The following is a 71,731-nucleotide window of genomic DNA, read 5'->3' on the forward strand; positions in this document are numbered from 1 at the left end:
AAGTGCTGTCAGGGGTAAAACTTTTTGTTCTGTGTAATCTCATCTGATGTAGTGCTGCGGTGTTTCCTCTCTCTCTGCGCGCTCATGTCCTCAGCAGGCAGGCTCATAAATTGGACAGCTAAGCCTTTCATAAAGTTTAATAAAGCGCTGTATCGTGGCTCAGGGGAGCTGGTATTAGTGACGAGAGCCGCTGCTGCCATTCCAGCAAATCACATCATCATAATGAGGCTGTACTGTGGGAGTAAGACACCTCCCTTACCACCCACACCTCCCCTCCACCCCCTTTGTTTTCTTTATCATTCCTCTGACACAAAACGATGTCTTCACTTCACGGCATTTTTCCAGTGGGAATTTGGGGATAGCGTTGTTTAAACGTTGTGGGCAGCTTGGACAGGCTAGGGTTATTTCTCATTTAGTAAAGATCACAGACGCTCTAAATGCTCCGGCGGCATGCCGTGAATGCCAACACCGGCGTGATTGGCAGCTTGACGGCAGCAGCAGCATTTGCATGGCATTTAGCTGGGCGGGCGATGTCCACCCCTAACACCAAGGTGGGTAAATAAGATGACTTCTCTGTTCACACAATGTACACATGCACAAACACACACACACACACACACACACACACACACACACATGCACACACGCTTATGCACTCACGCATGCAATTTCACAATCTCAACAACCCCCAACCATCTTGGCCTGCCAAACCTGGAGCCACTCATAATTGTGTGGCATTTAGGCAGAGGAAAGGGACATGTAGTCGTGTGGGCGAGTGGACCACTGAAAAGCCTCCCATGTCCACATTTTAGGCTGTTATTTGAGAATGCTTATTGGCACAGTTGCCATTTCCAAGCTTAAACAGGTGGACTGATGCAAGCTTGGATAGACCTTATACATTTTGAGATTAATACTATACCTGTTTGGAATGGTTGGGAAATCAAAATTAGGTGGCTGGTGGGTCATAACGTTGGGAGGAATTTAATTTGAACATTGAAAAGTGGGCTTGTCATAACAAACGTGGAGAATTGCAGTGATTTCAGGGTTGGATGCTAGTAGTAGAGGACTACTTGCCTACCTTAATAAACGCGGTTAGCCTGCAGGAGGTGGAGGGTTAACAGATACCACTTTTCTGAAAGTGAATAAATTCTTGCCAGTGGGCCCCGAATCACAGTATTTTGGGGAAACGGAAGCGGAACATGGTTTGAGGTGGTGAACACCTGAAGACACACTGATGTACCATGCTATTGCTAGTTAGCTAACTAATGAATCTTAGCTCTGTGCCTGTAAGAATTGATGATTGAGTGATGGGCAGATGTCATCATACATGAGCGCATGTCATACTTTGTTTTACCGGAAGAAAATATGCTTTGATTTTGATATACGAATACAAAGAAATGTTTGTTTGGGATATATTGTTAAAAAGATGCATATTATGACCGAGGATGTGATCTAAAAGGGTTAAAAAGGCATTTTTCATTTCAAGATGCATCAATGCACAATTCAACTGAAGGTGCAGTCACCTTCATCATAGCAGATTTTTCCAGCACCAAACAGCAGTAGACACAATTAGCGGCTAGATGGTGAACATTGTTGTGTTCAGCAGCTAAAGGGCAAAAAATTCGGTGTTGCTGGAGACCAAAACAGAGAGGACTTAAATTCACCAGGTGACCAGAAACATGACTCCAAGTGAATGCTTGTCAGCATCTGCTGGGAAGATGTTCACCAACTTTAAGAGGTGCTAATATGACATTTGTGTTGACTCTAATTACTTACAATAAAAGATGTGCCATAGAATTTGCTCAGCACCTCTAATTTACCAACATCAACACATTTTTATCACATTTGATGGGTTAAGTGTAACGAGTGACAACTTATGAAGTGCCATAATAATTCAATCGAGCTCACATTTTTGTTCAGTCACTCTTGATTGTTGTGTTTTGTGTACTCAGCTTTAAAAGAAGATTATGGTTTCAGCCTATGAGATTGCACAGATAGCACACTGTTAGCCAAGCTGGGCTCCATATAGTAAAGTCTGACAAACATGTTGGAGGGCACTGCGGTCACTGGAGAGATTACTTCTTTTAACAGTCAAACACTGCAGAAGAAGCAGCCTTACCTCTGGTGGAATCAGTCAAATCTATTTATTTCCATTTCTTTGTATTACCAGGCTCTGATATCAACCTCTATGATCCAGTGGTACAAGTGCTGTTTAGACAGTTGCTTTCCCTGGACAGGATGAGCAAAGCAGACAAACAGCTGGTTGCATAAGCACAAATCTGGCTGGGGGCAGAGTGCACGGAGCCTCTATTCAGTGGAGGCAAAAGTATGGAGGGAAAAGAGCTTCTCGGTCAAGAGACAGGTACCGAATTAAGTGTATGCTATTGTGCAAAGTGCCCTCAAACCCCGCAGTGCAGACTGAGTAATGAACTAACACCCTTTTACACCCAAATTAGTGTGTGTATGCAGCTTTTCTAAATGTGCATAGACCTGCTAAAAATAGCTGAGTTTGCTTTTCTGTTTTTTTTTTTCTTTTTTTTTCTGGTGTGCCACGTTTGACGTCACAAATGCGCCAGAAAACCTGGAACATTAGACAGCAGCATGGAGGCCAGTGACAATGTGCTTACTTTACACTTACTGCTTTCTTTTTATAATATCTTTTACTTCAGCCTCTCTTTCAAACTCAAGCTCAGTTCAAACTGAACAAATCAGGAGATACTCTCCCATCTGGTCGTCTTACCACTGTGGCGTCTTGCATGTACACAGAACAAAATCTCAGAATGTGTTGTTCCCTTTCCCATGTTCCCATTCCAAAGCATGTAAACTAAAGGCAGATCTTTATACATGTACAGGATTTTAGATATTAAGCAAGACATTTCTTTCTTTTGTTGGAATTCAGCCTTTCAGTTGCTTATTAAAGGTCTGCCTGTATAATCAAATTTACAATACAGAACCATACGGTTCAAGAGACCTGCTGTTTTTCACTTTAATGCTTGAGAAATTTGATGTGGGTATGTGGAGTTCAGAGGCTTTTGGGTTCAGCCTCATTGCTACATGAGAAATGACTTTGGCATTTAAAGTTAAAACAATTAAAAGTCAAACAAGCGTACTGTTGCTCTCAAACTCAAGACATGATCATTTCTGTTTGTGTAAACCCTTAAAGCTGCATGAAGTGATTTGTTGACCACTTGGGGGCAGCGGCAACAAACATGACACGGACATGTCGGCTTCCACCAACTTCAGATGGAAAATATGTTCACCAACGACTTGTTAATTTTTGTCGATGTCTGTTTGGTGCTGTGCAGGCAGTGTATAGTGGCTTTGTAGAGCTTTTTTGCTGAAAACTTCTGCTTTCTGCGGCTAAAAGTGATCAAGACAAGAGCGATGAGAGTGAACCGTACAACCAGAACAATTAGCTGAAGGACACTGAAACACTCTGTCGAGCTGAGGGAAATGGCAGAGTTGAGTGGTGTTATTCTCTGTGGGTTCATCATTATGAGCGACAAAGAAAAATATTGATTATAGCAGCTTTAAGAGAATATTTCCATAGTGAGATGAGTGTCACTTAATTATCAGCATCACAATTAGTTGTCATTTTATTGACTTAAATGGTTAATATATTTTGTCACATATTTTACAGGTTGGTTTGAGGCTTTTATAAGACAAACTTTGCCAGATTGTGAGTTGACATTTAAGTGAATAATGTCTTTGGTTTGTGTATGTCTGTATGTCTCCTGCCAGAGTAGCTTACTTTGGCTTGATAGCCTCTGAGGTTTTTAATTAATGAGGAGGGACACCTGCACAGACTGTTTGACCGCATACTGAAGAGCATCTGGGCCAACAACACTTTACTGTAGGCAACTTTTAAAAATGTAGGCTGCTAAATCAGCTAGGTTTTTCACTTTTAGCTCTAGCTCCTGTGTGACAGATCTGACAATTTATTTCTTCATACAAGTAGTTTTATGCTATGATTTGTTGTCCTGGGTGCCTGTGTACAGTGTGTATTGGTGTAGTTTTACTGCTGGCAATAATGGAGGTAAGATTAAGTAATTAAGGCTTGTTCAGTTTCATTTTCACACCTTTGCCTCAGTTCTGAATCCATATAAATTAAAATCTTTGCAAATGTTCACATACCTTTTGCTATTCCCAGAGCAGGAGATCTGTTTATGTGTCAGAAGTCATATTAACCTCTCCAAGTCATCTTATTTTTTCATATTTTATCCAGCTGCAGAGCAATCACACGCTCACATTTATACACCGTCCCTCAACTTTTATTCACCTGAAATGATTCTGAAATGACATTACCGGTGACAGCCAGGCAATAACAAAAGTACAAAAACTTCTTTGAAAAACAATAAATCAATAAGCCTCGCCAACATATCCTGTTACATCCCCGACTCCTTGACACCTGAAGCTCATTAAACACAGCCTAACGTCAACTTAGAAGAAGAAGAGTACACAGAGGCTCGCCTTTTCTCAGCCTATCACAATAAGAGCTACTGAGCAGCCTTGATATATTGTATATACTAGAAATAAATATGATTGTCCTTTAATCTGATTTTATTATACTGGGGACTCCCGCTGGCAAATCTACTGAGGGCTGATAGCCTGTAATCTTATTGCAGGGAGCGCGGTGTGTTTCATATCCCCTTCTTGATGGTGTTTTATCATGTCAGGACTATTATTGTTCCTATTGGTATATGTGTTTCTGCATTTATATGCGCTGGCGTATATAACCTAATAAATCGAGTTATTGCACATTCTTGTGTCTGTTTGCATATGTATGTGTGCATGTTTGCGTGCACACTGAAGTCCCTCCAGCTCGGATGTGGGTGCTAATTTTGCCCCTCAGTGTGCCGGGCTGCTTGGAGGGTTCTACTCTGTTTATGAACCAGGCATATTGACCCAATTTGTGGCCTTGCCGCTTTCTCTCTCTCTCTCCTCTTTCTCCCTCCGTCTCTCTCTTTGTCCACCTGCCGGGGCATATTGTGAGCCTGCATGGCTGGAGAGACAGGCGCGCTCAGACTGAACTAAACGCCATACGCATCATTGAGCAGCATTACCAACCTCTCCCCACTCATCACTCCCGCTGGATGCTGCAGGTGTGTGTGTGTGTGTGCTCATGTGCCTGTACATGTGTGTGTGTACAGTATGTGCCTGTGTAGGGCTCAGTTAACTAGAAGGTCTAATAAATCAACCTGTCTGTCCTTTGCTCTTACCTTTTCTGCCATTACTCTACCCTCCTCCCATCCCATCTTATTTCTCTCCCTTCTTCTCTCCTTCCTCCGCTCTGTCCATCTCTCTCCTTCATGTCCTGTAATTTTTCTTTTAAAGCTCGGGGGGTGGTGTTGGAGGCATTACGTGCCTCCTGATAAATCACTGTCTGAGAGCAGGTCACAGTAACATGGCTATCTGCACATCAACGTAATATACGTGTGTGTGCGTGTAGATTTTCTGGCCTTGCATAGTATTGTCCGAGTGATTGCACACCTTTGTAACAGTGTGTATTTGTGTGCATGCATGCGTACATGGGTCTCAGGTATTTGTGACTGTATATTATGTGCAGTGTATGTGTGCATGCATGCTCTCCAAAAGTGACTGCAGTTTCTGGAAAGTACTGATCTCCCTGTCCTGCTGAATGGTGGCTGATTGAGACACATGGACTGCCTTTGTGCCCTGATCTAGTTGCTATTGATTACCTATCAGGGTTTTTGATTGCATCCTGGAAGTAATTCTTTTAAATAGGCCCTAATGGCCTCCAATCTGGGCTGATGACGACCTCAGAGAGTCCAATCGCAGATCCATTTAGGCCCTTTCAGACCCCTCCGTGTACACTCTGAAACTCTCGCTCATTGCTCACATCCCCCCTCCACCGCCGCCACCACTACCACCTCTTTGCCTTGTGTCGTGTCAGCGCCACATCTCTACGCTCTGTTACTCATGTGCAAAAGCATGGAGACAATGAAAATGCCTTAAACTTAGATATAGACATCCGTTATAGCAAGGACCAGGTCTTAAAAAGGATTAGAGAAGCCGATAATGGCAGGAGGTGGGCAAATGAATTGAGAATGAGAGGTAGAGAGAAACACAAATAGAGCGTGATCGTGCTTTTAACTGAAAAAGACAGAGCAAGAGGGAGAAAGTCCAGGTTTCAGATGGACGAAAAGAGGAGGAAAATGAAGCCATGGAGAAAGAGGAGGTATGACAGATCTGTTAGGGATAAGGGAGAGAGGGGAGGAGGGGGAGGAGGAGGGGGAGCTAGTCGTCAGTATGTCAGGCTGTGTTATTATAGTCTGAGGGTTGGATGGAGGCACGAGAAAGAAAGAGGAGGAGGAGGAGGAGGAGGAGGGGGGAGTTGCAGCAGACAGGAAGAGGGCTCGCCGTCTAATCCTCCAATTTTCTTACATTACTGCTCCCCCTCCTTCTCTCCACCTCCGTCCTTCTCTCCTCCACCAGCCCCCTCCCCAACTCCTCTCCTCTCCTCCATCCTCTCCTCCCTCCCTGCTGCCAGTCCTGTCGACAAATGAAACTGGAGATAGCGGCAGCTTCACAGAGATTGACTTGAAGGAGTAAAACACACACAGAAAAGAAAGAGCAAGACACAGACCTCCTGCACCTCTAACAACATAAATGTACCCAGAAAACCCCACTGGCTCAATCATCTATTGTTCTGCACTGGAAAAAACTAGCAGGTTGCTACATGTGCTATATGTCTTTCGCAAACTTTGCTTCAGTCAAAGAAGAAATCACTGCTATGTGAGCAGGGAAATGTTCTTGCACCTGCTGATTTGAATGGTGCAGAAAATACATAGCTGCCTTATTGTGAAGGCAGCACTGAGCATGATCAATAACTTCCTGCTGATGAGGTGAAAAACCTGATGACAGAATATTAAATTAAAGAGATTGTTTTACGCCGGGAATGTATTAATGGCTCACTTAGCAGAATTACAAAGCAATGATGACAAACAAGGTTCCTTTGCCAGGCAGTGCTGCTTGTTAATATGCTGAACCTTGTTTATTCTTTGTTCTCCAGGATTGGGTCATTTTATTTAGTTCGGAGACATGCTGTACCTGGCTGACCTGGTGCTGATTTGATGAATGGCTGCTGTTGATTAAATCTGGGCTTTGCTATTTTTGATTGAAGCTGAGCTGTTAAAGGAATTAAACTCACAAATTCACAGTCATTTTCCTACAATTTACAGTCGATTTCCTTGGACTACAACAATCGCAATGAACTGTGGAAGGCATTGCCCTTGAATGTTTTTCCTCTCAGGTGAAGACAGCTGCCACTGGCCAAAAACACATCATCCAATTCCTGCTAATAACAAACCAAAACTGGCTCAATCTTGACCTTTTCTGTTTTTGTGTCTAATCTCCAGCAAACAAAACAGCTTAATTTTTCATCTCCTCCAAAATAAAAGTTGGCACAATACTCTCATCCTCCCTTCTTCACCACAATTTGGTGATGTCCATTTCCCCGCCCTCCTGATTGATTTACATTCCAGTCACTTCTCATTGGGCGAGGCAGAACCCTGACTGAGCGCGACTAATTTGCCATGCTAATGAGATGGCTCCGACAAACAGAGCCAGCTGGAGACCAGAGTAAATGATCCTGTCATCAGTCAAAAACACAAACATGGCTAACAGCTAATTAGCTCGCGGCAGTTTGTAGAGGTGACATCTGATCTGTGCCGCGGTGGAAAAGAAGAAGAAAAAAAAGGATGGGGGGAACAATAAAGGAGAGAGGGAAGGGGAGGAGAGGAGGGAGGTTTGGATTGCTGATGAATTTGGCTTTTTGTTTTCCCAAACACATGCGACGGAAAACGCACATATGCACACTTGCAGACACACACACAGACATCTATAACTTCCCCTCCGTCTCCTTTGCATTATGCCGTGCAATGAGGATAAGAGCGAATATGTGCCATCAGAATGGGGAGAAAATATGCTAAGCAGACAATCAGAGGTGTACCCCCTGATGCTAAACAGCCAATCATGGCTGTCCCAGTGTGTGTCACCAGCCAGCAGGAGGCAGAATTAGTCCTGGTTAGCAGCCAGAGCCCCGCAGAGTGGCTGATTAGTCTTTTAGACTGAAGAGGAGACAGAATGTTTAAAGTCCAACTGCCTATCTGTGACTCTTCTGCGCAGCAGACAAAGGCCTTTTTTATATTAAAGAAAGAGTTAGCAGCCTCAGTGCAGCCTTGTGAACGTGATACACTAAACTGAGCAATAATTTCACCAGTGTTACACACACAGTTTAGCTTAGGCAAGTGATTTGCTACAATAGAGCAAACACAGATGAGTTGAGGCGGATGAACAGCTTTTCACTGTTTTTATTTGTATTTTCAAGGACATTTATCCACTACTGGCCCCCAATACTTAACATTCATAAGCACACTTTTACTGTTATAAATGGTTTATAACATTCTATAATGTAGTTGTAAGCACATACAATGTGTTTATCCATGTATTCACTGACAGCTATCACTCCTGTGGGCATCCAGAAGTGGAGGCTGGTACATTTAAACACATGAATGACAATAAAGTAAAGCACAGTTGTCATAATATAAAATTTGCCCTTGTAAGAAGAAGTTGACAAATAATGAATCTTAATAAAATGCCCTTATGCTGTTGTGTTGTAAAGCATTTATTACATGTCTATATATTGCTTATTAATATTAAATAGGGGGTCTTCTACAATGCCTGTCTGAACTGGAGTCATGTATGTTTTGGGACGCTGTAGCTGATTAGCTCGCTGCATTACTTGGACCCTCAGGATTTCTTTCTTTCAGCTCTTGTCACCACTTCCCTGGTAATTAATTGGTCTTCATTCTAGCTTTGTCTCCCCTTTTTTCTGCTTTCAGCGACTCGGTCTGTTTGTCATCTGGTTTGCTCCATGCTATTTCAGTTTTTATCAGCACATACACTTTGCATCCATCCATTTGTAATCTAATAAAGAAATGGCAGCAGTCAGTATGTTCCTTTTGGGGGACTGGATGACTTTGAGCACCAGATGCTGATGTTCCCCCAGAGTCGTTACAGTGATGGAGCCGATCCTTAACTGTCTCCAATAAAGACACACACTTCCTCACACACGCACACGCACCGCCTCCCCTCGCTCACTCAGTGTGGAGGCAGGATTAACCTGCTGGTAGCGGAGTAAATCCAGCACTGCCTCCGCCTCTCTGTCTCTGTGTCTGAGGAGGCCTGGTTATCCCTTCACACAAGATCCCTGTTCAAAGGGGTGGATGCCGGGGATTAATGACGTGTTAAAGGGGTGAGCATGGGGGATTTAGGCGCAGCTTGCTGTAAGGACAGGAGATTTAAGAACACGGACCAGTGGTTAGTGCTCACTGAAGTATGATTAGTTAGACACCGTACCCCCAACACACACATACACAGACAATGACAGACAGGTGCTGTATTATTATTACTCGGAGGATGGTGTGGTGGTGAAAGGACGATACAGTTGTGCTTGTCTTTTAGTAAATATACCTCTGTCACTCTGCTGGCCTGTGGGACAACAGCAGATATCTGCAGGGTCATTGTCAAAGAGCAATACTGTCCACATCTTTGAAGTCAGTTGTACATGTGTTTAATTTCTTTTTAAAGGTTTCCTGTATTATCATTATTTATTTTATGTAAAGCACCTTGAATTGCCTTTATAAATGAACTTACCTCACCTTACACTGATGTGTGTCTGTGAATTGGATCTTTCAAGCTTTTTAAAGTGTAATTGGCTTGTTAGGGTGTATTATGCTGCATACACTCTACCCAGTTAAAAGTCTGGAAAACTAAGAATCCTTTGTAACAATGCCAATATAAGCTAACAAAATAAGGTAATGTAACTGTATCAAAAAGTCTACCTGTGCTATATCAGCGCTGTGTCCCTCAGAATTGCATCTATATTAGAAGATTCTGAATCTCACAATTTACATCCAACACCAATATTCAGTGGCAAAGTGGAGAGTAGTGTTTCCTTTATGTGGCAAGGTGGAAAGTAAGTGTGTACCAGAGTCCTGTAATTGGCAATTGACGTTTTATCAGCTGTAACCATGACCTTTCCCTAACCTTAACCAGAACATAACAGCCATGAGCAGATATTGCAGAAAGCAAGAATTTTAAAAACTTTCTAAAGGAATGTAAAGTGTGCATTGGCAGAATCACCCAATCTTTACCTCCTTGACCAGTGATATTGTTACCTCTGTCCATTTATGAGAGGAATCCTGTTTCAAATTTGGAGCTAATCGGCACGCTGCTGTTGGTTCAACAAGGCCTTGTCAGCCTGCATTTTCCAATGAGAATTTCCACAGACCTCCGAGTGTCTTGTGGAACAATAAGTCACTTAAAGCAGCTAGAATGCTGTAACTAAGTCTGTGGACGCACAGCATGTGTTTAGCCCACCGCTTTAGGTGGTGTTGCTGTGATGTGTAACAGGAGCTCACAGCAACCAGTGTGACTTTAGTGATGCTGTTGTTATATCTCCTCGTTGTAAACTCTCTCCTAAGCTAAAATGCACCCTCTGCATTTGACTTTAGCGTGACACACTTCATAAAACATACATTCAGCTTGTCTGGACTTGTGTTGATGGGTGAACTGCATTCAAAGGGGAAGTCCACAGATTTTGCAAAGCCTGTTTACAGGTCTTGGATTCAATTTTTTATCCTTTGAAAAAATAACTTGTCCTTAGAGGGGAAATACTATGACCAGTGGGCTGTGTGTGTAAGAGTGCATGGATGTCACAGTCGGTAATGATGAGGGAGTATAATATTAGAGATAACTAGATACTGTAGGAAGTGATGTGTGTGTATTTGTGTGTGTTTGAGAGTGAAAGGGGGGTGGACTGGAAAGAGATTAAGAGACACATGTACAGGTGCAGATAACTAGTCAGGATCAGTGCTCTGAGCAAGATGTTAAGGCCAGGGTTTCTCGCCACCCACTCCCCACCTCCGCCCAAGTCAAACCTCCCCCTCCCCTTAATCCCCTCCCCTTCCCTAAACCACTCGTCCCCCCCATACACACATATCCATCTACGCTCAAAATCTGCTCCTGTGCAATCTCCCGCGCATCAGCTGCCAAATGAAGTTCCTCTTTAGAAAAAAAAAAAAAACTTGGCCGTTGAATCATCTGAGGCATCGTGGCTGGCGGCAAAGGCGGCCCTTGTGTTGAAGCCAATAATCCGGCGTCAGGGCTTCAGGTGCGCGGAGGGATGTGATTGACAGGGCTCGATATGAGGCCCTCGCCTCACTTGACATTTGGGTTTCATAAGGTCTGGAACAAAAGGCAGGGGCAAAATAATCAGAGAGGGGCGCAGGCAAATAAATCTGTTTATTCCTCCTCACCTGCCCCCCTCCCTTGCCTCTGCACCCCACATGCTCGCCCACATCACGGCTCAACTCTTGGAGGGGAAAGAGGGAGGGCATGATATTACCTTTTCTGAGCCTTAGTGGATTCACGCACCACGACAGCAGGTCACTTTAGGCCCTGTGCTTACCTGAGATATTAGTTTGTATGTGTGGTAGATAGAGATGTGTATTTGAATGGCTGAGGCGGTGTGTATGTGTGCACAATCCTGTGTATGTATGAAGGAGAGGGAGAGACAACAGGAAAGACAGAGAGACAGAGGCAGACAGACTTGAGGAGAGAGGATTGATGTGGTGTGATGTTATGGATAGCTGCTGGTACGCCTGCGTATGTGTGTCTTTGAGCAAGGAAAATTAAAATATGTAACGATGACAGATCTCCTCTTTCATCATGTTAAAGGAGCACAGCAGCTTTAAGAAAGGCCCACAAATTAGAACAGATCTGATCCTGTATGTAGCTGTGAGAGGTGATAACAGAGGAATTCAGAGAAAGAGCGAAGAAATATGAAGTGCTGTGAAGCAGAAGATGATTACGATTTTCGACACAGTCAGTTAGTGAAGCTAAATGACTGAACGCGGTGGTTATAAGTGAGCTGCTGACCCAGCAACAGTGTGTTTCATCACCGCACACTAAACATCTCCTCGCAGGCATACTGTATACAGAGAGACAGAGAGGTAGAGAGTCCTGTAAAAGACTGTGTTTCAATTTTAATCACCAATAGTTGCCTTAATTGGGTTGCAGCACTTATGCGGGGTAGACAAATAATACTGATTATTAATAATTATTTCTCCTTTGAGTCTTTTGACGTGCCTTGAAGGTGCTATAATCTATAACTTTATCGTACAAAATGACTCAAATTACAATGCTAAAGGTATAATATGTGATATTTACAGAATAAAATGTCTAAAAACGGCCAGATCTTTATGTCTCTGAGTTGTGTGCTAACATTAAGGAAAATATGATGATGAGCATACAGAGAATTATCACTGAAATCTACAGCTTCCATCAGTGTTATGGAGCCTTATGGTGAGATTCAGCTCATGTTTAGCTGTCAGGCCACAACTCTGCTGTTCTGGTCCGGTCCCACTGTACTTAGGTATGATTTTGATGTACTTGTACTTCACTTGAGGATCTCCTTTTTAAAGTAGTGCACAAATTTGTGGGAGATCCCAAAAGTGATTCCAGTTCATCCTGAGGGCGACATGAGTGTCTGCACCAAGTTTCATGACGATGTTTCGAATAGTTTTACTTTATTTACTCCACAGCGATTCAAACATTGTACTTTTTACACTGCTGCATTTCTTTGATAACTTTAGTCACTGGTTAATTTGCAGAAAATATACTCAACAAATAGGTTAAGACAAAGCTTTATTGATCCCGGGGGGATGTTGACAAGCTGCCCAGCAGTACATAAAGTAATTAGAATTAGTCCCAGGCTAAGTACCTGCAACATTAAAGAGATGTGCACATAAACTCTGAATTCATCAATAATTATAATCCAATAATAATACATTATTCTGAAATGGGTCATTCTACATAATGAATACTTTTGGTTGAGGCTGTGTTAATACCCCCATGGGCCCCTCCATGGCACTGCAGCTCTTTTTTCCCCCTCCATTCACGCACGGCCCTTTCATGCTCAGGGGCCGCTGGGCATGTGCCCAGACCTCCGATATGGTGGATCCGGGTATGCTTCTAGTTCTTAAACTATATTTCATGTGATAATATGTGTTTTCAATTCAGTAAAATCTTGAATGCAGTGATGTTGCTGCTTTTACTTAAATCTGAGATCTGAGTACTGCCAAACTGCAGATACATCAGTAAAAGAAGAGACAAGTCTTTATATCAAGTGGAACAATTTAAAAATCCTTGCAAGTATACCCCGACATATGTCCTCAGCACAGGCTAAACAGGGTTGAGGATGTGCTAATGAGCCTGCAGCCTAATATAACCCACCTTTCTAACAGAAATAATCATTCAAATTGAAGTTCATTAAGTGTTTACAATATCGTGTCTACCCCTATATGATTTACATCCTGTGTAAGCAGGCAGATGTATCTGCAAGGGAGCTGAATGGGAATTTAATTGCAGGGTTGCGAGTGCAATCTGTGGACACAACAGCAGACTGTTTTAATGGGCGATTCAATTAAAAAACAGGAAAAACACAAGAGACCTGGGGGACATATGTTCGCTTCTGCCTGGAAGTCTCGATAAAAAAAACCGAACATAAATCAACAGATAGTTTCCAGATTAATCCCTGTGACATCTTATAGTAGCAGACCGAGCCCCCACGTGGGGCGTCTGCATAAATCTCATCGTGTTTGCGGTGATTGGACAACCTATCGATGATTGGCAGGAGAATGGAGCGCAGTGTGCATGCTCATCTGTCACCATTGGTTGTCTTTAATGGTCGCTCCTCCTTCAGACAACACATCATTGGCTTTGGGGGCTTCGCGGAGCAGCCGGGAAGTTGTAGTTCTTTACAGCAGACGCACATCTGTAGTGCTTATTATTGACTAATATGAATTAAACTACACGTCCCGACGTCACGGTACGGGCTCTTATAATTGTTGTGAATATGTAATTGCGCTCGTGCGACTGGTTGCTTCTAAATTTGGCATAGCAGGGGCAGGCTGCTACAGTCGGTGAGGTGGTCGCTCCGCCGGTACCGGGTGAGGATGTGAACATTAACGAGGCTGCAGGAAATTAACCGATAAATGCGTGACGACGGGACGGCGTGGAGACGCTCAGCCGCGGACAAGCAGGGTCATGGTGTGCCAGAAGTCGATGCTTTGTAGGGAAAATCAGAGAAAATAGAGGATTCGCTGTTAGTTCAGAGGGAGAATATTAAGCTCTGTGCGCACAGAAAAACGCATTGGAGATTTTGGAGAAGAGAGGCAACTCCTGCTTTTACTATCGCACTGAATGGACTTTTGAAATACTGTTTTAAAAATAAATGACGGCCAACCACAGATCCGAGGATGTTTCCACTCTTCACGGAACCTGCACATAACCCGCAAACCGGCCACTGACTGAGCTTTTACGCACGGGGAAACGATCCGTGCTCACACATTTTGTTTTCGTGTTCATGTGGATGAACTTTGCAATACATTTTTAATGATTCGAGATCTGAGCAAGATGTACCCCCCGGCACGGCATCCGGTAAGTAGAGAAAAACAGCAGCCGAGGCAGTGTTATGTCAAAACAGCGCAGATTAACAGCCGCGCGCCTGATGCGTAATCAGTTTAGATCAAGTTTCCGTGCCACTGCGCGCTCGCACGGACAATTGCGCTCATTGTCAAACTGCTGCAGCTGCATGTGCGACTCTGTGAGTGTGCGTGGGTTAACGTGTAAGGAGTCCGAGTGAAGCCAAAAGGCCATCTCTATCACAGAGGCCTATTGTCATCTATACAGTCCTGTCTGTGTGCGTGTCAGTGAGTGTGTGTGTCGTGACATTGAACTTTGGTGGCTCAGTTCTTCCTCTCTTCCCCCACACGCTGTTTGGTTTGGGTTGAGGTCCCCCACCAGCCGGGACAGCCGTTAAAGTTCACTGTCACCGAGTCCTGCGACCGGATCAAGGAGGAGTTCCACTTCCTGCAAGCCCAGTATCACAGGTGAGAGTGTGGATGGAGCGTGTCGTTACTGCTGCCGGGAAACATCTGCTCATCAGCAAAATACCGACAAAAAAAATACTAATGCAACTTTCTGCGTTTGGTTGCAGAGTGTCTGTAAATTTTGCGTTACTCTGGCTCAGATTAGACCCGCAGTGATTAATTGATGAATTATTGTAATGGGCATTTCTCACAATTTGCTAACATTATTCAGAGAAATAGAGAAAATAATCAATAGATTAATGCTAATGAAAATAAACGTTAGTTGTAGCCTAAGTATAAAGTGAAACTCCCACATTATGTGAGGAAAAGGGTCATTTCTGGGATGTTGACCTGCCTTGCAGTGGTCATGCATGAATCGGTCAGTATGACCAACACTTTCCGGGAAATGCATGACGCAATGACACGAAACACAAGACCCAAGCTGCTTTTTGTTTGGGATTTGTTTGAGACTTAAAACATTCTTACTTTGAAGTAAATATCCATCTGGAGATGCCATGAAAAGATTCTCCTCAGACCCCCCATAGAACTGCTGGTGCATTAGTCTCAGGTCCATCTATCACTGGTGACTAACCACAGGTAAACCCCATCAACCTTGGTATGCACGTCTCCCTCTGCAAACTCAAGTGGTGTGAAATACTTTTTTACCCGACATGATGAAGTGTGAAATACATTGCTTGGGGGCCAGAACCATAAGCATGATACCAATGCATAATAATCGCCCACCTCTGGCCACCTTGTAATTATTGCCCAATCACTGGGTGAGATGAACCAGCGGTCCAGTTTGCTGGCCAAACGCAGAGCTGAATGAGCCGAACCGAGGACGGCGTCTGCTGCATGTGTAATACTGTGATGAAACTGCTGGAGACATTGATTTGGTAAAAAAGGAAAGTGTTGGTCAGACACACACGCTGAATATACCTCATCGTTGTATTTAGTGGAAAGTAAAGTGAAACTTTCTTTGAGCGTCAAACATTTTAATTATCCAATCTCTTATCACCTTTAGTGTAATTTGAAATAGCTGAAAAAGCTTAGCCTTTTGGCGCTTGTATTGTGTAAAAACCTGCATTTCCAGCTGTCTCTCATTATTTGAAGGACTGCATTGTTTCCCTGTTGACTGAGTATATTCTCCAGCCTTCAACAGCATGTCAGAAATGCATCGTCATCATGCTCGAATTAAGTTAAGGCTGATGTATTAAAGCTTTAATCTTCAGCTGTCTAATTTGCATCTCAGTAACATGCAGAATGTCTCTATATGTCCATATTTACCTCGTCAGTGTCCTAACTCTGTCAATTTTCTCATAAAACACATGCAGACGCTTGCTGTAGTAATAAGTGGAGGCTTTCCAGTAACAGACGACTTTTAAGAGTTAAGCTTTTGTGTGACCGCAGTTTAAAATGGATCCTCAGTATATGGTTGCTTTTTGTTGATGGTGCAGTTTGGTCATCCACTCACACCGTAAGAATATATGATGAGGTTTGTGTGGTCGTCTATTGATCCATTAATTACTGCACAGTACCTGCTGAGTAAGTGTCTGCAGGGCAAATTGGTGTGATACAAGCAACTCTTTCTTTGTTTCTTTGTTACACTCAAATTTAGACATGCAAATGTAAAGTAACGGGATGTAGTCACCGACAGGTTTAGTGCTCTGCAACATGACAATTTCATCTTTTCAAAGTCGCCTTTCATGAATTTATTTCACGCGACAAAACATGTTACCTTGTAGGATATCTTAATTTAAAGTCATAAATAATCATAAATCAGTTTTTGTTTCAATTTTTAATGTGTGTGTGTGTGCGTGCGTGTGCGCGCACATGTGTGGGTTGCTGTGTGTTTGTACATTACATACATTAAATAACATTTTCCTTCTGCCTCACAGTCTGAAATTGGAGTGTGAGAAACTGGCCAGTGAGAAAACTGAGATGCAGAGACACTATGTCATGGTGAGTCTTATTGATTACGTGTCTGTGTGTGTGCGTGTGTGTGCATGAATGCATTAGTGCATTTAGGTGTGTGCGAAAAGAGGAACAGAAAAGACCTTTTTTTGACCTTGCTTTGATCTTTGTTTTTTCAGTACTACGAAATGTCATATGGGCTGAACATCGAGATGCACAAGCAGGTAAGAGACATGCTTTTCACTCCAGTGTTCAAAGGAAGAACGACGCTGAAACTAGTGTCAGACGATTGCAGATGGCCAATAAAAAACATGAGTTTTTGCTTTTGAATCGCTGTTGAATTCTACAATATTTTTGCTGGCCAAAGTCCTGTTAATTTGATTTATTTATCACGAGCAGTGCTGCAAGGCTTTCACCAGGAAGACCAAGCTGCACTCAGATGAGGCCGGATTTGAATTTCAAAACTGAAATATCTCAGGTTTCAAAAGTGTCCCACCATGTTTTTCCAGGCCTCTCGTTTCTCACAAAGTGGCCTTGATGCAAAAGTCTGCACGCATACATAAGTTTTAATTGTTTTTACCTCCCTGTAATGGCCTTTTCTTTGGTCAGCAAGTTCCCTGCCAGTGACATTGTAGTGTTTGTGCCTGTCATATATTACCATTATATTTGAGCTACAGAGCTAAGCATCTGATTTAATATCTATCTGGTGGTCTTTTAAAAATCCTAAAGGTCGTTAAACAATACTTGCTGCTTTTTTCCCCCCAGACTCCTCAGAGACTCTTCTAAATGTCTGGATGAAAAAATATTCTCTTCATGCTTAATACGATTTGTCATGCAGCGAACTGCTCTGTTTCCTAATGCAAACAAAGATGGCAGCTCTAAGTGACACATCTCCTCGCTCAATTTATATAACATGAACCAAAATTATAAAATGTTTTATCAGTATTGTTGTATTGATGTTTATTTTTTATATTTTCATACTCTAATATGTGAATATTTTGACAAAAAGAGCCATTTCTGGCTGCTTATATCAGGAAATACAGAGGAGCAGGTTAGAAGCGCAACATACAGAATATTTTTTTCATCTGGATGATTAGAGCAGTCTTTGAAGACTCTGGAAATACAGCACAGCACAGCGGTAAGTTTTATTAAACAGCCCTATGCGTTTTTCAAAAGATCGCCTGGCAGTTATTTTTAGGAAAATTGGTATGCATAGCTGTGGCTTGAATGTAATGATAAAGCGTCACAGGCACAAACTAGCGTGGTTTAATCATCCCAGAATACATAGATGTTAGATTGCACACGAGAAATGTGATGTATTCACGGGGCAAAAACGCAGCAGTTGTGTTGCCTTGCGAGGTTGAGTAGTAATTCCGCGTGTGAATAATGATTTCATCAGTTTAATTGAACGAGAAAATGGGCTGAAAAATGAGTCGAGTGAATGAGGATTTGCCCTTTAACGAGCCTTTACATTACCGCTGCCCTTTTTTTAAAACACGCAGGATCATTAGCATAAATGTCTGTGTTAACCACACATCAGCTGCCAGGCTAAATGGGCCACAGCTAACCAGCTACACGTTCATTTCCACAAAAATGGTGCGTGCACTGTGTGTGTGTGTGTGTGTGTGTGTGTGTGTGTGTGTGTGTGTTTGTGAGTGTGAGTGGAAGTGATAAATGCTTGGCCTTTGTCTTGCTGTGTGTATGATTTTATGTGTGTGTGTGTATCTATACTGTGTGATTACTTTGCTATATGTGTACGTGTGTGTGCACATATGCGTGTGTGGTGTCTGTATAACAGCCTGTATGTATACTGCACATGTTTACTTAGTGTGTGTGTGTGTGTGTGTGTGTGTGTGTGTGTGTGTGTGTGTGTGTGTGTGTGTGTGTGTGAGTATTTGTCTGTATGCACACTGTGGTTGTTTATTTAGTTTTGTGTGTACTATTTGTGCACATTGTGTATATGTGTATGTGTTTGCGTGTGTGCTCGTATATTGTAGATGTTTACTCGGGGTGTGTGTTGGTCTTTTTGTATGTGTCTGTGTGTGAATGTTGCACACAGATGCAGCTTTTTACTGGCACACTAATCAGACTTGTCTGATGAAATATGGGGTGTCTACTATAAATCCTGCTGTCTGCTAGTGTGTGTGTGTGCATGTGTGTGTGTGTGTGTGTGTGTGAGAGAGAGAGAGAGAGAGAGAGAGAGAGAGAGAGAGAGAGAGAGAGAGAGAGAGAGAGAGAGAGAGAGTGTGTGTTGGGGAAAGGGAGAAAAAATAAGAGGTAAAGAGTGCCCTGTGACTCTGTGTGGCGCCCAATGATTTCTGACAGGAAACAGTTTGAGTGAATCCCTAATTTCCTCCAGTCATCTGTGTGTGTGTGTGTGTGTGTGTGTGTGTGTGTGTGTGTGTGTGTGTGTGTGTGTGTGTGTGTGTGTGTGTGTGTGTGTGTGTGTGTGTGAGAAGAAAGGTTTGGAAGGAAAGGATTTTGATGTGCCGGCTGTGTTTTGTAGTACTTGTACACCAGCGTGCATGGGCGTTAATGTGTGTCTTCCATCTATGGCATTCAACATGACGATACGACGTGTGTGGTTCGTTGAGTGGATGCCAAGATTGAAGAGAGGAGGGTGGTGGTGGTGGTGATGTTTTCGGAGGGGTGGTGGGGGGTCGAGCCTCAGTCCCATTAAGGCAGTCGGCCTCCTCTACAGAGCGAATTGCTAATATTGCTTGTTTAGCATTTTCTGAGGGTAATAAGGCCATTGATTTTTGGCTCCGCTCTGTTTTATTTACACAGAAGGGCTCTGGTGCCCTCGTTAAAGAGAAATTGACTCGTAGATGGAGGAGAGGACGGCCGGGGAGGCGGAGAGGGGCGAGGAGGGAGGAGGGTACGAGGGGTGTAGAGCACGCGACTGAGCTGCGAGAGGACAGCTAATCAATTGCAAATTAGTGAGGCTGAGAGAGAAATAAAGCAAGTGAAGGATGGGGAGAAAAAGGGAAGGAGGAGGGAGGAGAACGCTGTGAAAGGAGGAAGTAATAAGACATTTTGATACCGAAGACTGGCAGCGTTTTCAGCGAGCTTTGACAACTCATTTCACTGCAGCCGATAGGAATTCGGTCACGTAGCGTTTTGATATATGGACTTACATCTAGAAAATGCATTTAGAAGAAGTTTAAAAGCACATTGGGACCTTTAAATGACCGTAAATAAGATTTCAAATGACAGACATGTAAATGACAAATGCTCAACTTAAAGCGTTTTAATAATCTTCAGTCTCAAGTTTTACTTTAAATGTCACTTCTGTATGTAACAGGAGTGTAAAAATGGAGGCAGGCTGGGTGAAGCTGTGACAGCGACAGAACGTTTTGGTGGTTCTCATCCTGGGGGTCGGAACCCCACGAGGGGTCACAAAATTAATCTGAGTGGTCCGGATGGAATATGCATGGAATACCTCAACATTTTGGGAAATATGATTACTCTTTTTGCTGCTGTGAAGTCAATCGATCAGCACATCTAAAGCTCAGAAATTCACAGTTTTTCTGTCTTTGATCTCCTCATAAACTAAGGTGTTAAAATGACAAGTTGCACTTCCTCTAGCGTTAGGTGCTGGACCATTTCGCGGCCAGGTGCAGCGACTTCCTGGAGTCACTGCTGGTTGCCTTTTCCAGCTGTTAATCAAATCTTTGTTTATCGCAAAATATTGAACTATTTGAAAGTAATTTCTCTTTAATTGATCTGGTTCCAGAGGCCAGTTTCACAAAGGCAATTTAGAAGTAATGCTTACGCACAGATCACAACAGGTAGCAATGTCAGCTCGGACATATGACTGGTATGAGAAATCGCAGACAATCTCTTGCTTGCGCGTGGGTCATAAATATGGTGTTTGTTTTGATGGTAACAGGAGTGAAATTTATGCTGTGTTGGTGAATAGTTTGGTTATAACTTAGAGACATAATAGTTCTAACTTTTGGCCATGCATTCACTTTCTTTAGCAGCTAAAAAGAAACCACCGGCATAATTATTTGTGATTTGCTGTATCTGAATATGTCAAGACTGAATGTACTTTTATAGTCAATCAACTCTGTCTGGAGTTTCTTTTAAACTTCAATGAGGTGCAAAAAATACTGGAGAGCTGCATTATATTGAAATAAGTCTTTACATTAAGCACATTTTTTACTTAAAGCTGTTTGTAGCCTGTCCGTATAGCACCCTTTGTTTCTCCTCTCTGTCCCTCCCTATCCATCTAGCTGTCTTTCACACACTCACTCACACACACACACATACAGTCACAAGGGAATACAGCCTTTATATGGTGGGGTCCATTAGGTGTATTAGCTGGTGGTGAAAAGTGGTGCTGATGTGGTGCTTACAAAGCTCCACAGGGGAGATGGACATTTGATCTTCTATCTGACCCAGTCTGACTCCGGGGCTCCTGTCTGATCTAATTTCTTTGTTGTTAGGATGTAGAGTGGGAGTATTTCAGCAGGTTGTTTTTTTCCGTTCTTTTAGGCAACATCAGTGGTGATAAGTGGTCATTGCCGGGATGTTTTTGTGCTACGCAAGCTCGCCATAGAGTCATAACAATGAGAGCCGTGTAATCCAAGTAGGTGCTCTCAGGTAAATGATGACAGCATATTCAAAATCTGTCAGAGCTCTTTTTCAGACACAACATGTCAAAGTGGCAGAAGCTGGTCAAAGTCAGTGGCTCAGGGAGATCACACCGTGTACTGCACATGATCGCAAAGAGCAGAAAGTTTGATGCCGTACCGCTGCTGCTCACCAATTTTTCTCTTTTTTAACTGGAGGAACATTTCTCCAGCGACTCACACCGAGGGTCACAGATAAATTCAGCACACATGATCTCACCTCTGAGGTTACTGGGCTTTATGTGACCACAGAGTCCTCTAATCTCGCAATAAGCTCCATGGATCGACCTGGTTTGGGTCCTAACCTTAGAGGCCTCTCTGGCCAGTTGTTTCTTGTTGTTTACTCACTGTCAAGACGGTGACAGGTCCAGGTCGAAGTCGAGGCCTGCCCGCTGCAGAAACAAATTCTCCAGGTTTGCACAAACCACAGGAGACTTTTCAAGGAAAAAAAGGAGCCCTGCTTTCATGCTTTGGTCTCTGCGGTGGGAACAGACACATCGGCCAAACAGGCTGACATCCCTGCACTCTGGCCGACAGTCACGATTGTCTGCCATTGATGTAAAATGTCACCTGAAATTGGTTATGTTGCCTCGTGGAAAAGCATCTCCATTTCCTTTTCTGCTCCAATGCTTTTGTTTCCATTTCTGTGCCAACATCTCAGGGTCACCTCTTCAAAAAACGAATCGATCGGAGGTTCAGGTTGTAGAGCTGTTCGAGGAGATCTGCATCTTTACAGCTCATCTAGTAGCTTTAGAATGCTTTTTCATTTGCGCTACTGTGTTTGTATGACAGTTTTTCAAAATAAAACCATTGCACTTTGGAAGTACAGTATTAGTGGTTTTGCATGCAGGATTTTGCAATTGCTAAACCGTCATTATTGTCATTAATCCATTGAATATGTTGGTGCATATGGCGTCTGGAAATAGTAAACATCCAAAGATAATTGGTTTAATATGACTAAGAAAACCAGCAAATATTCAACTTTTTTTGCCTTCCTCCTCAATTATCATAGTTGCTGATCCTGCTGAACAACTAATATATTAATTGACTGATTGTTTCAGCTCTATATTACATGTATTTAACATTAAAAGCATTAGGATTAAGTTTGCATTCATATTTGTCAGGTATACTTCATTGTTGGGTGTTTCAGTTTAAGTGCAAATTGATTTGAAAAATCAACCAATGGCTGGAACGCTACAGGAAATGCAGCCAAAAGTTTAGACTGTACAGAACGCATTTAAAAATGGTCTGCAAAAATGAAAAGCTGGATCTGTGGCGCCATGATGGCCTAATGGCTTAAGGTGCTGACGCTGTAATTGCAGCTTCCACAGTTCGGACATCCCTCTCTCTGCTCATTTCCTGTCAGCTCGTCTTCTCTCTCATCGATGTATAAAATGCTCCCAAAATGCTTAAAAATCACTAATTACACTTATGGAGCTCAAACTCGGAAGAAACACCATCACTGACATGGTGTGTGGTATGTTTTTGACCAACTTAGGGAGCTTTAAAGGTGATGTTCTAATTTTGCAGGTGCTTGGCACCTCACACAGCCTGATCCTCACCACAGACGTTATAAGATCACCAACTCATTTCCCAGCTGTAGAACACGGTCTGCTCTGCCCTCAACACCTAACACTGAGGCACCCTTGAGCAACTTAAGCTCAACTTACGCGGTAGAGTTTTTCAGAGGCTACTATGTGCCGGTCAGCTCCCCGGTGTGTATGAATGCGAAGCAGAGCCGAGCTGAAAAAGGGCATGTGTGCACAGCAAGTCTTCCCTGGATAAACGTTAAATATAAAATGAAAATGTCAGTGTTTTAGGTTGTCTGTGGAAGTGTGAGCAGCTGCAGCACTGTGTTAATCACAGGTAAGTTGAGCTGCAACCCAGTTCCCCATCTGCTTGACTCTAAATGGCTCCCCAACTTGGCTGAGAGTTGGCACGCAGACATGCTGAAAGAAAATATTAAATCTAAGCTCTGCATTCATGGCCTCTGAAGTCTTGTCTTAAAAGCTCGGCACAACACTCAGGACTATTCAATAAAAACACATCATGAGAAAGAATGAGACCCCGTGGATGCCAGAGATGTTTAATGGAATTTTCTGACATTGTGAGATAGATAAGTGAATAATAGCATGAGCACTGAATGAGGCAGTGTACTCTGTGGAACCTCTTGAGAACTGTGGGAATGACTGCAAATGTCTGAAGAGTAAATAAGTCTGGCGTTGAAGTCATGCTTCTGCCCTTTTGCTTTGTTTTCCGTTCTTCCGTTGTCTGGCTGAGCACATTTCTGGACAACATGGCCGCCTTTTCTAGCTTCACGTGTATTCTGTAGCATCTACTCTTAACTGGCAAAACCTTCACCTGAGCTGGTGCTGCCTCTCTGTTTTGTGTTTAGTATCAGCTCAAGATTTAAGTTATTAAATGCTGCCTGATGTCAGATCCTCTCAACTTCTGGTACTAAGGACATAGCTTCTTTCACGCTAACAATTGTAGCTGCCGTGCTGTCAGCATCCTGGTGTTTTCACTTGGCTTATGGTATTTTAGTCAGGGACTCTCCGTTCCATAGTTGCACGTATTTAGTAAAGAAGGTGATGCGGATCCCCGTGTGCCATTTAGTGTGTGTTTCTGTGGTCGCGTCTGTGTCTTTTGTCTGCTTTCGGATTTGAGTTGCACTACGAGCGCTCCCTTTGGGACGGCGGATCAGGCAATTTCCTGTTCAAAAAGAACTCCTACCTCATGTGGAGAGAGAGAGAGAGAGAGAGAGAGAGAGAGAGAGAGAGAGAGAGAGAGAGAGAGAGAGAGAGAGAGAGAGAGAGAGAGAGAGAGAGAGAGAGAGAGAGAGAGAGAGAGAGAGAGATATGTATAATCTTTAAAAGCCAACCCTTGGTTCAGTAAAAACATCTGATGAATACAGAGAAGGCTGTGCAGGTGTGTGTCTGCTTGTGTCTGTTTATGTGTTTATGCTGCTGCATTGTTGCTTGTGCTCCTGTCTGGAGGGTTTGTGTCAGTCCAGGTTTGCTCCCATGGCCTCTGGGGGCTTCTGCTACCACTGATACCAGAGCAAAGTTCACCTCTATCCATACGAACAAACAAGTCCTTGTTCAAGGTGATCAGAGGAGCTTCTTCTGCATTTGTGCTGGACTTGGAGGAATCATCTCAGTCCATGATGGCTTTTCCAGTGGCTGTCTCTTCGTTTAGTTGATTAAGTCGACAAAAATCTGACTTTTCCTTCTGTTGTCTGTCCCAGTGGACTCCTCTCTGTGCTCCTCCAAATTCTCAAGAGGGCCAGATCCTGGGTTTATATTCACAAATCATCCGTTAGGCTGATGTTGATTGATGTTGAGAGAGTGCAGCGGTGGAATGACCTTCCACAGATGCTGAAGAATAAGTTGTGTAGCCTGAAAGATACTGGATTTTTCAGGCTCTTACTGACTTCCATGTTTATGAGTTTTAAAAAATCAGATGACGAGACATTGGGCCAAGGCAATAATAAACGTGCAGCTGTTCTTCTGGTTGGATTTTCAAAATAAAGCTTGCTGAGTACATGATAAACATGTGGTTAATGGTGTGAAAGGGTTGCACCTTGGTTAATTTAGGAAAAGATCAGGATTTGTTGCATACAAGTTATGTTTGTTTCATTCCGTCACTTAAAAAGAAATCAACCTTCACTTTTGGTGTCACACAGGGCACGAATCCCACTTTCCTGGGTGAAAATCCACCTGATGTAGACTCTCTTTGTTCTCTGTCACTGATGCAGTAGGAGTGAGAATGGACTGTCTGCGGGAGTCTATGTGACTACCCTGCACTTTGAAAATGATGCTAAAGGATACCCAGCACATTAAAAACTAACCAAGTGCCCATTCGTGAAAACCTGGGAGTGAGAATGGGTTTGCTGCAAGCAGAATACAACAGAATCTGTTGATGGTCAGCCTGCGATGTGGATAATGTAGACGCCAGGTTTTGACAAGGAAGACGACAGCGTGGTAGAAAAAAGACGATATCTCTCGATGCTCTTTAAGCAACCTCATTGTTCTCTATTTCTGGCTTTTTGCTGGACAGACTGATGATTGCTTTTCTTCCATTCTTCTCTCATGAATGGTTTAGACAGCAGGGTGCACAGTTAGTCTACGGCATCTGGGAAGAAACGACACTGAAGATGAGATGATATTTATGGCCTGCAGCAGTGCTTTTCAGCAAGTTAGCCCGTCACTTTCACTTGTAATATGTAAAAACTGATTATCTGAAAAAGTACAGGCTTAATGTATGTGAAAGGAGATAGTCAAGTTTTAAAAACCTGTGAATTTTTTGCTTGGAGTCAGTTCATTTGGCCTCTGTGTGTTTATGCTACTTGGTGTGTGTCTGTATGAGCACTGAGCAACAGAAAAGAAGAACACAGCATTATTTCAAAGGCCAAAGATGCAACGCTCAGCATCAAGAAAGATGATTATGAGTGTCTTTCTTATGAATGCATTCATGTGTAATTGCAAGTTAGATTTGTATTATTGTCATTGGAAATGTGTGTGTAAACAGGTGTGTGTGATTATGTGTGTGGGCGGTATATTGACAGAAGCATTCCTCCTTGGGGACTTAATCACGATCAATATCACCTTTAACCACATATGTAACCACATGCTTTTTTGTTCAAGTGTAATCGGTTCATGAGAATTAAGGGCATGATTACAACAACACATCTTCGTCTGCCTCCTCAGTCAGACGTCTTGGCCAATGCAATCTGCTTTACAATGATCACTTAATGATAACGTTCCAAAGAGCACTCTCTGTGTGAGGTTTGTTTTTTTTCTGTTTTGGTGACATCGGTGCTAAGCGCTCATTTTACTGCACTTTGCAGACTCCATCTTTAAATCACACAGTGTGGGTGGTACTTTGATGTCTATTTCTTTCTCTTTTTTTTTTTGGTATTTTGCTGTAGATGAAGTTTCTGGTGTGTTTTGCTCTTTTCATGGTCATTGCTGCTCATTCTGTCCTCCACGTTCTCCTTCTTCTTTTGATTAAAATGCTTAATTTAAAGGGGCCTTGAGGAGTTTTCCCATAAACAAGCGAAAGCTACGTTTACATTCAGTGTGAGTCACCAGAACAGAACTCGTTGCATGTGTTCTTGAGGTCTAACAAATGTTTTGAACGCCTCAGAATGACGATTTTTAAAGTCTTTCAAATCCAGCATTGTTTACATCCCGGCTAGCAGTCTTGCAGCATACTGTATCTTTGTGTGTTACCACCACTGGTAGATCAGTGGAATAGAGGTCTAAAACTCCACAGGAATCCTTTAAGTATCGTATATTGTATGTCACCTGAAGAAAAAACAGACCTGGTGTTTCTTACACAAAATGTACACAAAAACATCAGACTGCTGTTGTTTCATGTGAACGGGCCGTTACGTGAAAATAATGTGGGCTATTACTTGAATATAATGCACATTAAACTGATTTGATGTAAGCATTTGTAGGTTGTGTGAAGAGGACGGCGCCTTCTTGTCCGTTGGTGAATTTGAAGCTGATTGTGTGTCCTGCGCCCACCTCTCTGTCTTGCAGGCGGAGATCGTCAAACGGCTGAACGCAATCTGCGCCCAAGTCATCCCCTTCCTCTCTCAAGAGGTAAGACTCAAAAATGCCTGTCAGTATGAGTTAAGACGGAGGTGGGAGAGAGAGGGAGAGAGGGAGAGAGAGAGGGAGAGAGAGAGGGAGAGAGGATGGATGTGTTTGTGTGTGGTGGATTGTGAGGCAAAACAGACATTTATGTACACACACATGCATCCATACTGACATGTACACACACACACACACACACACACACACACACACACACACAGATTATCCTGGGCTAATCCCCCCCGCTCAGGATAGGAAGATATGCTCTGAACTTATTAAATGTCTCCCACCAACATATGGAGGAGCCAGCGGCTGTGTGTGTGCGTGTGTGTGTGTGTGTGTGTGTGTGTGTGTGTGTGTGTGTGTGTGTGTGTGTGTGAGAAAATTCTTTTGTTTGAGTTTCTTTTGCGTGTGTGTGTTTATGTATTTGTCCACCTGCATACACATGAAATACACTGTAAATGTGTGCACATTCAGTAGTGGGTGTGAGAAGTATGTTTTGTACAGTATGTTTATTATGGATTTTCAGAGGTGTACGCGTGTGTGTCTAGTTGGTAAATCCTTCCTCTGGAGGAGTTGAAAGTGTGTGTGCGCGCGCGTGTGTGTGTGTGTGTGTGTGTGTGTGTGTGTGTGTGTGTGTGTGTTGAGGGGTGGGAACAGCAGCAAGGAGTGAGTGTGGACTCCAAAGCTCTCCTCCAGATTAGCCATGGATTAGGAGGGTTTAGAGTGGATTAGGAATAATGGCATTAGACTGTGGTGCTGCTACACAGCCCTGAGGCCTGCAGAGAGGGGAGGCAGGGAGAGGAAACAGCTTTTACTGCTTTGTTTTGATGCACAGCCACGTTTGCTGGCTGTACATGTGAAATGTAACACAATCATATTATCATTGTTCTGCAAATCACATGGACTGTATGTGCGTGTGTTTGTGTGAGAGCTCTTTAGTTTTTATTTTTGTCCGATATTGTTCCTTCTCACAGTTTGGAAATGTCTTTGACAGCAGCATTGTTGTCACTAATAGGATGATGTATCAGTCAACCTACTGATTTGAGCAATAATTGTCAGAGATATTTCACCCATATGAGGGCCAATATCTGAATTATGCCATTAATACATGTACATTAATAGATAGGGTTGGGTTTCACACCAAAAATATAGAATTGTGGTCTCCTCCTAGAGTATAAAAAACTATCAAGTAACTGAAGTTGTCATGAATCCTGGGTAAATTTCTACAGCATTGTCTTGATATTAACTTCTTTTCTTATATGTTGTCGATTTGTATTGATATTTGTTCTTTTTCTGGTCACTTTTGTTTTTTTGCTCGTCTCCCTCAGCTACTGGATAAAATTAGAAACAGTGCTTTGATAAATCTGCGCAGCTAACAACCAAGGCAGTGTTTTAAATGTCGTGTCATGTGTCATGGCACAGTGTAACAGGTTAACTCTAATGGCAATGAGATGAAATGAAAAGCGTCTGATTTGGCTCAGATGACAAAGTAAAGTGTCCATCCCGGCACTGTAATTATCAGAATTATTGATAATAATGGTATTAAAGCTGTTTGCCAATGATCATTGGACCGCTGCATCTTTTCATGTGTGTGAGTCACGTCGGGCAGGTTAGACTCAGTCTGCAGAGGTGTCGCTGAACTCGATGGCCAGGTTCATTTCCACACCAGATAAACTCTTTCATCTCTGGCCTACTTTGATGTTTTGCGCTCCTGGATGAATCTTGCTGCTCTCTCTCACCGTCTGGATCTGTCTTTCTCGCTCTGTACCCTTTGGATGACTTTGCCCTCTTAGCTGTCTGTCTCTCTAGGTATCTGTCTCTTTCTCTCCACAACGACATATTATGTCTCGTTCTCTGTGTTTTTTGCAGCTGCACCATTTTGAGATGTGTGGGCTGACAACAGAGTTACAGAGAATTTATGGTTATAGCTGTTGTGCCGGATCTCTTACACACTGGGTGTCTCCATAAGATGTTGTAGGTGTTTATATCAGGATGTTTGGCCACTTCTACTACAGTATATCTCAAACTCATCAACAAGCATCGATCCTGATCCCCCCTCACCCCCTTGGACCTCCGCCTACTTGTTTTTCAAATGTCGCCCCCTAAATAAGAAATTAACTGACCTGTGCAGCTCACACTTGACCAGCTATAACGCCCGATTTAGCTGCTCATTTTTTCTCTCCAGTGAGTTTTAATGAACGCATTGATGAGTGTCAAACTGTGAGGAGGGTTTAAATAACACGGAGAATGCTTCTTTATTCAGAAATGGATGAGGGAAAAACAGGTTCATGGTGCGATAAGAGGCTGCTGCTCACTCTCTTAGTGCACATTTGTGCCTGGTTTAATGAGACAGGTTTTATGATCTGGAAAACTTTAAGACGCGTGTATTTGCTGATTGATATTGACGAGTGTGTCAGTCAGTGGAAAGTGTGCGGCAGCTGCGATTTAGCTGCTGTTCACGTTTGACAGAAAAAAAGTAGACTGATGGCTTTGCTCTGATTTGAGAAAAAAAATCCTGACCAGATGTGAGGTAGCAGCTGATTCACAGGTGTGCAGAGTCACTTGATGTACCGAATTACCATCTTTGTTTATACCAGGGCACTGTGCAGGAGGAATAAATCTGTAATACTGTTGTAGTTCCATCTGTTTGTCCATAGAGGTCATAATCTTCATAATCCCTCTTTAAAATCCAGGTGTCTGAATTTATCTGATCTTCTGTCTGTCTGTCTGTCTGTCTGTCTGTCTGTCTGTCTGTCTGTCTGTCTGTCTGTCTGTCTGTCTGTCTGTGTCCCAGCATCAGCAGCAGGTGGTGCAGGCGGTGGAGAGGGCCAAGCAGGTCACCATGGCTGAACTCAACGCCATCATAGGAGTGGGTGTATCGCACACATACACACACACAGAGCACACATAACAGAAGGTGCTGCAGAGCAGATCGACAGTAACAGAGAGACGTGTTGAAGACGTGTCTTGTGTTTTTGATATTTCCAAAAAGCACCTGTTGATTGTGCTCTGCAGTGAGTGACGCCATGGATTTATACAATTGACCACTTCTATCTTATCACAGATTATGAGTATCAGCGCACATGTTGGGTGATAATTAACTAGAAAATAACAGCTAGAAATGCAAAGATACTGCATGTTTGACCTAATTTAGTCACAGGTCCTGTCAGTCCATCTACTCTCCTAACCCCAGTCTGATATTGCTGTCTTGTGGTGGTTAGTTTATAGCTAACCAACACTGCTAGTTAATGTTACAGCTCAGCCTCTCATCCATGAGTAGATGCACGCTTCCTTCTGTGCAGCGATACGGTTGGGGGGTGTAGTCTGATAGAAATATAATAGTTCCTACATGAAACTGCTGACAACAAGGTCTGCGGATTACCTTGAGAAACCAAAAAAGAGACAGACTGTTGAGTTTTTCAAGTGAATTTTCTTTGGTACTTTGAGCAACACAAGCCAGTGAGTGCCATCGAGTTCCATTACATTTGAATGTAATGTATCCAGAACTTTGCAACTCAAACACACACAAAAAAAGGATATTGGCAGACAATATCATTTTTAGATTTTTTGAGACATTAAAGAAAAAAGAACCTTCCCACACACTGTCCTCCTTACTGCTCTTATATTTATCTATTTAAGACGTATTGGTCTGTAAATACACCAGCAGTAAGCCGGAGTTCTTTTCATTTTTATTTGAGTTGTGCCTTCCTCTGACACACCTGTCACATAATCAGGTGTCCAGAGACTTCACACATTTCTGAGGACGCTTAAAATACCAATAAAGTATTGGTATTGCCTCTAATACTAGTACTAGTTAGGTTCAGATTACTTCATTTGTAGCTCATAGGTAGATTTGGTTTGCTGTAGCAGGGGCATCCACCATGATTTTACAAACAAGAAGCTGAAACTCACTGCACCAGGGTGGGAGTGGTGGTTTAAACTGGTTACCTGCTGTGACTGTTTGCTGTACAGGGACGCTGAGTCCAGCTGAGTAATCAGACTAATAGACCAATAAACAATTTGACTGACAGGCTCTAGATGCTTCACTCATGCTCCTAAAGTTAGTTTTTTCCATTCCTGGCTCTTGTTTTGTCTCTCCTCGGTCCTCCCTCCTGTCTGTCTCTCGTCTGTCTTCCACCATGCAGACGACCTCCATTCAAAATGTAACATTATGCTAATTATTATTTTGGTGTGTGGTTCAGCAGCAGCAGCTCCAGGCTCAGCACCTCTCCCACGGCCACGCCATCCCCATCCCGCTTACGCCACACCCAGCGGGCCTCCAGCCCCCCCTGCCCCCCGGCGCCGGTACTGCCAGCCTGCTGGCTCTGTCCTCGGCCCTGAGCCACCAGCTGCCACTCAAAGATGAGAGGAAACACCACGACAACAACAGCGAACACCAGAGAGGTGAGGCCCGTTCTGCATTGTGTGTGCAGTCAATGTTGATGTGTTTATGTCTGCGTGTGTGTGTGTGTGTGTGTGTGTGTAGGTGCTGGCGTCTTCATGTCTGCAGTACGTCTTAGTGTGCATTACTGGTTGTTTGTGTGTTAAACAGTCACAATTTGACATTTTGTTTCTGTTTTTAAATCTGCTTTACACTCACATCTAGGAATGATGCAAACACATGAGAGGGAATATGTAAATCTTCACCAAACTGTTGCATCACGCTTCGTTTTATCTTATCTGCTTCATTGTCGAAATTTCTATTATGTCACATTCTTGCATCATATTCAATAATTATTAGATTGCTGTAAATCTTTATGTATTCAGTCTACTTTCCTGCCTCATAAAGGTTATTTCCCAGGCAAAAATAGCATTTGGATTATTTGAGATGTGAATGAAAATTATGCAAACTCACTTCATTCAGAAGCAGATGGTTAATTAGACATAAATGTTTAATCGACAGAAATACTGAGGCTTTTAGCTCTTGTTGAGCTGATGAAACAAATTTGACATGTCTGGAACATTCAATCAAAGTTCAGAATCGTACCACCACTTTTATTGATGCTGATGCTTCACTGTTCGTACTCTGAGTGAACAGCAGTTAAAGCAATTAAAAACTGATTTGTCATCATGCCGTTTTAATTGGCCTAATAAGGAGCGATGCACGACCGCCATGATGCCTCTTTTCTCTTGTTCACGCAGAATGCCTCTATTTCTTCTCCAAGCTGACTTTGAGCTCAAGCATTTAATTACAGTACATAGAGACAGTGTGTGTGTGTGTATGTGTGTGTGTGATAGAAACACTGTGTGCCAGCTCTTAATTACTCTGTTGCAGCATGGCTGTGAGGGTTTTTACAGCGCAGCAGAGCAGTTAACCTTACCCCTGCAGTAAAGCTAACTCAGGTAATGCTTACCCCCATTAGGAGCAAAATCAATAACAATCCAGTTCCATCTCTAGCTGAGTTCCTGTGAATGGGTGTGTATGTAAGGAATAACAGGTCTTTTTAAATGGATTTCTTCGTTCTAATGCAGGCTGATCTTATCAATTTGGTGAGCCATTCTGACCCCCTGGACTTCTTAATTGACAAATCCAGCAACTTTTTGACCAATATCTCCAGAGAACTGTAGCAAATGTTACCTAATGTCATCTTGTAGCCTTGTGCAGGTTTTGTGCAGCCTTTAGCTAAAACCCTCAGAACAGGTTTGGTTGATGTTTAATCTTTGCAAATGCTTGTTTCTTTGCTAGCTGCTCTGCAGCACTTCACGGGTCTTTCTTCACTATTGTGGCCAGTATATAGTTTTGTATTTCTGCTTTGTTTTCGCTTAACATGCTGAAGACCAGCTGGTAAAACCAACAGGACAACACTGAGTTAATTTACTTTCAGTCTTAGCTGAGATTAATGTGAGATCAGATAATATCCTCGTCTCTCTCTCTGTACTTGTGTTTCCCATTATCTGTCTGCTGTCTTGCTTTGTGTTCTTGTGCTTGTTGTCATGAAATGGCTTAATCAGTCTTTTTTTTCTGTCTCTTGCCCTCCGCCTCCTCAGACAGAGACTCAGTCAAGGTAAGGCCTTCTTTTATGTTCTCTCCGTCACAGACTGATGCGTTTGCTGTATAGCTTATTTCTTCTGTCTGACAAAGATTAAAAAAAAAAACGTTTAAATAATTTTATCAGATGACACAACCTGCTATGCAGATAAGAGGAAAAAAAAAATTAAAAAAGGAACAAATTTTATCAACAGAATGTGAAGAAGTAACGCTTCTGACTTCATGTATTGTGTTGCAGAAATATGGACTGAATTTAGCATGCTAACAGCTAGCTCTGGTGCGTCCTGACTCCTAATACCACTTTGTACCTCAGCAGGTGATAGACTGATGGTAAAGCTTCCCGTTGTTTTAGCTGGGACATGTATGCGAGCAGCGAGTTTGCTACATTTCACCAGCTCTCTTAGCTTTTTTAGTCAAACTGGCCTCTGTTGGTCTCGGAGGCTGTGTTTGATCCTGATCTGGCTGTGCTCGCTGGGAGGCCGCTGAGCCTGGTTCTGGCCCGCGGTGTAAACGCCAACAATCCCCAGGTGCTCGTTAGAAGTTACTTTGGAGATATGCTGCCCTATATTTGTTTGGAGTGACCTTCTTACACATTGTACCTTTAAATAGCTGATTTTGCACTCGTTCATTTTTATTTGTATCTCACCTGCTCGTGGCTGAAAACTAATATTTGGTATCATATGCGAAGAACATTAAGTGAATGAAGTGAAACTGATGTATGATACCTGCTTTCCTCGTTCAAAACTGTGTCAATTATGAAGGATAATCAGAGTCCAAACATGTTGTGATAAATATGGTATGGTAGTAATTTCTCAGCATATACGCTGCACATTTATTTAGTTTATTAACAGTGTTTTTATGTAATTCTACAACAAGTTCAGGTAAAACATGCTAAAGCAGTGTTGAGTGGAAAACAGTTAGCATCTTTAAATGAGTTTTGGATGTTAAGTATTATTTTAGAAACTCAGATATAAAACGTATTTGATGTTCTCCAATTTAAACACAAATTTTCAGATAGGAAATGTAAATGTAGCTTGTCGCTTTGATATTTGATAATATCTCGTGATCCACTTATAATGTATGCATTCGACTTGCCCTGTGAAATATTCAGGGTTTTGGTAAAAGGGACAACGAGGAAAAAAGAAGTGGGTGAAAAAGAAACCCCCAAAGTGAGCCAAGAAAAAAGCACATGTCTGACGAGTGAAGGGGGGGGGGCGAAAGGAGGCAACAGAGCAACATTAAATCCAGCACTTGTAGTAATTAGTCCCTTAAGCGGAGCTTTTTTCCCCAAGGCAAACATTTGGTTTGTTGAATACTCAATGAGCAGATTAGCATTTCTTTATTCCAGCAGCCCGAGCTCGCTCTCTCTCTCTCTCTCTCTCTCTCTCTCTCTCTCTCTCTCTCTCTCTCTCACACACACACACACACACACACACACACACACACACACACGCACACACATGCATGCATGAGTTTAGCGTGTTGTGTGTTCTCTGGTGTTTTGGAGGAGGTGGAGACAGGAGGAATGTTTAATATGTTATCTCCTGCCCCCCATGTAGTTTATCCTCCTCCACACACACACACACACACACACACACACACACACACACACACACACACACACACACGCTCACTCAAGGCTGCGGGCACCATGATGGGAGCGATTAGCAGTGTGCACGTGCGCGTATGTGTTGCGTGTGCGTTCGTGTATGTGTGTGCATCTGTCTGTCTGAGGTCGTCAGAAATCAGTGGTAAAGATAGAGACCAGAATGATGAATGCCTTTTATTAGCTCCCCGTAAGATCACACACACACATGTACGCACGCACACACACGAATACACACACACACACACACACACACACACACGAATACACACACACACACACACACACACACAGCCAACAGTCACTTCATGAAACCAATAAGCCCCTTGTCAGTGGTCTACAGTTGCCTTGGCAACAGTTCACAGGGTACAGTGTGTGTGTGTGTGTGTGTGTGTGTGTGTGTGTGTGTGTGTGTGTGTGTGTGCGTGTGTGCGTGCGTGCGTGTGTGTGTGTGTGTGTGTGTGTGTGAATTGCTTGAACATCTGTGCCTTAATGTCCTTGGTGTTAGCACCTCACACACTCATAAAGGTATGTGGGTGTAGACGCACAGTGTATGTGTGTCCGCATATTTACTGTTGGCAGCACAGGCAGTCAGTTATGCAGTCGTGGTGTGTTCAAGGACTGCACCTTCTCAAGCCTGTCAGTGTACTTACCAAATGATTGTTGGTTCAGTTTTCAGTGTCACTGATTTGCGCTTTTGTGTTTGTAACGTTCCCTTTTCACTCCACTCTGTGATGAAAGGAGATCCTCGGTTTGGAGTCGCTGCAATTAAAGATAGATGAGATATTATTATGAGAATGAAATGATCTTAGATAGTAACACTCAAGCAAAGAAAAAAATCACACTCAATCACAAAGCCCGCATCCTTGCTTATGTGCTGTATGTTTAGAAAAAATGAATTCCTAATGAGGCCGCTTCCACGTTTAGACTGACCTTTAAAAATGAATCACCTGTGGAAAGTAAGCATACTGCACGCTGCTCTTTTCGTCTTGTTTTTCTTTCACCGTAAACTAGTTCTATAGCTGCTGTCGGTCTCTTTGTTAATGCTGGGATGCTCTTTTTAAAAAGTCTTTATACAGTGGACAGCCTGGACTTCCATGCTGTGTTGGCTGCAGAAAAAGAAGCAAATTGAGTCGAACGGAAGGATCAGAGGTGTAAGATTAGACTGACTGACTTGAACCGAGAGAGAAAAAGGGCTTGTCGGTATGAACAGAGCCATCATTTTTGTGGGTTAGTTAGGGAAAAAAGTGAAGTGGATCAAATACAGGATTTCCAGATAGTAGATACATCTGGATCTCACTAACAGCTGTGAAAAGCAGACAAAGTAAAGATTTAATATGCAGTCATCACATTGTTTATGCTGTGTCACTTTAGCATATTGTACAAATGGCTGAATTTGTTGTGACTGTATACAAATGGTCGTGTTTTTAAGAAAAGACAGCACCATCATGTACATTCAGGGGCTGATGTGAAGCTGTTCCTTCACATTTTTGTCCTGCGTGTTGACATAAAAATGTGAATTTTCATTTTTCCGTTTTTGCTGAGCACTTAAAGCGGAAATTCCAAGTTAATTCTGTCACATCGCATGATGTTATATCACATACTGCATTACATTTCACATTGTTTTAGCATATGTTACATGGGTGACTGAGAAATTGAACTAATTCGACTTTTTTTAAGACATTTTGAGGGTAGTGGCCAAAAAGGTAGAAATGTGAGCTTGTGACTGGAGAGTTTCTGGTGCAGTCCTCAGACCGCCAAGATAAAGTCCCGCTCCTGCAGAGCTGCTCAAAGCCCACTGGATTAGGCAGCTTCCAGATGTGAACTGTGTGAGCTGAAAAAGGAGAGCATTACTATCAGCGATCAGGCCCCGAGGCGAGCAGGAAATATTGTAGCTGACCCCTCCCACCCCAGACGCAAACTCTTTGAAACACTCCCCTCAGCAGGAGGCTGCGCTCCATCAAGACCAAAACCTCACACCGTCAGAACAGTTGTCTGCAGCTGGACTCATCAGCAAGACCCTCACTGGCACTGACTCCTATTCCTCCTACAGACACTACACATTACATTAATGCAAAACCTCCACATCTGAGTCAGTGCGTCACATTAAAGCACGTTCTTTGGACATTATCTCTGCACAATGCACACAAGCTTTACGCTGGGAACATTTGCACATTCGTTCGTCAGTATTCCAAAACGTTTTTCCATTACTTTTTTCTATTTGATATTTGCGATTGTTGACTGCTCTTTTCTCTTACCGTGATTATTTTGCGCTACAAAATACCAAGACAAATTCTGTGCATGTGAAAGCCCACATGGCGATAAACCTGATTCTGATACCTCCCTGGATCGATGAAATACTTTGAAATAACACAAAACTACACAGTTAAAGTGCATATCAGCTAAAGGTTTAGAAACAGCCAATTTCATTTGCATTTTAATGAGCTTGTGCCTCTGTAATTTGTTTTTAATCTGTAATACAACCACACATCCACCTTGAGGATTGCAGGCCTTTACTTTATTGAACAGCATTAATATATACAAGAGATGGTCATCCAGGGCCTCTCATTACTGGAGACACACCAAAGAGTTGTGCTGGTTGCAAAGCAAATTGAGCAGCGGGGGCTACAGGTATCTTTATCAGGACTTGCAGAATCAATTTGAAACTGTGAGACAAATGTAATTATGATGTGCTGGTAAATTAATACTTTTCACCCAGCAACACCGCGCGCTACCTCACACTCACAATGCCTGCACTGCCTGGCAGAGCCTTCATTTGTCTCTGCAGCAAAATTAATTTGCCTTGATGTTTTTGAAAGAGCTAATTTGCAGGCTAATTAACCTAATCAGTCTGGAAGGAGAGGGGGTGGGGTGCTCAACCTGCTCTGCCTCGCTCAAGAAGAGGCACACACATGTAAAACACACTGACAACCCAACATTGTTTGCACATATGGAGTGCTAAAATGTAAACAGGTACAAGTGCTGCACGATCACACACACACACACACACACACACACACACACACACACACACACACACACACACACACACACACACACACACACACACACACATACACACACACCGAAGCTCACTCCTCCCCCACAGAATCTGTGTCATCAACACTTGCAGCACGGCAAAGGGCAGTGGAAAGGTTACAAGCGTGAGTTAGTGGAAAGGTCGAGTTAAAGGTCCTGCTTTATTTTTCTTCTCTCTGTCCGTCGTCTGCCGGGTAAGGAGCGCCTCCCAATGAGAGAGAGAGGGGGAGAGAGATCAGCAGGGACAGGCGGAGCAAGAGGGGAAATGTTTAGTTGACCTTATTTTGATCTTTGCGTCTCAAAGAGGATTAATCCTTCAGTAATGGTATTTAAAGGGTGCCATATTTGATTAAGGAAAGAGAGACATCAACGGACCAACTCACCCTTCCCTCCCAAATCTCAAAATAATGCCGCCGAGTTCAAGCCATGATGGTGTAGTCAAACTGTCAAGGATGCAGCGCGGCTTTGCTATTGTATGATACAGCGAAAATGAAATGGTTTTGACAGGCAGAGCAGTTTTCAAAGTGATGTGTAAATCCAGCGGTGAAGTGGAGCACAGTCATTTCGTGTTTGCATTGCAGGCTGGCTGCTTGCTTATTGCCAGATTTATCCTAATTTAGCTCAAAGCGGAAGTCTTGACAGATTCAGGAGATTTGTAGCGTTTAAGTTGGAGCTTACTTGTGCTTTTCACCCTGTCCCTGACATGAGACGTCAGCAGTTTTCCTCAGCCTATCAGGCTCTATAGGAAGGAATGTTCCATCTCAGCCTCTGCTGTCTCATGTCCTCAACTGTGTCTTCCCTTAGAGTTCCTCACTGGATATTTTTAAACCGTAAGGCCAATTTAATCCAGCCTCAACTGAAACAGTGATTTTGCTGAAGGGCACCTGTAGCAAATTTCCTTTGATTAACAGTACTGAACTCCCTTACATTTTTAGCATTAAAGGATGTTTCATCTAAATTACCAAAACAAAAAACCCCATCGTTTCTGTCTTAGCTCTTCTGGTAGGCAGTCAAGCAGATGGTTTTTGCTCTATGTGCCCAGGTTTTAGGAGATACAGTATCTGCCTTCACCTAGCACAAAGGGGGGTCAATGGATTTTTGTTTATGGATTTGCTGTTCAAAATGTCAGTGTCCCTGTTACTCTGATGAATTCATAAAACACATGTTCAGCTGTTTTCAGCGGGACTCTTTCTTTGGTAGAAAGTAGTTCCAGTTTCAAGAACCACCTCACAGCTGTGTCTGAGACATAAAGATACACTATGGTCATTTGTGCAGTTAAAGAGGCTCCTCAGTCCAGGGACATTTTTAGACACATTGCTCTTTTAAACATATGGTCTGCTTTCTCCCAGAGTTCATCTGTGTCTCCGTCGGCCAGTTTTCGGACTGGAGAGAAGCACAGGAGTTCAAGCGATTACTCCTCCGACAGCAAGAAACAGAAGACAGATGAGAAGGAGTCGACACGCTATGTGTGTGAACATGCATTTTATCTTTTCTGTCTTGATAAGTATATTTTAATTTAAACTTGTTGTTTTGAAAAGAAAACAATAGGCAGAATTTCTTATGATCATATGGCTTTTGCATTTTCATAGTTAGCCACACTTTGGGTCAAATAATCACCATTTAGAGAAAAAAGAGAGGACTCCCAACTGTCTAAGATGCAGAACAGACAGCATATGAAGTTCTTGCACATTGACCACATTCACACCCACAGTTTCTTTTTTGGACAGTTGGCCATAGAAACACAGTGAGAGACAGACCTGACGTGACAAAGGCCATAGATCAGATTTGAACTCTGTATGTTGCAGTTTATGTCTTTTTACCTCAGCTAAGTGAGCCATCTGTATGCTACACAATGGAAACGTGACCTGTGTGATCATTAAAACATGCAAAAATACAAAAGCAAAAATGCCAAAGGAATGATAAGATAATCTTTATGGTCTTCTCTCAGTGCATTAATTAAATCCTTGGTTTTATGATTACACCTTTTATAATGGTATGTGCAATTTCTGCTTCATTTGCGTGGGATAATACATTTGAAAAAAGGACTGATTATCTGTATTTTAGTGATAGAGAATTTAAGTTGCTTTCAGCCCCTGGAGTCCATCCGTTTTATCCAAAGTATAACAAAATGGTGAGCGCATGAAATGCGCATGTAATTGTTACACACATACAGATCAAGCGTGTGTCTTCTATGTGTCCATCCCAGGAAAGTGATGGAGAAAAGAGCGATGACAACCTGGTAGTGGACGTCTCCAATGAGGTACAACAGTTTAGCATCATGCCGTCTTTTGTGTTACCTGACTCTCTGTCACAATCTGACTCTCTCATCTTTGCCTGTGCTCACCCATCGCAGGATCCAGTGTCTCCCAGAGGAAGTCCTGCCCACTCTCCTCGGGAGAACGGGTTGGACAAGCGTCGCCTGTTGAAGAAGGATGCTCCACTGAGTCCTTCCTCCATCGCCTCCTCCAGCAGCACACCTTCATCCAAATCCAAAGAGATTAATTTGGTGAGTCATTTGGGTAATTATAGCCTTCTGATCTTCTTTTTCATCATTTCTCTGGGTGCATTTCTAATTTTAGGCATTCATAAAAATGTAATCATTGTAAGGAAGGTATAGAGGAGGAAGGTTTGGCGTTAAAGAAGGCAAACTGTTGTTGGTCAGAAGATGATGAAACATAAGGTGAAATGTAAATAAAGTGTGGGAAAACCAGATCAGATGCAGAAAGCATGCAGTAACACTCAATACATTTTGAATGCTTCCTGCATTATTTAAATGTTTAAATTCAGAAATGGTTTTGAGTCTTTTAGCTCCTGCAGAGAGATATGTGCTCCATATGAAGCCAGTGCTGAGACGAGTGTTTAAACATTGTCTGGGTAAGATTACTTTGCTTCTTTGTGTTGTAGAATGAAAAGTCCACCACGCCTGTGTCCAAGTCCAGCACCCCTACATCCCGCTCCGATGCCCCGACACCCAGCAGCACCTCCACCCCGGGCCTGAGGACTGCACCCAGCAAACCGTCAGGAGTCGAGACGCTGGGTGAGAGTTGTAAACAGACCATAAAACGTCTCTGCATGCATCAGCGACATCAGTGCAAAAAAGTGCAAAAAAACTCATCATAATCCAGTGTAGGCAGAAACAGACCCCTGCCTTGTTGTTTTCATAATGTTTGACATTTGATTGCTATCCAGCCAAATACCAGATACAGTAGCTATATAAGCTCAAGCTCTACACTACCTGCGATATGTGAAGATAAAACGGACCCTCTATCCTTAGATGCAAATGACCCATTTGGTATCAGACAGTGTTTCGTGTCTTGTAGCTCCTGGTCTCCGCACACCGCTGGCAGTGCCCTGCTCGTACCCCAGTCCGTTTGGGATGGTTCCCCACCCGGGTATAAACGGAGAGCTGAGTGGAGCAGGGGCAGCCTACACCGGCCTGCACAACATTTCCCCACAGATGAGCGCGGTGGCTGCTGCTGCAGTGGCAGCTTATGGACGCACACAAGTGGTACCCCAACACACACAAACACGTACACATTATATATTTATTCCAGTGAGGATTATCTGATTTTTATGACTGGATGTGCAACTGTTGACAGGATATGTGTGATTGGAAGAAATGATCCTAAAATGGTAAAGTTATGGAAAAATGTGTTGTGAGTGAGAGAATAGTTTTGCAGGTAGCTAGCTAGAAAAGCTATCTGTGGTTGGATTCTCAGTCTGCACTGATTTGGTGATTTGCAGGTCCACAATATAGGGATTAAAACCTAAATCTGGGTTGAAAAAGTTTTTTTTTTTACACGTCTTGGTCAGATATAATCAGTGTTTCAACAGCATTGCAGTGACTACATATATTATAACTGTTTTTTTCCTTTTAAATACTCTTGGAAACATTTATAACTTAGATGTTTCAGCCAAATTTAGCCTGGCACTGTCGGAGTTGCCTAGACATCTTTTGACCTGCTTACAGCTTGGGGGCTTTGTAGTTTATGGTGCACAAAAGCAGAAGCAGCATTCAGGACATGCAGCATGCAAGCTGCACGCACCGGTTTATGTCTTGTTTTGAAATATTAATTCTATTTCGAACATGCTGCCTGCAACCAGATTTTGGAGAAGTTTTCTTTTCATTAACAAAGATGTAGAGAATTATAATAATACCAGCTACCAACAGCTCCAGTTTCCTGTAATTTGTTTAAGGCTGAATTAAAACTCTTTCTCCTGTTCCCTAGGTGGGATTTGATCCTCACCACCACATACGTGTCCCTGGCCTTCCTCCCAACCTGACAGGCATTCCCGGTGGAAAACCGTATGTTTCCTCTCCTTTTTCTCAAAGAGCACAGCAACACCGTTTAACAGATCATGTATTTCCTCCTCTCTGTCACATTTAGCTCTCCGCCTCTGCTCTCTCTCCACCACATGACCCTTTTCTGTCCTCTAGAGCGTACTCCTTTCACGTGAGCGCTGATGGACAAATGCAGCCTGTGCCTTTTCCTCCGGACTCACTGATCGGCCCTGGCATTCCGCGCCACGCACGACAGATCAATACTCTGAGCCACGGGGAGGTGGTGTGTGCTGTCACCATCAGTAACCCGACGCGTCATGTCTACACCGGCGGCAAGGGCTGCGTCAAAGTGTGGGACATCAGTCACCCGGGCAACAAGACCCCTGTGTCCCAGCTGGACTGCCTTGTGAGTGCACTGCGATGACCCTGACATACGTGATGCTGCATGTAACTTGTTTAATGACAGTAACAAAGTGCTCCTGTGCGTCTCTCACATCAGAATAGAGATAACTACATCCGCTCCTGTCGGCTACTTCCGGATGGACGGACTCTCATCGTCGGGGGCGAGGCGAGTACTTTGTCAATCTGGGATTTGGCAACACCAACTCCACGAATCAAGGCTGAACTGACTTCGTCGGCACCTGCGTGCTACGCTCTGGCCATCAGTCCCGACTCCAAGGTCTGCTTCTCCTGCTGCTCTGACGGAAACATCGCCGTCTGGGATCTTCACAACCAGACTCTGGTTAGGTATGAAGCTGGGGAGGGGGATATGTGAGGGGTTTTTATTAGTGTTGGACAAAATAATTAATTCTTACCAACTTTAAACCACTTGTCGGAACCAGTCAAACTGAAAATAGCAACAACAACCAACATCATCTAAACATGAGTTTGACTAACATCTCAGTCCACAGAAATGCCCACAAATGATAGATCCACCACACTTTGCAAATCATCTATATTATAAGCGTTTTTCGATTTGATGAAGACTCCTCTGGTGTGTCTGGGTTTGTCTGACTCTGTGCTTGGTTTTTCTGCAGGCAGTTCCAGGGCCACACTGATGGGGCCAGCTGTATAGACATCTCCAATGATGGGACCAAGCTGTGGACTGGTGGCCTGGATAACACCGTGCGGTCCTGGGACCTGAGAGAGGGACGGCAGCTGCAGCAGCACGACTTCACCTCGCAGGTACACAGCACACTTCTAAACACGCCCTTTCTCTTAGTGCCAGAAATACGTCCACTGTTAGAAAATGGTATGGCTCATAGTTTGTGTAGCAGTGGTGTGAACTGGTTCAGTCTCTCCAGCAGTTTGCAGGTGTAAGTTGTAAACAGGTTTGATTTTTATTATTATTTGGTGTTTAAAGCGAAAGGCGCAGGAAGTCAGAGCCGTTTGTAGTTTGTGTGATTACACTCTTGAGGCTTTGCTTTATTGCAGTAATTTACAAGCTCAGATCAAATCATTTAAGCCACAATAAAGGCCAGACGGAGCCCTCTACTCACATACCTTTAACACTAATAATACTGGCAGGCAGAATTTAGTTGTTTTTTTTTCAGGTGTGGAGAAGAGCAGCAATAATGGATGATTACTGCAGTTTTTCCTGAAAAGACCCATTTCACAATTTCAGTGTGCACAAGAGGAGGAGAGGGCAGGGCAGACAGGGAGAGATGTGGTCAATAGAGTGCTTATGCTATCCAATAATATCTGTTTCACCCCCCCCAAAATGTAGCTTATTTTTAACACCAGGGATTTGGCAAAGAAGGAAATACAATGGTGTTGACGAGGTTTATCAAGCCATCAGGTGTAATATGCTTTTTTTCATCTTCCTCAACTTAAACAGGCAGGCGTGTAAGAATAAAAAGCCTAAGAATAAAAAAACAGCAGTGAAGTGATAGTCTAGCCACTACAACTACTGCAGAGAGCTGTCACTTTAATAGAGTATGTGCTAATGGAGGGAGTGCAAATGTTAAGGGTGGTCATTGAACAGTGATTACTGTGGAAAATATAAAACACAAATTGAGCATAAATATATAAATAAAATGTGCATCAGACTAACAGCCAGAAACTGACTTACACTCCAGCAGCCTAATGGCTGAATGCAGGTGAGCGTTCAATCAATTTCAGCCCGCCATCGCTGGGAGGAGTTGAATAGCTGCATGGCCTGAGGGACAAAAGACAAAAGACGTGATGTGTGATTGCTTTTTCCAGCGGGACTCTTACATACTTAATATGATTTTAGGAACTGAAACAACCATCTGTTTCAACAGATTAGTACATCAGGGACTGAAATGTTCATCATGTTGCTGAAAAGCATACAGTGGACTTTTGCCAGCATCCACAAATATGTTAACATCAGTGCCCACCCCCACAGACAAACACAATCTGCATGCTCTCAAAAGACTCTAGAGTAGACTAATATAGAGATGATTAGGTATTATATTTATATCCACTATAAGAGATATAGTGACTAACTGCTGGGTTTTGTTGCAGATCTTCTCACTGGGATACTGTCCAACTGGGGAGTGGCTGGCAGTGGGCATGGAGAACAATAACGTGGAGGTCCTACATGTCACCAAACCTGACAAGTACCAGCTCCATCTGCACGAAAGCTGTGTGCTCTCACTCCGATTTGCTCACTGTGGTAAGAATCACCAAAAGGTCTGAAAGGACCAAAATTAATGTATATTGCAAGTCTTGGGGAAATTGGCTTGTTGGTCAAATTATGTGTGATTTCATGAAACCTGTTAAGTGAAAATAACAATTTGCAAAAGGTTTATTGCATATATAGTAAAGGATGTGGGAATGTGACTAAACATGGCAGGTTTGTGTAGGAGACCTTTAAAATGAATAAAATGTCATTACAGAATTTACAGTGTAAATGAAGGTGGTTTTCAGAGGAAGGCATTGAATGGGTAAAAAAAACAGGCACATTCCAGCTAAATGTTGATCACAGCTAACTATTGCTTTATTCTGAAGCCACCAGTTTGTCTGTCAGTCCTGTATTGTACATATCTAATGTCGGATCAGTGTATAAAAGGTGTCTCTACATTATAATCGGAGTAATAAGAGACAGAAAAAAGCTCTAAAATACAACATTGCTGTCCATACTAATATTTGGTCAGTATTTGATATCACATTTATCGCACTGAGCCCGGACCAATTCGCCCTTCAGTGGTTAAAAGAGAAGCTTGTGTTCAACTGGATTTGCAGCTCTGCTCAAGGATTTTTCCACGTTGTTGGGTGACATTTTCTTTTCACTCATTTTAACACAGTTTTTTTTTTTTTTCAAGACAGTATGCAGCATGTGTACTCAGTTACAGCTGGTACTCTGCTCTGAATATATCAGTGTGAGAGTGAGAGTTACTGTATTTACACTGGTGTATCCTACTTAAACAGTGTGATCTGACTTATCAAACAAATAGAGTGACCACTGCACTAAATATAAATCATCTACTTGCCATAACTACTAGATGTAGTTGTTTAATTCCCATATTTGGGAACTACAACATAAGAGGGAACTACAGAGTCAAGAGACAAACCGAGACCAGATTTGTTTGAGCCAGTTGTTGCTGCCAGTTGATTAACTATCAGTTGAATTAGCAGCTGAACCCTTGGATACAGGGGACACTAAGAAGTGATGCACATGGCTAAGACACACCTGTTGAGTTTGGTTGCCTGTAAGTGGTGCTGGAAAATGAGCTTTAAGTGTGTCTCAGCCATTTCTGAGTATGTTCATCAAACAGTTTCTGTTGTCTTGTGTGCTGCATGCTGTTACCTTTAAGTGGCGCTTACAGTAATAGAATAGAATAGAACTTTATTGTCATTGTAACCAGTACAACGAAATTAAAAATAAGTAAATAAATAAATAAATAAATAAATAAATAAGTGTTGAGACATGCTTTAAACTTGGGACAAAGACTCTTTCTTGATGTGGCCTGTGTTTTGTTATCCTCTGTAGGGAAGTGGTTTGTGAGCACAGGAAAAGACAATCTGCTCAACGCATGGAGAACCCCATATGGAGCGAGCATATTCCAGGTGAGTGTGGAAGGATGTAGCACAAGCACATAACAACATAGATAACAAGCAGCTGAGAGGCCGAGTACAGCAAGGTCTCATAGTCAGGAGGTTACAGATGTAAATACCTTTGAGAAACCTTCCTGATCACTGATGGTAAGTTTCTGAGGGAAGAAAAGGTCAAAAGGTCAGTTACTCAAAGGAAAGATAGTGAAAGCTGTACACTCAAAAAGTAAAAATGTAGCCACACGCTCAGCTCTGATTCTGGGGCATTATTTTGTATCAAGGACACAAGCATTTGAACAAGAAGCCTTCATGAGGGCCTGAAAAAGAAAAGACAAAGTTGCAGTGGGAGCTAAGTGTGCGGCTGCTCTTTGCTTTTTACAGATACTGGGGAGAAATAAATCAAACCAATCCCTCTGTTCAGCAGCTGTCTGTCACACACATGGCCTTCATCCCTTTTGGCTTTTTTCCTCACTCTCGAGCGCACTTCTTACATTTTCACACATCTTTTATCCCCCTTACAGTCAAAGGAGTCGTCCTCAGTGCTGAGCTGCGACATCTCCATCGATGATAAGTATATTGTGACGGGTTCAGGAGATAAGAAAGCAACCGTCTACGAGGTCAACTACTAGGAGGGCTGCGGTCACCGAACGACAAGGCTGTCCTTCCGCTCAGGCACTCCGCGACGCCTCCATCACCCATGTACAGTTTTGAATGTGTATAAAGTGGATTTGAATGGAACTAACCAAACAGATTCTTTCTTGGACAGTGACCTTTTGACCTTTTAGTCGGCCGTGGATCAAAACCAACAAGCAGAACCAAGCACAACTTTTTTTTTTTTTAACTGCGTGACTGTTTGTTGTGTGGATGAGTGAGTGTTCGTGTGCACTGAATCTGGAGAGGATGCTGTTGTTACACCAGATAACATTCATTGACACTGTTAGGCCTCTGCCATACTTTTTTTTTTTTTTTTTTTTTAAACCAACACCTTTGCACATACAAGCAGCTACAACATAAGGGTCCCTGTTCACACACTTCATACTTTCTGTGTGCCTGAAGGTTTGGATTAGGGCAGAATCACCCCTGGCTGACACTAGAACATCTCCTCTGAGAACTTCTGATTTGGCACAAGGTAAAATTGCTTAAATATACATGGCAACGCTCAAGAGGGTTACCATAGGGGCTTATGTGAAAATCATGGGATAAAAAGCAGCAGTTGAGGCAAGCTCTGGAAATTTCTCTGCCATTGTTATTTTTGACTGCTGCCAATTTATTTCAACTCCTGTCATACTGCCACTACACCCTGAGGGAGCGCAGGGGTAGCCATCATGCACACGTTAACATGCAGTTGGAAACAAGTATATCTAAGGTTTTATTCATTGACAGCTTCCTGTGGATGTTTGCATAAAAGCTGAAGAGCTGTTATCAATGTGAGCTGTAAAGGCAGTATTGTCATTTTTTGGGGTTGCCTTCAGGCCCTACTATGCTTGTACCTCACACCAAATTTGCCTTTTCTTTACTGTCAAGATGTTTTTTTTTTGGTTGCTATATTCATCAAAATCAGTAAAATCAGCCTTCCACATGTGAAAAACGTGACATTTTCAATAGTTAAGCTTAGTGTCTCAGTACTGTTTAGTTTTACATCACCTTAAGAAGACAGTGGACTGTTTGCATTATCTCCCACCAGGACTAACAAACAGAGCCCAGCTGCACTGTCCTGAAAGTAATACTTCGACACTGTGGGAAAGACACTTATTCGCTGTCTTGTGGAGTCAGATGAGAAGACTGATACCACTCTGACTCACTCTCAGTGCTAAATATCAAGCTACTGCCAGGAGAGGGCTAGCTTAGCTTAGCATAAAGACTGTAAACAGATAGCTTTGCTCTGTTCAAAAACAAAATATGCCCACTAGCAGCTTGTCGTCTTGTCACCCCTGCTAGGTTTGCCAGGTAACCAGCGGTGACTCCAGGAAGTCACTGCACCCGGCCAGGAAATAGTCTGGCACAAAATCCCCCCTAAAACCACAGTTTAATGTCTTTAAACTTCATTTTTCCGTATGGATTAAACAAATGTGATATAACATGTTAATTAATGAACTTGAGAGGTGGTAAGCAGATTTTTTTCCTGGCTGTTTCACCTTGTTTTCAGATTTCAGCTGTCCACTGGATGTAGCTTCATTCCTTCTGGACGTGAGAGTTGTATCGATCTTCTCATTGTTTTCTCTGAAAGAAAGCAGATAATCATATTTCCCAAAATATCAAACTATTCTTATAACTGCAGCTTTTCTACCCAATGCTGTGCGTTAAATATTTGAATTTATTTCTCACAACTCTCATAATTCTGGGTGAGGTGTGAACTCAGTCGGCGTGTGTGTGTGTGTGTGTGTGTGTGTGTGTGTGTGTGTGTGTGTGTGTGTGTGTGTGTGTGTGTGTGTGTGTGTGTGTGTGTGTGTGTGTGTGTTGACCCTGTGGGCGTTGAACAAACAAACTAAGCAGATTGCCCTCGGTGCCCTCACGTCTGTCTGACCTTTGCACTTGGTTCTGCCCCTTCAGTTTAGACTGCTGCGGATGCTCAGTCTGACAGATTTCCATATTAACTCTTTGATTGGTGTTTGGGGGTCCACCAGCTCCACGTTTCCTGCCTGGATCTTTTCATTTGGACCTCTGGACACTTCTCTGAAAAACAAGTGGTCAGCGATATGCTCGTGATTTCTCTTGGATTTACTTCTGTTGGCTTGTAGAAATAACACAGTGCCTTTATGCTGCTACGCTTCTGACTCCATATCGTCCTGCTGAGTGTTTAATTACACGGAGATGAAACGTGATGGACTGCTCTGTCTGAGTGCTTTTTAAAAATTACTGTTTTTGAGTGTACATCTTGCAACATTTAAGGATGAATTTTAGTAAGAACATCAGCAAAATTAACACCAACAGTAACCCAGATTATCCAGCCCAGTTTGTATCAGCTGTCAGGACCAAACCGCTCTTGATTTCTCCTGCTTTGCTGAACACATGCACGTTCATGGCTGCTGCTGATTCAGTCTGATTGTTTGAAGCATGGTGCCATTAACCAGGTGTTTTCGATCGATGGTATTCTTCGCTGTACTTTCCTTTCTGCTGTCAAGCTTTGTTCTTGTTGCTATTACATTTCTGCTGCATAACTGCAACCCCACGCCCAAAAGATGCTCACCTACAGGAAGACATATACACCCAAAACCCCAAAGTAGTTACTGGCAGAAAGTCCAAAATCTTAACCTAAACAACCATTTTTAAGCTTTACAGCAAAACTTAATTATCTGGAGGTTCTGGAGGGGACAGTTCACCCCAAAATAATAATGTTAAAAATGTTCCTCTTACCTGTAGTGCTATTTATCCATCTAGAATGTTTTTATGTGGGTTGCTGAGCACACCAGGTAAGAGGAAAAAATATTTTGGATTTTGGGGTGAACTGCCCCTGTAAAACTTCATTATTTTAAATTGTTTGCCTAAACCAAACCTGGTTTGGCTCTGCCCACAACCCTTGTGGCCTCTATAATTTTGCATGACAGAAGATTGAATGGGCAAACATGGCCAAATTTAAAAGTGTTTCATTTATGATCTCTCTGGTTTACTTTTCAGACTGATAGAGAGAGCAGCGCTCATCCTCAGTACTAATCTACCTGAGACCTACCTACACACCTGTCTTATTTTACTCTGAGCTCTTAAAATTTAAATATAGATGTTAAAATCTGAAAAAGATGTCAGACTGTAATGCAAGTATTAAGTCGTATCTAGGTTTCCGAGCATGTCTGTTTGCAGGAAAAGGCTTGTTACTGTTCAGTTCTTTTAAAAAATGTATTTACAGTATGAATAGTTTTTTTGTCACACTTTATATTAAGGTACACATATTCATCATTAACTTGTTTCTTATTAGCTAGCATATTAGTAGCATATTTGCTGTTTAGTAGTGATTACAGTATAAAGCACTTATAATGTCTTATTCTGGGGGGTTAGGATTATTAAGGGTTAAGATTAATCTATTAAGATCCTAAATAATGTACAACAACTTCTTAACTTACTATAAATAAGCAGTAATTAGAGGGTTAATGGTTTAGTTCTTGCAGAATAAGGCATTAATAAGTGCTTTATAATGACTAACAAAGAGTCAATATGCTACTAATGTGCATGCATATAAGAAACTAGTTAATGGTGAATATGTGTTCCTTAATATAAAATGTGACCTTTTTTTTCCAGCTGTGACAGATCTCTATTAAATAGAGATCTTTCTGAGCTGAAGAAACTGCTGATAATAGCTGCACTGGTGTGAAAGCAAAGGGACATTTTGCAGTGAAGCCACCTCTTAGGAGAAAAAGTCAAATTGGTTCGATCCAGCAGAGTCCCTGTGAAAGATATTACGCGGTCATGACCGATATTTTTGTAATTTTTTTGACAGCCACACACACTGACTGTGTACATTCTGACGGACTGATCATGATATTGGTTTATTTTTCACAGTGTTTGCCTTATTCTGTGTTTTCTTTCTAAATCTGAAACATTTCTGTGTTTGCTGCAGTCAGGTACACTTTCAAATGAAAATGACCATTCATTCACCTTGCTGCCATCGAGTACTCAGCTGTGTTTTCTGCTCCCGGATGAGTCATAAAATCTGTACCCTCTGTACTAGATAGCTACTGTGCAACCTTCATCTCCACTAACAAAGCAAAGATGTAAACTACACTTTGGTTATACTTGCGCTCATGTCGAAAGTCAAACCTCAGTGTTACCGGTCTCATCTGATTGCTACAAGTTAGCTGGCTAACATGACCTGATTCAGAGATGATGTTACATCCAATAATGGTGTGTAGAGCATTTAGCTTGACGGAACTTGTGAAGGTATTATAAATTTCCTGTAAACATGTAATAATTCAAGCTTACGGTGGAAAGAAAATTCCTGTTGCTAGTTGAGCTTCCCCCCTCCCTCAATACAAAATGCCTTTGCTCTCTTTTTTCTAGTCTGTGGTTGATTTTATTAAATTATTGTGTGGACTAGTTTGTCTGAGACTCATTCACTGTTCCAGCTCATAGTCTGTAAGGCTCTGCTGGATTTTTCATTATGTAGTATTTATGTTATAAACATACAACGCGGCTAGTTCCAATGAAAAGATAAACCAGGCTGTATCCGAGAAAAGTGACAGTTCTTGGACAGATCCGTTGCTGCATGTCACAAAAAGTTCTGCAACAATGATTTTGTGTCCAGATGTTGAAGAAACATGCAAGTTTGTCAGCAGCCAACTTCGACTGAAAAAGACATTTTGTTTGAAAGTACCTTTTGATTCCTCTCTGCTTGCCCGGCTGAAGAAAATGACCTTGTTTTACCTCCACGGTGTTACGATGTGCATCAAGAGGCATTTTCTGTATCTTTGAAGAGTGTCTGTTGCATTTGATCATATATAGCAGACAGGAAAAACAGACTGTGGGATGTGATGGCCTCTGAGTCAGTGACAGCAGATTCCTTCACTCCTGCAAAAGGTAGTTTAGGTTCATGGCAGAGCAAGTATTTCATTCCTCAATTTACACATTTGTGTTTGGCAGCTGGGCTCTTTATCAGCCTGCCTCTTGTCTGTGAATGCCCAGGATGTTAATATTCTAATAGCATATTGACTACAATAGTTACAGGCCACTGAAAGCCGCAGCAGACATTCATTTTGCATGAAAGGTTATTCCATTGAGCCCTGGCTCTCTGCTTTTCACAGAAACTTACATCACTGTCTTGTGGCAAAAGCAGAACAACAGCTTCTAGTTTGTCTTTTGATTTGTTTACTTTTCAGCTCTGGACTTGGCACTAAATCTACTGAAACACCCCTCTGTATAGCTGCCCTAACCTAAACTTGAACTCCTAAACTTGTCTGAATCCTCTCTGCGCCTAAGTGGAAAGTACGTGCTGTGCTGAATAAACTGGCCGCATAAAGTATCCACATTGTATTTGCTCAGGCTGTGGGGTTCATTAAAGTGACTTGACTGGCAGACCATTTTTCAATTTTTTAATCACATTGTCTACATTCTCTACAAACTACCACAACTCAGGGACATGCCCAAACCTCTGTATTTAAAAATCAATTGAATCCAGTGAGGAGTACACAGACACTGTCTGTGTCCTCTTTTAAGTATACTGTGAGAAACATTTTGGGCAAAAAAGCTTCAGATTTTGACTCGCAGTGTGTGGTAGGCATAGTCCAGCATCCGCATTAAGTGAGCTGAAAAACCAGGGTGTTTTAGTGAGGCGTTTTAGTACAAGCCGACAGGTCAGCGCCAGTCTCTGACTAACCTCCCATTGTGAACGTGCTGTGTTCACGCAGAGCACAGCGCTGGACTGCTGAAGTGGATTAAGTGATCTAAGTGAGGGCTGTGGAGGAGGACGCTCCACCATTACAGTGAATGATACTCCTGTTACAGCTCTCCACCCGGCACTTCAAACAGCCAAAAGTGGGAGAGAAGGAGGAAAGGTGGGGATGCAATGTGGGAACGAGCCACCCTACTTCAGCATTTTATATTAAGAGCACTTACAGCTTGCAAATTGTCCACTTTCCTGACAGACACAGAAGTTGGATTAAACAAACAGGCCACAGGTTTTGTCTTGCATGTGTGGCATCACGCTGCTGGTAGATTTGGCTCATAAAGTTGCAAAAATTTGCATTAATCTAATTCCAAATGTGACTGCACACTTGGATGTTAAAAGTATGTTCATGGCCACTGCTGTCACATTTGTTGTCCTTCCAAAAGGCCTCCCAGTCTCCCCAAGTGCCACTTTACAGAACCATTACAATACTCTACGAGATTCAGAGCTCTGTCAGAATCACTCTTAATTAATTCACTTTTAGAGCACTGACTGCTCACTTTGGAGTCTCCCAAAGAGGATCATAGATGCAACAGAGTGAATATTTTCTGCCGTGAAGCTCAAATCAAAAGCACTGAACAAGAGTGTACAGTCATGCTAGCAGCTCTGTGAGGCTGCACTCAGGTGCACCGGTGCTTTGAGCTAAATGCTAATGTCAGCATGTTAACATGTTGGCCATGACAATGTTAGCATGCTGATGTTCAGCAGATTCACCACCTTAGGTTAGCATGTTAGCATGCTAACATTTGAGAATTAGCAGTACAAACACGAAGTTCCACTGATGACCCTTTTAGCTACAGGACTGATTTTAAAATCCTGATGTTTGCCAGCAAAGTGTTATATGGTCTCGCCCCCTCTCACATTACTGAACTCCTGTCCCCGTAAAAGTCATCTAAAACACACTTTTAACTTATTAGTCTTTAACTGTGCTGAAATGAAACACCTCAGGAATTTCCCCTGATGTCTCTGTAGGTCTGTGTTTTCATTATGAGCTCAGTGTGACCATGTGCCTTTATAATCATCATATTCATCATAATTGTTATTATTATTATTGTTATTATTATATAATACTGATTTTTCTTCGCCTGTTTTTATCTTGCTCTCCGTGTGCTGTAAAAGTGCTATATCAATAAAGTTGACTTGAAAAGTTACAGGATCACCAAATTCATTACAATTTACGCTAAACAGAAAGACGATAGTTTGAATTAATTGTCATACCAATTAATGCCATTGTTGTCGAGACAGTTCATTCAAAACCATAAGTCAACCTTGTGGTGGCCCTAGAGGAAAAGTCAGAAGGAAGCTTACAGGTTTCCTCTGTGAATCATGAATGTTTGTGCAAAATATCATTGCAGTCCATCAGTTGTTGTTACAGACACTGGCATCCCTTGAACCAGCTAGCATCACAACAAAACCTCATTTACAAATCTGCCAAAACACTACAGAATAATGTCAAACACCCAAATGTGTTTTGGTCCAAGGCTACATCAGCAGAGCGTCTTTGCCCTCTGTGGACAGATGAAACTCCTCTGGAAAAGTGTTCTGTCTAATGGCACAGTGCCAGCCATGGTTGCTAGGAGATTTTTTTTTCTTTTTTTTTTGAGCAAAACCTCAACACCTGAAAACAGCAATGGGAAGGTTGGTGAACGACATCACTCCTTTCCAGTGGCTACAGTGCATTGATCATAAAACCTCAGCTGAGCTTAAACTTATCAGTCAAAAGAGACGGTGCTGGATATGCTGCTTCATATGTTTTATTCCCTTTAAAGATAGGTTCTGAAAAAAAGGACAATTTCCTCGGGAAATGCCAGGATTTTTGTTTTTTTCACTTAAATAATGAACATGGATGAATTTTTTATAACTTCTGACCGCCAAAAATGCCTGGCTTTCATGCTCCTTTAGTACTCATTAGTCTTAACTAAGAACACGAACACAACGCAGGCAGCTTAATAACTCATATACCTCTTTAGAATCACAGACTCTATTACAGATAGTAATAATGTAGTAGAAACCTAGGGCTAGTGTGAACCAATAGCATTGATTGGATTGGAATTTTATAGCATGGCACTGGGATAGGAGGTCTGTCACAGCGGGAGCGTTTCTGCCCACCTATCGGGATGCTAGAATGGCACATTTGTATCAGTCCCTGCCTCCACCAAAAATATAAAAGAATTAAAAAGATGTTCCCACTGCTGCAAAAATGTGTCTTGTCCTGTGAATAGAGATTTGTGCCTTCTGTATCTGGAGGGACAGGTTATGCTATGTATTCACGATGTACTCAGTGCATCTTTAATGGGATTCTATCACAGCTGAAAGTCTAAGGCTCACAGTGTTCTCTTTTGTGGCCTTGTGTTGCACCTGAACTCACAAAAATCTGTCCTTGTCATTTCTGACTTACTAATTTCTCCCATTTTTCACCTCGCTAGCGCTATCACATCTGTGAAAGGGATTGTATGAGGGTGCATGAGGGAGCAGGTCCATCAGTTTATCTGGGGGAGTAAATTTGATGAGATGAAAGATTTGTAAGGAGCTTTATACTTTTGAGTGATTCAAAGGGACTTTTCTCACAACAACTGATGCTGCTAACAATTTCTTGCCCTATGGTGGACTGATGATTAATTCATGTCTCTGCCATATTAACAAGATTGTGCCTGTCAGTGGGCGGGATGGGGGTGCACTCTGTGGCGCTTTGATACCCGACATTCAAGGCTGTGTCACACATTAATGACATCTTTGAGCCGAGGATCGAGCATCATTATCTCTTTTCTTAAAGGAAAGGATGAGAGATTTCAGCTCAGCTTGTATAAAGACACGCAAGGAATCAGTCACTCTGTTTGTGTATACGTGTGTGTGTCTGTGTCTGTGTGTATGTGTGTGAAAGAGAGTGAGTGAATTAATGTGTGTGTATATGTGTGTGAGGGGCTAGGTGATATCTGAGCATTGACCAAGGGATTGCACAAGGGAAAGAATGGAAGAAGCTGCTTTGTGCATACAGTTCAGCCAAAGAGCAATTAAAACTGCTGAAACGGGTATCATTAGATAAAGTGAAGTAAAACTTAAAGATTTTCTATTGCGCCTCTGTAAAGTTGGTTTATCAGTGCAACAGAAGCTGAGATTTCCTCACTTTTAGTCTGTAGTTTGGGCTGCATCCCAAATTTCCCACAATATAAGCAGGTAGTGTTACATTAGCGCCTTCCTGTCTGGTACACGGTTTTGTAACAGATGCTTCAGCTGCTAACAAATTGTATTGCATTGCAAAGCCCAACCTTGATCACTGATGGCATCATCAAGTATATTTTCACAGACTTTAGAAGGCTCCCTCTTGAGCTATAAACACAACAAACAGCAGTTTCCACAGGCTGAGTTGCGCTGCCCACGATGAGGAAACTCCCCTCCATGTGTGAAATTGGTGGAGGGCCCCTTTAACTCGAATTCATCTCAAGCTTATTGTATTGTTTACATCCCCCCCCCAAATTAGTACCAATACAATACTGTACCTGAGATTTGGAACAGATACTAAAACATCATTTTTTCATACTTTACTTTGAGAAATACAAAGATATTTATCCCCAAAACCTTTTTCCATCCTTTTCCATCCTCTCTAAAACTGCCAAATGTTCTAATTGGAAATGGAACAATCTGATCAAATAATACGTTAACAAGATTAGAAATGTGACCTAATATTCAGTGCCAAATTTCATCTGATACACACAGTGCAACAGACACATGTCAGTCAGTACCACAGAAGTATTGACATTATGCAGCTGAATATGTATTCAGTCTAAATTCAAGCTGAAGAAGCTTTGAGATTCATACATGCTGTGTAAAATGGGCTGGTTGTTCTCACCATGAGAGAACAACCACACGGCCAAGGAACACTGTGTCAAGCAATGTATAAAACACAGGAGCATACCTTAGAGCACTATAGAGCACATGCTCTAAAGTGGCTCCCTGATACTCCCTGATGTTTTGGGAGACTTCTCTAAATTCCTCCTCTGACCCTGCGAGTGTCCACCAATTTCATGGCCAAATGATACCCTGTTCTTCCTTTCTTTTGCACCCAACCCTGGTGTGCTTTTCAACCACTTTCCTGCACTCCACTCTCAGTCATCAAAATACTTTATTTATTTTTAAATTTCTTTCTCTCTCTCTCTCTTTTTTTTTTTTTTTACTTTTAAGAGGCTTTTCATACCTCTACATCTATTCTGTCACTTCAGCGCTGCAGCAGTGAGAAGGGTTCAAGGGTCACGGCAAAGTAGAGAGAGCTGCATGAGTGAGAGGGTTTGAGTTCACATGGAGAGTGGAGGATTGTATATTTCCTAAGAAAACAGGAGCAGCCATTTGAGTGGAGGTCATGGACATTTCTATGTATGCTGATAGAATAGGGTGGAAGCGTTGGAGGAGAACGGCCTCTTAAAACTAAATGAACTAAAAGCTCTTGGTTTGAATGCTCTTCAGTCTATACTCTGCCAAATGTACTATAGCTCGAATAAAGCACTCAGGTCAGAAGGGATGTTTTTTGAAGATTTTAGGCTAACTTTGATTTCCACTCAAAACCAACTTTAGTTCCCATTTCTAAACAAGATAAAGCCTCTTTTTTGCATCTGTTTCAGTGTGACTATAGCATGTTTCAACAATATATTTTCTGCTACGCATTATCTGACACTTGTGATTGAATGTAAGAGTCTCTCTGCCTTCAGATAAAGGTCATATGCAGTCAATTGTTTGTTTGTTTTTTCATATTCTAGATTGTCTTTGTGCAGATCAACAGACAGTGTTTTTGAAACAGATAGTTCCTCACACATGCACACAAATTATGACCCGATTTCGGGGGTGTAATGCTTATAAAATCCTCATGATGGCAGCCTGGATCTGACAACTGATCTGTCTTCTCTTGCTTGGCATCTTGGATTTCAAGCATGAAATGAATCATAAACATGCTGCAATTTACAAATTAGATGCATTAAAAACACCTTTAATTATTCAAAGTTGAAAACCATATGGTTTCTCACATAAAAATAAATCTGTTTCATATGCATATGACATTTATGCTGTGGAGCAATATTGATTTTTATTTTTATTCATTTTCGTAAGTGACAAGAAAGTGTTTATATTTTACGACGCACTTGAGCATGAGGGGTCATTCTTGTTTGTACAAAATAATCTTAACCCAAGATCCGCTTACTTTTTTTTTTTTTTTTTACTTTGACCGGCACATTATGGTCTTTGTTTGTGGGATGCAGTTTTAAGCTACAGAGAATGCTTGTAAATGGGCCTTGAGATAATATTATTTTGTTAATGATTTTACTGTATTGATACAAATTTAAAAAATAGCAATCTGTTTCTTCAGTGTAATGTGCAATGTAATGTTTCAACAGATCTCGTAATTATGTCTCAGATACCTCTAATTATTTTTTTTTAATAACTGTAATAATTATTAGCTTTCTCTAATTGTCTGTACTTATTTCTGTCCTTGTGCTTCTGCAACACCTGAATTTCCATCCAGGGATCCAGAATAGCTTCTCTTATCTTAAACAGCAGGTGGCGATATGGAGCGTCACTCCTACTAACATTAGCCACAGAAGAAGACCAGTGCTAGGTTAGTTAGCAAGCTAGTAAGTTGAACGTAAAAACGTGAGCGTCAAAATGCTTCTACGGACGGCCAGACCGTGGTTGGTCCGTTGCAGGAATCTACCTTTGGCTTGCACAAGGTCATACTACGCCGATAAAGTAGCTCGACTCGGCACTCAGCCGGACAAACAATCTTCCGAATATCAGGTATGCTAGCCTGCTGCTAATCCTAGCTAGCCAAAAGATTTCGTTTCCACTTGCTGCCAATGTCACTTAATTAAATAGCAAGTCAGGGAGGGTGGCACACCTGACGGGCCAGTATAAAATCACGCTAAAGTCAGCTAATGTTGACAAGCATTAAGACAGTAGTTTATTTAGTCCCTAAACCACACAAAGGCTAATTTTTACTGGCTGCAAGAGGTCAAAACCTTGAGCTTTCATTGCGCTCATCCAAGGTCTAAGCATCATCACATTAGCCTGGACAAAACATATTTCTGTTATTGCTCTTTTTTCCTGACAGCAGGTTGCAGGTGTTTGCTTTGCTGTCTTAGCCTTTGCTCCACATGTCACAACAGGCCAGTGTCCGACGCTCTGTCCGATGGAGAAGAATAGTCCTGCTGTTTTTTTTGTTTTTGTTGTTGTTTTTTATTATTAGATGAGTCGGTTTACTGGAGTGAAATCGCACTTTCCTTGCATGCATCCTCGACCCAATTTGTACCTCTCAAGTAATCATCGTTTTTACAACTGAAACTTTCCATAACTGCTGCTATATACAGTATATCTGTATATATGTAGATAGAGATTACAATAGTGGTAACGTTACTCAGTGACAGAAGGTACAAACAGTACAATACGTAAGAAGAAGTGAAGTGCACAAACGACTGAATCTACCATGAACAACACCTGTTGTTCACCTGTAACCTCTGAAAATGTGCAGTCAGCTGTCAGTATAACTCGCAACTCAAACATCATTAAAACGGAGTCAAGGTTGAAGAAAATGCAAATTAGGGTTACTGTTTTTATTCATGTTTGAGGTTTTAATGCTTTAGAGTTAGACTGAAGAAACTGTTTCACCATCTGAATCATCAGGCGCATCAGTGTCACTGCTGGTTCATAGTGTCCACGTTCAGCAACCAACTGATGCAACACCAAAACATGTCACTTGATGGCACCACAGACACATTTGTACTACTACTATGTCTATTAAGTGATCGTGTCCCACATTAATACAGTGTTATAGCACCTTTGTTCTTGACCCTTTTCATTTCCTCTTGACAAATGCAGTTTGATGAAAGAGCATTGAGGGAGTAGTAAACTTCTTTATTGCAAATGGTCTAAGAGGTGACTTTAACAATTTAATTAGCTCCATAATCATAACTTGTCCTATTTCCTAATGGTGGAGAAAAACTCGCTCACTCAGACGATGATTGGGTGTTATTGCGGGCGAACATTTTCAGTTAAAGTTTCAATGAAAGGCCCTGATTTTACATGTAATGTCTTTCCATCTGGTTGGTGAGTAGGTGGTCACTTTACTTTGTATTTGAAAGAACTGATCGTGAGGCATATTGTTTGGGCTGATTGAATCATTAATTATATAGTGCTGCCATTAACAATATAAATGATTCTCATTTCACTGTTTTGTTGATCAAAGCCTCCGAGGCTTCTTAGGTTTATATATATGTGACATTGACATTTTGTTTGGATTAAGTTACTCTGTCATCAGTTTCTTAATGTGCTGCTGTGTTAGCCACATCAGCAGAAATCACGTATAGACAAACAAAACAAATATCTTGTTGTTGTTTTTCAGGAGAATTATGATCGAATGCAAGCTCTTGTTGACGAGCTGAAAAAGCGGACAGAGAAGATTAAATTGGGTAGGTGTGAGCACATGACTGATTGCACACTACACTGAAGTTAGATTCATCACTACCAGCATTGCAAATGAGTGTCCGAGTTCAGGCAGTCTGAGTGATGAGAATGCTGATAAAACACCCTTAATTATCCCTATCTGTTCTCGGAAAACTGCTCCGGGTCCAACTGTGCACATTAAGGTTTTAAGGGCCTGCTCTCACATGTGAATATGCAACCTGAAAGTTACACTGTGTGCTAGTCACACTTTTATTTACTGTAGATATATCACTGCTGATACTCACCTAACTTCGAATGTATAAGTACTGTGAGTTTCATGACTGTTGATACAATAAAGTAGTGCACACACACACTGAATGTGTATCGTACACATGCTAATCAGGTGAAACTCAACACTGGACTCTCCAAAGTGTTGGCAGATTGTTTGTGACGTGCTTTTTATTTTCATTCGTTAATCCAGGTGGAGGAGAAAAAGCCCGAAGACTTCACACTTCTCGTGGGAAACTCCTGCCCAGAGAGCGAATAGACAGACTGCTGGATCCAGGGTAGAATCACCTACTGCCATCTTTGATTTTGACTTAGTCATGGCTGACTCATAACCAGCAGACCGGATGCATTAGATTTGTTGTGCTCTGGTTTGACGTCATTAGACAAACTATAGCGCAGGTAGTTCTCATGTCTGAGGCTGTCCACACTCCCCTGTTGATTGAAAACAGGGGAAGGACAATAGCATTGTTGTCTTACTGTTAGCTGTAGACTCCAAAAATAATCCACCATCAGGCCATACATCATGCTTTTTTTTACAACTTGGTTTTCTTGCAGGACCCCTTTCTTGGAATTCTCTCAGTTTGCAGCATATGAGTTGTACGGAAAAGAGGAAGTCCCAGCAGGCGGCATACTCACTGGGATTGGGCGAGTTTCAGGGTAAGCGCTGTTTCGTGTTCACCCGTTAATGTGTCGCAGTGTGAGATCGTAGGTACTTGTGTTTGGATTAGAGCAGATATTTCTGTTAAAAACAAAACTACAAGATTAAATTTCATGGAATGTTAATGTCATCTTTGTGGCTTATAATTAGCTAATTTTGTTTAATTTCTAATGAGATTTCACTGTAGTACTCCAGGGGCTCCTGACAAAGTTTTTTTATTTCTCATAGGGTGGAATGTGTTATTGTTGCAAATGATGCCACTGTCAAAGGAGGGACATACTACCCCGTTACAGTGAAGAAACACCTTCGCGCACAAGAAATAGCACAGCAGAACCACCTGCCGTGCATTTACTTGGGTGAGTTTGTCTCTATTTGTAAGTGTTTGGCAAAGCAAATAACCTACATACAAAAAGGGAAAATAATTCAAAGCAGGGTTTGCATCTGATTATTCAAGGTCAGAGGTCTGGAACGAATCGCGATAACAAAATGTAACCAGCGAATTAACTTTAAACATGAAACCGAGGCAGACAAGGCTCAGGCAGTCAGTCCGTATTTATTTCTGACATTTTCTTACAACCACATTCACGCTAGTTGTAGAAATTGTGTATTAGAGAAAATGAGGCACATTCTGTGTCTGCAGTTCAGGAGCTGATAGCAGATTCTTCAGTGTAATGTTAATGTGTGAACTCAGTAGCAGCAACACAACACTCGCTCCTGTGTTAACGTCGCCATGACAACGATGTCAATGATAGGGAAATAAGGCGCATTAAAACCGCGTTTATCTGGGGACAGGATCACTGTGAATGATCTGTAGCCACGCTGAATATTCAGCGTATTGATCAGTGGAAAATGTATTTTTATTTAGGAAACATTACTCTTCATAATGTGCTGCAGCCTGTTCGTTACAGACGGTAAGGGCTGAGTCCAGACTGACTCGCCATCTGGTCCAGATGCAGACCAAGGTCTGGACTTTGAGAAGCCCTGATTAATAATTTCACCACCAGAATTTAACATGTAACTGAACATCATGCTGGAGACGAAGAGAAATATTGTGTCTCAGCCAGTAGAAACTGAGCATGCTAGAAGCTGTATTTTCACAATGATTTATTAGATTCAGTAGCTTGGTCAGCCAGGTCTCCTCTGCAGTGTTTCCAATGTCAAAACGCCCTATGGGAAAAATCCTAATGGTTGTTTTTTTTTTTTGTCGATGTAGACTTGAGACATCCCAGAAGTCCTGGTTGAGGCTTTCAGGCTACACTTCATCATAAAAGTGGAGACTGTGTGTCTATAATGCAGCCAGAGGCTAGACGTGAACAACAGTCACTAAGATCTATAAATATTCTCATGTTCTTGACTCCTTTAGTGGATTCTGGAGGGGCCAATCTACCCAGACAGGCCGATGTCTTCCCAGACAGAGATCACTTTGGACGCATTTTCTACAACCAGGCCCGGCTGTCTTCAGAGGGAATAGCACAGGTGATGCTGTTTGTTTGGTTGATAACATTTTAATTCACATGTTGAACAGCTGAGACTCGGCTTCATAATTTTCTTTCACCGTAGCCAATTGCAGTTTTCCTGGATGGTTTATTTGTTTTATTTGACTTGACTTTGCTCTGGTTCATGGATCAGTTTAGAGGCTGAAAGGGTTGTCTGAGAAATTACACCAGAGAGAGCAGAGATGGTAATTTTAAATGAACTGCACTGCTGTAGGTTATTCATCTTTTCATTGTCTGCTGGCAACTGAAATCCATCTTGCTATTGACTGCTGAAGAAGAGACATCCTTGTGTTTAGAGGCAAAACAAAGACCAGTCAGATTGTGTGAGAGCTGATAAATGTGAAGGCTGCTGGAGAGAAGTCAGGTCTTGCACTCATATCTCTGCAGTGGACCCAGGGGTGATAAACACAGCTGAATATATTCATACACCTTCACCAAACTAAATACCCATTATTTCACTCTAATAATGTCTCTCCTAGTGATTGAAATGATATATTATATATGGCTTTTTTCTTATGGTCTTATTTCTTCCTTTTTTTTTTCTAGTTTCACCACTAGATTGCTGTATAACAAATTTTCGAGTCTAAGGTTCCAGTGCCCATTGCATTGTTATCAATTGCATTCATAATTCAAAACTTAATTGAAAAGGGCTCATACGGACAGGGCCGTGGTTCAGTGTAAAATCAGTACTGAATCTGAGTTCCTCCTGGATGTGAAGCTACAACCTTTCTTGAAGTCGTCCTTTAGAGGAAATGGGCTTCATAATTTATCCTGTGCTGGTATTACACTCGTAGATATCAGAACATTTGGATGTCCTTTGTTAATATTAGACTTATTCTGTTTCTCGACCCTTTCAGATTGCTGTTGTGATGGGCTCCTGCACTGCTGGAGGAGCGTATGTACCTGCCATGGCAGACGAGAGCATCATCGTGCGGAAGCAAGGAACCATCTTCTTGGGAGGGCCCCCATTGGTTGGTCAAATTTTCGTTGTTGTTGTATGAATTGTATAAGAATAGAGTGAAAGTTGAAGCATCCTGTTGGCTCCTTGTGGATTGTCGGTTCATAGACCGGGCTGACATCATTCATTAAGCACGGGAAATAATTAACTAATTGCATGTGATTTAATCCAAGCTGTGCAGCACATAGTGACAAACAGGTAGCAGAGTCTGTTGATATTGTGTTTGTTGTTTCTGTTTAAGAGTCTCTGGGACTTTGTGCTCACAGGTCAAAGCTGCCACTGGAGAAGAGGTTTCTGCAGAGGACCTCGGTGGTGCTGATCTTCACTGCAAGTATGCAATAACAGTATTTGTCATTATGCTGCATGTGTGCGCTTTTCATCTCATGTTTCTGCTTTTAGAGGGAAATCATAAGGATGTTGTCCATATGAATCATGTTATATAGACAAGTCCCTCAGAGTTTGATCAACATTCTTGGAAAAACATGACTCTTTGGGGTGTTTTTCATAACCTGTGATATGAAATATGGTACATTTATTTTCCAGTGGTGTCCATTTACAAGCTGGTTTTACATGGGAGGCAGATTGATCTCCTCCTTGAACAGTGTAATGTCACAGACAATACTGTAGGTGGGATTTGTTCAGGGCAGAACAATTAATCAACATATGATCAAAATCACAAAATGGCCAAGTGCAATATTCAAATCACAGAAGCTGCAGCATTTTGATAAAGGTGAAATGTGTCACAACGTACCGTTATAAATGGAGCTTTGTGGTGCTGCAGAGATGCCCGGCCTGCAAATCTGATTTTTCTGAGGTAAGGGAACATGCTTGACAGAAGGCAGTGGAAGAAAACAAAACAAAATAACCATATATATATAATATATATGTGTGTGTGTGTAGAGGACTCACATTGTCATTGCTAAAATCATAACTCAGCATAATTGCAACATCTGTCAAAATAAGCTAATTTTTTTTTCTTTTGCATATTGTTCTGCTCATGTTAGGAGGAGTTTAATTATACAGGCTGTTGGAAATCATAGCTGATGGGGAAAAAAAAAAAAATACAAGTCGCGTTTTCTTCAGCTCAAAATGTTTGTGACGTACGCACACCCGTCCTGTGATCAAAACATTTTCCTTTTAAATAAGTGTGTGGTTTGGAGTCGTCACACTTTCAGTCAATTGTCTTTCTCTTTCCATAGATCTCCTTATTTTCAGAACACAGCAAAACAAAATATTTCAGTAGTGATTTAAATACTGTCATTTTGGGGGAAAATGAAAAAATCTGGAAATATAACTATTTCATTGACATTGATGAACACATGACTGTAGCAGTGTTATTGTTTAAAAGTAATGATTCATGTGCTGTTATAATTTGTTATTTGTCGCTTATTTTTCAGAAAATCCGGCGTGACAGACCACTACGCTTTAGACGATAACCACGCGCTCCATTTAGCCAGAAAGGCAGTGAGAAGCCTGAACTATAGGAAGAATATTGAGGTGAGTCCACTGAAAACAGTCAGCAACAATCACCTTTTAATAGTCTGCCAAGTTAAGCTGTCAGTGCTTTGTGTCAATGTGGAGTCTGTGATAATAATTTAATAATGGCGGTGTCTTTCAGGTCACCACAGAGCCTGTTGAAGCCCCTCTCTACCCTACAGATGAACTCTATGGCATAGTGGGAGATAACTTGAAACGCAACTTTGATGTCAGAGAGGTATTTGTCCAATTTCCTGTATGTCGGTTCAAAGGGGTACTCTACATTTCCACAAGTTACGTGAACATAGCAACACTCTGATGTCGATCTTTTCGACTAAATGATGCAAGCTTTGTTAAATGTGGGGTTTTTTGTTCTGGTGGTGTGAGCGACGTTTGAAATCATTAAACACTTGAGAAGCTCCTACATGGGGCCACATAATGGTCAATTAAAGATCTTTCCTTAGCTGCACTCACACAGCCACTCAGATATAATTGTCATTAATTCAATCGATTTATTGTAGCATTACTGTCAGAAAACACGATTTATGGAGCACAGACACATTTTGCACTCCTGATTCATTCTTGAGATTTATGAATAATACGAATAAACCTGGTTTTTACAGGTTCAGAATAAACAACTGTCAGGTCTCTAGTGGGAGCTCTGTCGATAATGGACGGCCTGCATCAATCACTTCGTTTTGCTCTCCCTGGCACAGCTTGCCAGATGTTCTCATTAAGTTTAAAGCCTGTGCCTTTGATTCTTGATGTAAACCCAGGAGCAAGAATTACTGCTAACTCAAGAGATGTCAGACTGTTTGTAGTGTTGAACAGTATTGGCAGTCCATTTAGGAAGAAAGATCAACGGGCTGCTCCCTCTTTACAGGAGGTTTGCAGCTGTAATGGGCTTTTCAACACATGGCACCATTATATCACTTGAGTGATTGATAATTGAAATGTCTAAGGTGCCAGTCTGGAGATAATATATATTGTTCTTCTAATGAGAAGACCAAAACCAACAATGCATTGATCCCATTAACAGGCCTGATACCCTGTGTACTCACTAATCACTACCACCAATTCCATGGCTGAAAACCCCGACAAAATGCACTGTTTGCTCTTGTTTGAATAAGTTTTGATTTGCCTACAGTGTTCAGCTTTTTTAAGAAGTTTCCTTTTAAAAAGAGACTAAAAAAGTTCATCTTCAGTGAGTGAGTGGACCTGGGGCTTTGGTTTTGTTGACAATAACAAAAATGTACAATATCACTGGCTTTGCTCTGTGTAGAAAGCATTGTAAACTTGTCTCGTCCGTTTTCTGCGTTACTGTCTTTTACAGCTTTCTTCTCTTCATTTGATTGCAGGTCATCGCCAGAGTTGTAGATGGCAGCAAATTTGACGAGTTCAAGGCTTTCTATGGAGACACACTTGTCACAGGTATGTGAATTAATTTTTCCATTTCTAAACCCCAGAGAATTCAGCTTTTTGCCTCATTGAATCCACCGACCTTACTGTTTGACTTTCAATATGTACCTGTTCAGGATTTGCGAGAATATTTGGTTACCCTGTCGGAATCATTGGCAACAACGGAGTCCTGTTTTCAGAGTCTGCAAAGAAGGTAAATATCATTTGTTCCCAGCGATGACTGACGCGGTGAAAGTGAGTGTTCTCTAAAGTCTGTTCAGAGTATCTCCACAGTGTTAATAGAAAACCTGAAATCTTCCCCTGCCTTCACAAAACGTTCAGTCTCGCGGTCCAGCTTCGATGCTGTGGTATTGAACAGACAGACGACGCCTATGTTCAGCGTGAAGAGCTAAACCTCACAATCATGTTGAATTTTCAAAGGAGTAAGCATTGTGCCGTCAGCGTGTCTCTCAAGTCTCTCAAATATCAAGGACTTTGACACAATGTTGAAACACAGTGTTCCAGCAGAGATTTGCTGACGACCAATATTTCTCTCTGGAGGGAGCTTTAGTCTTCGTAGATGGTTTTTGCACTGACCTTTCACAGTCAAGGCGCCGAGTTTCTCTCGCACAATAAGCTCTCAAATTATACTTCTCTGGGCCTCCTCATGAGTACTCTGACAAGTTGCATTGTAATAACATAGCATTTAGAGACCATGGACAAGAGACAATCATGATTTTCATTCAATATAATTCACTTAATTTGCGAGCCAATCTGCTGCGAACAGAGCTGAACTTTACGCAGACTTAAGAAAGATGAGGAGCAGAATTTGTGATTATAGACTAATACGTTTTTCAAACACATTTTGAATTCGATTACAAGCTTGACCTGAAAGAAGAGGGTTTCTTTGATTCATTTATTCTGTGAGGTCTCAATATGACAGTAGGAGAATTGGGTATCTCATCAGTGTAATTACTGTCGAGAGGGACCGATGCCGTGCTTCAGACAGACACAGATGTGGAACAGACATGCTCAGAGAGCATATCCAAGAAAAATCAATACCGCACCTGCATTTAGAGACATGTTTTTGAGACATGCTGTCATCACTTAAGACAAGCCCGGACTTCCATTATTCTAACAGTTTTATTGTTCAAGCCTTTCCCCAGGTGTCTGTGAAAGGGAACAGAAAAAGATTAGATATCTGTTGTTGAACGCACATTTGGGAGCAAACTGATGGATCGTTTTTCACCAAGTGACAGTTTCTAATACGCAGCTGTCTTTCACACTGTCTCCAACTTCTGTTTACACTTTGCGATGCGAGGCGGGATGCTCCACTGAAAGAAAGCCAGCAGAGGTAACTGCCAAAATAAAGAAAACACCTGAGTAATTCAGCAATACAAAGTCTATGGAAATGAGATTTTTCCGTGCCGTTAGGAGTCTTTTGTGCTTGTTTTCCTCTGCAAGAGCCTCTGGCAGCTCAGTGTTGTGCAGGGTACTTTTCTGGCAAGGCTGAAGGCCGTTCAGCTCCTTCATATTCCAAGTAAAATCTTTAAGTCAGTGTGAAGCACGATGACCGTCCTCCTAAGTTCATAAATTTTGGTTCAGAGTGGTCTCGACTCAGGTGAAGGCAAAGGTGAGGCTGACTGCTCACAGATGCGCAGAACAAATGATTTGATGAACATGATGCGGTCGTCAATGTGTGTTCAGCATCCAGCTTCTCCAGTTTCCAGCAGTTAGTCCTTATTTTGTCTCTGAAATCTATCAGCCACTTTCATATTTTCCACCACTCCAGCATTGGAGTGGTAGTTGGTGCTAATTTCCCACCCTGATGTACACTTGCGTGCTTTGGTTATATTCTATACCACATGTGTGTGCAGCTCTCTCTTGGTGTTACATTTGCCGGTTTTATTGCCGGTTTTATTTCTGGAAAACGTGGGGTGAAATCTGGAGAAAGATTGTTGATATTCACTGTATGTCAGATTCAGCACTGGCTCTGTAAATGGGGAAACAAACAAAGTGGCTTGGACCCAGTCACGAAACTCGGTTCCAGCCAATCAGCAGCAGGCGGTGTCTGTGCTCCTGCACAGGACAAGGGGAGGGGGAGGGGAGATGGGGTGTAAATCTGGGACGCTGATATGCAGTCGCATTGTGAAGAGATGGAAATATCAACAGTGCTTCTCCAGGATGACTCACCTCATTTTTAATATCTCAAGGTGCCGAGAAAAATAAGTCATTAGCATCCCATCATTTTATTTTAAGATGGTACGTCTGTTTTTTTTTCTGTCACAGTGAGAATACGCTAAATTAACTGAATATTTGAATTTCTTTTCAGGGGACGCATTTCATTGAGTTATGCTGCCAACGAAACATTCCACTTGTTTTCCTCCAAAACATAACAGGTCAGTGGGGATTATTGACATCTGAGATTCTGTTCAGCTCTGGTGCTTTTATTTTCGCTTTTTATTACTCCATCACCTCAATTCAGAGGCAGCAGAATAATAAAGGGTATTTATTATTCTTTGACTACTTAAATAAGTGAAAATATCATGTCAATGAGTGGCTTTTAATGGGAGCGTAGGCACCTATTAAACCCTGTATTTAATATAAACTTGTCACTGTTTACTGCAGAGTGATAATATCCCACTGATCAATTATCTGTAACAGTAGAAGGTGTCCCTTGAGGTGACAACACACAAAGTCAACCCAGTTTTTATGTGCCCTCTCTCCCCTACATCCCCGTCTTAGGCTTCATGGTGGGTAGAGAGTACGAAGCAGGAGGAATTGCCAAGGATGGAGCCAAGATGGTGACTGCAGTAGCCTGTGCCAATGTGCCCAAGATTACTGTTATCATTGGCGGCTCCTATGGCGCAGGAAACTATGGCATGTGTGGCAGAGCCTACAGGTGCGATGAAGTTTCTGAGTGGTCTGTGTTGGATGAAAAGACTGCACCAGCAGCATAATAAATAGAAGCCTGACCAAGACCTGTTCCATAAATCTGCTCATTAGCTGCGTCTGAGTTGTTAGTACTTAATTGACACAAGTGTGCAGAATACACTGTGCGCGCTGTTCAGTGTGTGGAGTGATATGCATCAGAGATTTTTACAAAAAGAAGCTTTCGGACCTTTTCAATGCAACAAACAATGCAAAAACCTCCATTTTAATTAGAGTTTCCTGACACAGGCAAACACTTCGTGAGTTCATTATCTACTTTAGGTAATGTCTCCCGACAGTGCATAATCCGAGGAATAAGACATGGATTCACAGGATGGACTCCACTGATTTCCAGTTTCAAACCTGTGGTCTTCAGCGCTGCCCATTACTGCCTCAAATGAGGTGGAGCCACAAAAGACTTCATGCAAATTCTCCCACACATGCAGTAATTCTCCTCAAGACCTGTGAACAGACTTTGATGTGTAAAATCTGCTTGAATATCTCCGTCTGTGTTGTGTGCACTCTCATACCTTTCATTAGAAAATAGTCAAATTAGCATAAATTGTTGGAACAGTCCAGACACAAGCTACCATCCAACTGAAGGGCTGAATGAAATGAAATGAAACTCGTCATGTCTCACTCGCCTCTCTCTTTTTTCCCCCTTCATTTGAATACATTTAGAAGGCAAGCATTCTCTTGTAACATTTAAAGAAGCACTGGTGATTTAGCATTTTGGAAAATATGTGCAGCGCCTCACCTTTTGTTGGACTTTTTGAATTATTTAGTACGACCCACATGGTACCTTTCGCCAACCTGAGCTTTCATAAATCATGTTTCATAGTTGTCATCACATTATTAGACTATTAGAAAAGCGTTGATCTTCATTAATGCATTTTTTGGTTTTTGTTTTGGTCTTGTAAGTTTTCCAGTTTACCTGTAAAATCTGCCTCAGCAAACACAGGCCAATCGGCACTTCCTTTCTTCCTCCCACAGCCCTCGATTCCTGTATATGTGGCCAAATTCCCGGATCTCCGTAATGGGCGGTGAGCAGGCAGCCACTGTACTGGCCACCATCACCAAGGATCAGAGGGCACGCGAGGGAAAGGAGGTAATGATTCACATTAATCACCCCGTCTGCGCTTCACTGCAAAGGCCTAAATTAGCTTTTGTGGATTTGCTGCCAAAATCATAAACGCTATGAAAGACACTTTTCTTTCAGCAGTGGTTTGATATGGCACTCATACAAGGATAGAATTACATCAGTGTTAAGTGTTGCAGTGATGTCTTGTGCTCATCAGTGCAGTCATCAAATGGCTGTAATTAAATTGTGTCAGGTATGCTGTAATGGGTGTATTAAGAGTGCATTAATAGTTTCAGAACGACACCTCACATCAAGGCCCTGATGGCAGGCGTTTCACTCAGGATTTAATGGTTACTTTTTGCTACCTATCAAGTGTTTTTAAGGCTATACTTTGTTTTACTATCTTAGTTAACTCTTCAATAAATTTTAAATGTACTTGTATTCACAGCTGAAGTGATCGTTTTTGGAGATGTAGCCAGCGGTACTGTGCAGAACAACAGAACAAAATTTAGAAAGTAGATAAGTCCTTTCACTCTTCTTCTGCCATTACATCAACCAGGCTTAAAGTCACAGTAAAACGGCAGCTAGAGCATCTTTATCTTCTGTAACGTGACATACGCAGGAAGATACAGAGCTGTTGAGGACTGTCGGTCTCCACCCACACCCCCGTCACCCATGTTATAGAGATGATGGATGGGGGAGAAATTGATAGATAAGACCTCAGTTTTGCAGTTTTTACTCACACATCTGATCCACGATGTCACTCTTCTGGCTGCTGTGACCCACAAGCTGCTCAGGACATGTGGCTTTATGTAATTGGAAGGGTCAGCTTGTTGCCCCAGATCACATTTGGATTGGATAAATGTATGGATTAATGCTGTCAGGCGATTAAAAAAATTAATCTAATTAATTACAGGATTTGTAATTAATTAATCTAATTAATCGCATTTTAATCTCATATCTGCTAAAGGTCCCCAAATAAAGAATTTGAATTCTAGGACATTACAATTCACTGACATTCACATTACAGCTGGTGAATTCTTTTCATCACTGTAGTTCTCGACGGTAGCTGGAAATTAGAGTCAGATGACGCCATCTGAAACGCCTCTTTTAGGCCCTCGTCTTCCACGATTGAAATCGGCCTGCAATCAGCAGCAACCCACTTTGCGATTGAGTTTGTCAGTTTTTCTGTCGTGGCTTTGCTCATTCGTTTTCCTAACTCAGCAAGTATGGGTTGGCGGAGTGAGCTCACGGTAGCACTAGCGGCACTAGCAGCAACTACATGTTTAGCGTTTAAATGATAATTCAGGCTGGAGCTGCTACGGTGATAGGAAAATTCTTTTTTACACAAGGTACAAATCACTGCGTTCTTGTTAATAGTCCCGTCTTTGTTCTTTTTATAAATAAACTTGCCGTTCAAAGGTCCAAGTAGGCTTGCCTCGCTCTCCGGTGTCGCATCCATGTCTGTTGTCACCCTGCTTTTGACTAGTGGCGCAGGTAGGATGCGACCTGCCACTGCAGCCTACGGGTCACTCAAAGGGCCAAATTTAAAATGCTTGCGCATTGACTTGCCACTCATGATTAATTGTGTTAATTTTTATAGCGC

The 71,731-nt window shown here is 42.0% G+C and overlaps 2 protein-coding genes across 4 annotated transcripts in view; both read left to right on the plus strand.

Moving 5' to 3' along the window:
• Positions 1-13,988: 13,988 nt before the first annotated feature.
• On the plus strand, positions 13,989-49,384 carry LOC139332029 (transducin-like enhancer protein 4). 3 transcript variants are annotated; one of them, XM_070963702.1, is made up of 20 exons: positions 13,989-14,526; positions 14,881-14,978; positions 16,856-16,919; positions 17,051-17,095; positions 27,058-27,120; positions 29,912-29,986; positions 31,320-31,521; positions 33,106-33,122; positions 39,101-39,217; positions 39,958-40,011; positions 40,105-40,257; positions 40,656-40,788; positions 41,072-41,259; positions 41,981-42,057; positions 42,190-42,439; positions 42,533-42,780; positions 43,071-43,218; positions 44,521-44,671; positions 45,989-46,065; positions 46,572-49,384. In XM_070963702.1, exons 1-20 carry the CDS (start codon positions 14,482-14,484, stop codon positions 46,677-46,679), a joined length of 2,313 nt encoding a protein of 770 aa, XP_070819803.1. In that variant the 5' UTR covers positions 13,989-14,481; the 3' UTR covers positions 46,680-49,384. The 3 variants fall into 3 exon arrangements, with proteins under 3 accessions (XP_070819803.1, XP_070819804.1, XP_070819805.1); XM_070963703.1 differs by having other exon boundaries at positions 31,323-31,521; XM_070963704.1 differs by having other exon boundaries at positions 13,996-14,526; positions 14,893-14,978.
• An 8,607-nt stretch (positions 49,385-57,991) lies between these two features.
• Positions 57,992-71,731, plus strand: part of mccc2 (methylcrotonyl-CoA carboxylase subunit 2) — a 17,371-nt gene continuing 3,631 nt past the window's right edge. The window contains exons 1-15 of the mRNA XM_070963708.1: positions 57,992-58,198; positions 59,799-59,865; positions 60,321-60,405; positions 60,683-60,784; positions 61,014-61,141; positions 62,149-62,261; positions 63,139-63,252; positions 63,506-63,570; positions 64,637-64,736; positions 64,858-64,953; positions 66,074-66,146; positions 66,251-66,327; positions 68,446-68,512; positions 68,859-69,015; positions 70,038-70,152. Of these exons, the coding sequence (XP_070819809.1) occupies positions 58,067-58,198; positions 59,799-59,865; positions 60,321-60,405; positions 60,683-60,784; positions 61,014-61,141; positions 62,149-62,261; positions 63,139-63,252; positions 63,506-63,570; positions 64,637-64,736; positions 64,858-64,953; positions 66,074-66,146; positions 66,251-66,327; positions 68,446-68,512; positions 68,859-69,015; positions 70,038-70,152 (1,491 nt within the window). The 5' untranslated portion in view covers positions 57,992-58,066. The remainder of the gene's footprint in view (positions 58,199-59,798; positions 59,866-60,320; positions 60,406-60,682; positions 60,785-61,013; positions 61,142-62,148; positions 62,262-63,138; positions 63,253-63,505; positions 63,571-64,636; positions 64,737-64,857; positions 64,954-66,073; positions 66,147-66,250; positions 66,328-68,445; positions 68,513-68,858; positions 69,016-70,037; positions 70,153-71,731) is intronic.

Source organism: Chaetodon trifascialis, chromosome 6 (genome assembly GCF_039877785.1).
Source record: "Chaetodon trifascialis isolate fChaTrf1 chromosome 6, fChaTrf1.hap1, whole genome shotgun sequence".
Lineage (NCBI taxonomy): Eukaryota > Metazoa > Chordata > Actinopteri > Chaetodontiformes > Chaetodontidae > Chaetodon > Chaetodon trifascialis.

Bases quoted from the DNA above. Each gene is read 5' to 3' on its own strand.
- LOC139332029 (XM_070963702.1), top strand. From the start codon at position 14,482: ATGATTCGAGATCTGAGCAAGATGTACCCCCCGGCACGGCATCCG. The intron at 27,121-29,911 runs GTAAGACTCAAA...TCTGTGTCCCAG, and splicing joins TCCCCTTCCTCTCTCAAGAG to CATCAGCAGCAGGTGGTGCA. The intron at 43,219-44,520 runs GTACACAGCACA...GTTTTGTTGCAG, and splicing joins AGCACGACTTCACCTCGCAG to ATCTTCTCACTGGGATACTG.